Consider the following 70,867-nt stretch of genomic DNA (forward strand, 5'->3'; position numbering starts at 1 on the left):
CCCTGCATTGGCAGGCAGATTCTTAACCATTGCGCCACCAGGGAAGCCCCTGTTGGGGTGCTTTTAAAAGAATATTATCTATAATTCTGACACCAATTACAATTTTGCATCCAACCCCAATGTGTGTGTTTTTCCCCACACTAAGCAATTCTCCAGCTGGGTGTCCTACATTCTAACTCAATGCTGACACTACCTACTTGGAGATAGTGTCAGATTCCACAGGTTAAGGGCTGGGTCCCCCATGACTGAACCCCACCCTCCAAATTCAGAAGCCAACCACAAGTTCAGGTTGTTACCTGTGCTTCTGACCAATCAGAGGTTCCAGTGACCCCCTCCTAATTTGCTAGAGCAGCTCACAGAACCCAGAGGAACATTTTACTTCCTAGATTACCAGTTAACTATAAAAGGATATAACTCAGGAACAGCCAGATGGAAGAGATGCACAGAGCAAAGTATGGAGAAAGGGCAGGGAGCTTCCATGTTCTCGCCAAGTGAGTTACTCTCCCCAGATCTCCTTCCACGTGCTCACCGACCCGGAAGCTCTCGGAACCCTGTTCTTTCAGGTTTTTGTGGAGGCTTCCTCAAAAAGGTGTGATTGATTAAATCATTGGCCACTGATGACTGAACTCAATCTCTAGCCCCTTTCCCTGCATGGGAGATGGGGTGGGGGGCCGGGAGGGCCATAAGTTCCAACCCTCTAATCACTGGGTTGGCTCCACTGGCATCCTTAGGGACTTTCCAAAAGTCACCTTATTTAACATAACAAAAGAGACCTCTATTACTCTCTGCACAGGAAATTCCAAGGGTTTTAGGAGCTCTGTTCCAGGAACAGGGACAAAGACCATACATATATTTCTTATTGCAAATCACAATATTACATTATCTTATAAGAAGGGTGCATCTAAATCCCGTCCTTTCATTGCAAGTAGTATAGGAACAATGTTCTGGACTTCTTCCTCCATCTGAGGTGCCAACTGCCATGATAGGGTCTTCCCCAGTGCAGGCTAGAATACAAAGCATCCTTCCTGCAGTAGCTTCCAGAGGGAAAACCTCATCAAAAGCCCAGTATTTGAGTATCTTTTGGTTGAAAAGTGCATGCAGACAATGGAGTGTCAGACCCAGGAGAGAGGAGAGGGAAAAATGGAGAGAAGTTGAAAGTGAGAAGGCAACACTTGAGAATCAGCTGCTTACTAGGGTTTTTGCACATACAGCCTTTAACGTCCAGCCCTGTGCATAAGGGCTGGGAGTCCCTCGGGCAGAGGGGGACAGGAATGCGATGGGTTCTGGCCACAAGGCAGATTAAGCAATATCTGAGGGGAGTTGCTGGTAGACTGAGGCCCAGACAGTAGTGCAGGGAAGATGAAAAGAAAAGGAGTGACAGGAACTGACATTAACTGAGCACCTACTATGAGGAACGAGGCTGAACTAGAAAGAAAAAAGAAAATACATTAAATGATAGGCTGGGGAGAGTTCACTGCAGCAGGTGACTGTCTGCTACATGCCTCATCTTCATCATCCTCAACAGCCAATCACTAAGGACACCATCGGCCACGCCCTGGGGCTGGGATTGCCATCATGGGGTTCCATCTACTTGGGGAAGTAAGATCTAAAGAAATGACAAGTAAGCCACAGTTGCATATGCTGTCAACTGAGTAGACGTCAACCAGAAAGTGTCAGGGACCAAGGGAGGGACCACAATGCCCTGGGTTGGATGAGGTTCCCAGGGAGAAATGCTGGATAGCACGTGAGTGGAGAGGGACAAATTGGTGTGGACAAGGCACAGCAAAAAGAACACAGGTGGTGTGCTCAAGGGATTGTGACCAGCAGTTTATTATTCTTTTTCTATCACTTTGTATTTTGGGGCCCTTTCACATACATCACCTCAGGAAATGACTCTGTTGTCCTTCACAAACGCAGCTCCCTGGACCAGATGGCCTTCTGTTCCAGTGAGTTCAGTGGAATTAAACGAACTCCTACTACGTGTAAATCATTGTTAAGTATTGCAGGGTACACAGAAAAGTGTAAAATATAGCCCCTGCCCTCAAGGACAGAAAGGATTTTCCTTCCATCAAACGGCCAGGGAAGGAGATTCCGGGGTGACTCTGCAGCAGTGAAGTATTCGTCTGACAAAAGGCAGCAGGCTCTGGGCAGCGTGGACGAGCCTAAGGAAAACTGGATTTGCCATCTATCAAGATGCTCCGTTTGGGGGTTGTCCAAAAGGTATTCTGGTGACTCTGCAGTTTCCTCCTCAGAATTGGTTACCAGGCTCAATCAGTCTGTGTCCTTCACATTCTTCCCACTATATTACTTCATAAGCACAGAAGCCTGTCCGCAGCCAAACACCAGTTCAGAATCAAAAGCTAAAGTAACTGCAGATGTACCTATAACTCATCCATGTCTAGACCACTGAATAACACCCCAATCAATGAGCAGTCTCAGACTCTGCAATTAATCCTGGAAAGGACGAGACATCAGGACAAGAAAGAAAGAACCAAAATAAGACAATGCATGCAAGTAACTTCTAAATCAGTCAAACTTGGGCAAAGGGAGGTCTGGAAATTTTCACTCTGCCTGAGAGAAAACAAAGCAACCTCATCCTGGCCCTTTAACCGCCAGTTAGGACTGAGTGAGAGAAAGCACAGTTGAGCATCATCTGAGACAAACTGAAATACAAACTTATCTTGGGCATCCTCAGTCTGATGATGTGGCTACTACCATGATGGAGCAGTCCATGGAGAAGTTTCAGGAACTTTCCAAGTTGGGTGGGCAGAGTTGCCACTTATATGACAGAATTGGCAGATGCCTGTCAGTCACTTCTCAAAAAGTGAGTGGGAGGAATATTAAGCAAAGAACTAGCTACATGGATCAGCCAGAGGGCCTATGACTGAAGATTCTGGGTGGCCGGCACTCACAGAGGCATATTTGACCTCCTGCTTCCTCAGATGACTGAAGATTAAATACATGGTGAGAAGGGGATCTCTGGAAACTTGAGGTTCTGCACTCTGAATTTTTAGCTGGAAAACCTCTTTTCAAGGCAAATACATAGCAAAGGACATTTGGAAGTATTTCGAAGAACGAATTCACATGCACTAACTTTGTAACAGAGGAAGCTGCAGATCTCACTTCAAGACAGCTGAAGCAGAATCCTCGCTGCAGGCGAAGTCTAGAGCAAGGGACTATACACCCTGGATCAAAGCAGAGTCTTCAAAACTACCAAGTCTCCCATCTACCCCCCTCCACACCCCACCCCCCCACCAAAAAAGCAAAGAAACAGCCAGCACACAATCTTAAGACTCTTTATTTAAAATAAGTATCTCTGAGTCAGGCTGCTGTATAACCAAGCAGGAAAATCTACTGAAACTTGACAGTTTTGATCAATGGCCTTCAGTCTTGGATGTTAATGAAATGTTTGCTATTGTTGTTGTTTTTTAACCAAGCGTTCTGTAACTCCACTTTCACGTTTAATTCAGAAAACTCCATTTCATGAAACATCAGGCTCTGAAGTGAAGAAATGAGCATGATTCTCCTTGCATTAATACTCCCGAGGCAAGCGTTAAGAAGATGCCCAGATAACCCCTGGTGAGGTGTCCCAGAGGAGGACACCATACAAGCAATCTGGTTGTTGAGAAAGTGGATGATTCATCTTATTACTTTTTTTAAAGAACTGTGCAGTGTGTGTACTTTTAAACTGTATTGTAAATCACACATTAATTTGTTCCACATAGGAACGCCTACACTGAGAATCATTACACTTTTTCAGGTCAACGTTCTTTAAACATTATTTTAGCTTGTTTTATGTTATTAACTAGTTAATTATTATTATTGCAAATGACCTTATATTCTCTTTCTTAAAGGTATGAAGTGAGCGGATACTGGCCAAATAATTTATACACATAGGTATTTGGCTATGTTTGTATCAATTAACATAAAAACCATAAAATATACCCATTTAAAAATCATACCTTGTAAACCTTTAGAAATAAATGTTACATAAAAAATAATTTACTCCTGTGCCTACCTTCTTTATAGGTAAGAAGACAGACCAAATTTACATTTTCTTTGTCCTTTTTCTTTAAAAGTATATATTTATTTATTACATTGCCTGCAGAATTACATTTTCTCTTGTCTCTTTTCACTGACAAAACTGATAGGGGTTCTGGCACACTATCCAGCTCAGAAATATTCTTGAGTAATAAAGTGAAGACAATATTGAATACGAATTCACCAAAACTGCCTCTGTGATTTAGTTCAATGCAAATCTTTTATGTATGCAGATTATATAATCCGATTTGCTATTTTTCTTTTGCATCTTTAAGCTTTCTAAATAATTTCAAAAGTAAACTATCAGACATAAGATAATTTTTTGCAAAACTATATTCACAAATAACCATATGCTGAAAGTTATATATTAAAGAGTGACTTTTTAAATGAAAATGATACTAGTATGTGGATTTTTAAATATGCATAAAAAAAGGAGTTTTAATGGGCAAAAATTAGCAGCTTAAATAGTAATGGGATGAACAATAATTTTGAGGTTTAAGTTTTGTTTTCCTTGGGATTCTTATTATATAGTTGTATCTTAAATATAGATTTAAGAAATTTAGAAAACATATGATATCATTATATGATAAAGTATATGGAGAAATGCAAAATTGTCATTGTAAACGTTCAGCAATATATATTTTTTTAATTTAGTGATTCAAACATCATTTAATAAAATAAAATAAAGGCAAAAAAAAAAAGAAAAGAACTGTGCAGTAACTTTTCCAGCAGTTGAATGATGTTTTAAACATACTGGGCTGCTAAACCTGTCAGGAGAAAAATCTGGATCTAAGAAAATCTGGCAAAGCTATCTGAAATGAACCCCAATTTTTATCTTATCCTAAATGTTAAGATTATTTTTAAATGTTAATTTATAGATATTTGTACACTATGGGAAGAAGTGTCTGGTGAGCAGACAGCTGGCCAAGGGAAAACAGACCAGAGGCCAGGCAGGCTGTGGATCTTCTATTTACACCTTTAATAAAGTGTCTGACTCCCTCACAGAGTACAGGTCATCCTAGGGTTGATGGGTTGCCAAGCTGCTGCCAGAATATTTCGAACTGCCCAAGTCGCACTGTCTCCAGGTAACTCTGGAGATACAGCCTCTGTCCTTTAGTTCTCTCCAAAAGGTTTCAGTATTTTCATGGTCTCTCTTTTACCCATCTTTAAACCAATTAAGGGCATTTCTGAGCATTCACTGGTTTCCCAAGATACTGCAATGAAATAGCCATATCCCTAGGTCAGCAATGGTTCTGAAGAAAGCATCACTTATTATGGCACCAGACTGGACTGGGGAACTAAGAGCTTTGTGCTGTATTTCCAACAATCTTTCTCTGGCCATGCTCACTGCTCTCTCCACCACCCACCACCTGTCTTGAGTCCTCAGGAGGAGGTGCTGGAAGAGAGGAAAGGCAGGTTAGCACCACCCAGGCTAGTGTCTGTGGGCCACTGCCAACTGATTTCTAGTTAACTACCAACAATTACCCACTCATTTGGCAAACAATTATCAGGTGTTGCTCCTGGCCAGGCCCCACGCCCTCAATTACTTTCCAAGTTTCTTCCACCCTCAAAGATTAGGTTGGAAATCATGTTTCTCTGCTCTTTCTTAATCGATTCCTGCAGTATGTAGGACTACATGCCTGAATTAGAGTTAGGAATATCAAAAACATTTATAAATAATAAAGGATTCCCATATATTATAAAGGAGAGTCTACTATTCAAAAAGCCACAAAATATCTCATTTAGAGAAGACACTTAACAAAATATACATCTTAAAAATTCAGCAGTCAAGAATGCTTTTTATAATTGTTCCCATTTGAGCAACAAAGAATTAAAATGGATAAGAATTATAAACACAACTTCACACAAAATATGCAAGAAGCATCACCATGTTTTTCTGAGATTCCTCTTTGTGGTTATCTAACCACACACCAGGGAGGGACCAAAGTTTAGATGCGCCCCAGTCGCAGTGCCCCAAAGTGGCAGTGCACTCAAGGAGTTTCCTTCCCTCAGTAATGACATGGGGGAGACGGGGAGGCTTTACCAAGAAGCACACAATCCAGCTTCTTACCCAGTCTACTACCATCATCAACTGTCAAACCATTTGCTCCTCTTTGCAAGAGGAGCTCCTTTAGAAGGTCCCAATAACTTCTGCTTATATTGTTCGACCAGCTGGTTGAAGCGAATTTCTGTCTTGTTTCCCTTAGCTTTCTTCCTAGGTACCTACAAATGAAAGGTAAGGAAACATAAGATAATCAGTTTCAAGTATTAAGTATTACCTTACTCTTAGGCCAGCCAAGGGAGAAAGTAGGTTCAGAGATCTTGTCCACCACAAGAGGGACTTCCAGACAGTGACCCCACAAGAATCATCCATTGGTAAGAAATCAGACCAGAAGTGCCTAAGAGAAGGGCCCCACTAAAATACCGTGTTTCAAAGGCCTCTCCCCCTTCAATTCCCAAATGTTCACACGAATCTCCTCCAAGATGAGACAGCCCCAAGTCTGGATGGTCTTGCTTGTTGTCCTTTCCCTCACCAAGAATTACAGGGTTTCAAAGAGAGCTCTATAAGATAGTCTGATGGGTCAGAGGCTTCCCAGAGACACAGATTTCTTGAGTAGGATGAGAAGCTAATGCTTTTGTACCCTTCAAAGAAAGGAACTAGGCAAGAAAAAAAAGAAAATTTGACTTCAAATGATCAAGAATGCAGGACCACCACTTTCTATTAAGAACTAGGGCTCCTTGGAAGCTAATGCCAGGGTTGACGAAGAAATAGGTAAGTTGGGACATCCGGTTGTACTAGAAAGTAAGGACACTATCAAAGACAGGGTCATGTCAGAAGGACTCAGGAGTCAACCTGAAGGGGCTTCTGCTGGCCTCAGATGGGACAAGAATAATGACTGCATCTGACTGAAACACATCAAGTACATAAAAACTCAGGAATTCACAATACTAAAAAAAATCTTACTGGTCATCAGAGGAGGTTGGTAGGGCAACAACTCATTACTCTGGAAACCGATAAAAGGAAAAAAACAAAATCAAGCATTTACCCTGCCTTTCCTACACAAATGATATTTCATGGGAACCAAACAGTTGACGAGGGAAGATTCTTTTTTCTAGAATTCTTCTTAAAAAACACAAAAGCGTTGATAAAATTAGAAAATTACCATGCTGCAACTCGTATTGAAATATGGATCTAGATAGCAATCATCAGTGGGTGCTAAGACCCTTAGGTGGGAGGCTGATGGGGGACTTTACAAATGGAGGGATAAGGTAGACAATTCCTAAACTTACTGATGAATCACAGCATCACTAAAAATGGGGCAACCAGACACTATGCACCTTATGGTGCAATGCAACAGAAAGCACACAGCACCACCTATGAAATACTCTCGCCAAGAAAACTGAACTTGAATCTAATCAAGCCTCTAGATCTAACAACCAGTTTGTAGGCAACATGGGGTGTTAGAGGAACAAGTTAAATGACAGCACAAGGAAGAAAGCAACTAAATTCAAAATGTAATACATTCTAAGGCTAAGGACCTGGCTTATCCAACAAATTAACTGCATGGAAAAAATCGGGGTGGATGTAAGGAAGACTGGATATTATAGGGGAAAAAAAAAGATTTAAGAGATTTAAAAACGAAGTATAAGGAATTCCCTGGCGGTCCAGTGGTTAGGATTCTGCGCTTTCACTGCCGTGGCCCAGGTTCAAAACCTGGTCGGGGAACTAAGATCCCACAAGCTGTGTGTGGGGCATGGCCAAAAAAAAATTCCGAGTGTAACATGTGGACTTTGTTTGGGACCTGATTCATACTAACCAACTTAAAAAATGTATTTTTGGGCTTCCCTGGTGGCACAGTGGTTAAGAATCTGCCTGCCAATGCAGGGGACACAGGTTCGAGCCCTGGTCCGGGAAGATCCCACATGCCGCGGAGCAACTAAGCCAGTGCGCCACAACTACTGAGCCTGCGCTCTAGAGCCCGTGAGCCAAAACTACTGAGCCCATGTGCCACAACTACTGAAGCCCACGTGCCACAACTACTGAAGCCCACATGCCTAGAGCCCGTGCTCCACAACAAGAGAAGCCACGGCAATGAGAAGCCCGCGCACCGCGAGGAAGAGTAGCCCCCGCTCGCAGCAACTAGAGAAAGCCCGTGCACAGCAACGAAGACGCAACGCAGCCAAAAATAAATAAATTTTTTTAAAAAAATGTATTTTTGAGGCAACTGGGAACGTTTTAATATGGGTTACATATTAGCTATTAAGAGCTTCTTATTAATTTCATTAGATGTGATGATGGCATAATATGTGTTTGCGTATATGTGTGTTTAAAGCCTGATCAGCTCGAGATGAATTCAGAGATATTTTTCTGAGCAATACACCTCATTTCCACATGAGGCACATTTACAAGTGAAGTAGAATTCGCTTTAATATATTCACAGGGTGGGGTGGGGTTGGGGGGTAGGTAAAACAAGATAATTGTTGAAGCAGAGTAACCAATACATGGGGTTCGTTTTATTTTTCTCCCCACTTTTAGGACCGTGTACCGCCACATCCTCTAAAAAGCTGCAATACTGTACATAACTGCAATCTAGAAGCCCTTTCCTTTTGCACAACTAATCATGGCACAAGCGGCTGCCGACCCCAGCAGAGCTGTGCCATGCCAAAGCCTCAGGGCCTACAGAACTTACCTGCTTGGAAGATAATTTCTGCTTCTCTTGCTTCCAGTGGTTTATCTGGGGGTTTGGCTTCTTGGGAGGGAGAGGCTTCATTTTGCCTTTGTCCCGTAACCTGAAACAATATGGTCAAGTGTCACCCTGAGTTCCTCCTCTAATTGGGACCCCTGAGATTTTTCTCAGCCCAAAAGATCAAATGCCTTTTCTTACACTGGCTCTTTCTAAGCCCATGAGAAATCATGCTAAAAAGGGATACTGCAACAGAATGTCCTATGGCTCAACATCTGTATACTTGTCTTTTTGTTTTGGCTTAAAACCTCAAGGGGATCTCAAAAACCCTCATATACTTAACAAAAATTTTGTCAAGATCGACTTCTGTTGACAGCACTAATCTGTTGTCCCAAACAGAAACCTCAAGGAGATGGGCCTCAGCTGAGAGAGACCGCCATCAGGACAGGAGGAAGCTCTTCAGAAGAGGAGAAAAATCGCACGAAAGCCCGCACTGGAAGGCTCCTCTGAGGCCCCCTCTGCCGGTCCTGTTCCGGCCTCCATTTGGTCCAAGAGTGACTGTGCGGGGGTAGAGATACTTCATGCGGGACTGGCGCACACTAAGCTTCCCTTTCATCCAAACAAAGCCACAAAGAGGAAAAAGGGCGAAGCAAAACAAACCCTCTGAGCCGCCATCCTGCATCTCACCTAATTTTGGGGCCTCGGTGTGAGGGGAGCACCAGGACCTTTCTTCTCTTCCTCCCATCAGACAGCTCCACGTGCTCCACCTCGGCTGTGGTCTGGAAGCCTGTCCACGAGACAGATCCTGCCTTCTCCTCCTGCTCCGTGGGGGCCTTGCTTTGTTGATGCATGTGGTTCTGAGCTGTTTTCTGTTGCTGTTTTTTTCCAAGCTCTGGTTGTTCTTGCTGGGGCTGCTCACCAGTTGCCGGCCTGGATTTCACTTTTTGCTGTATAAGGCAAGAGAATGCCATTTAGTTACTGGGTGAGGTTTATTTGCTGGAAATACTCAGAAGAGGAATGAGCTGGTGAGAGAAGGGGAATTCTTCCCCCAAACAGTTAGAGACTATAGGAAAGTGAATGCAAGTAGTTCACAGGCCCTGAAATAGTAACAGATGGTTACTGGGTGGGGGACATAAAACAACCATTTCCCTTTCCACATGCAGAAATAGGGGAAAAGTACAGGTATGTCCAAAACGCAAAAGCCAGTAGAAAATAGGCCAGTAGCATGGGACAATTACCAAAGGTGTAACAAATGTATAATGGGAATGAGAAGAAAGAAGAGAAATATTTGAAGTAATAAGAGCTAAAGATTTCCAAACTTAAGGACAGACACTAAACCACAGATCCAGGAAGCTCAGCCAAAAACCAAACAGGATATTAAAAAAAAGAAAAAGAAAAATGTACATCTAGGCATATCATATCAAACAGCAGAAAATCAAGGAGAAAATCTTGAAAGAAGCCAGAGGTAGGGAAAATACATTACCTACAGAGGAACAAAGTTAAGATTACATTGGATTAAAAAAAAAAGATTACATTGGATCTCCCTTCAGAAACCATATAAGCAAGAAGAGAATAGAATGAAATATTTAAAGTTTGGGGGAAAACAATCACCAACTTAGAATTCTTTACCCGTGTAATTATCCTTCAAAAGTGAAGGAAAAACAAAAACTTTCTCAGACAAACAAAAATTAAAGAAATCTGGGAATTCCCCGGCAGTCCATGGTTAGGACTCAGTGCTCTCACTGCCAGGGGCCTGGGTACGAGCCCTCATTGGGGAACTAGGATCCCACAATACGCACAGTGAGGCCAAAAAAAAAAAAAAACTTTAAAGAAATTTATCACTGGTAGACCTGCCTTGCAAGAAATACTAAATGAATGTTTTAAGGGAGGGGAAATGACAGGTCAGAAACTCGAATCCACACAGAGAAAGGAAAAACATTAGAGAAAAGATAAATGAAATGAAGATAAGGAAAAGATGACATGAGAAGGAAGACATAAAGTATGTTACAGATTTATTTTGCACTGAAGTGGGGGAAGAAAAAGAAGATTCATGTGAAATTAATGTAGTAATAATAATGTTACTTTGTCCTTTTCACCTCAGAAATCTAGATAGGCACACACTGACACAACAAAGATCTATTATATGCCTCTTATGTGCCAGTCTCTAAGTGGTAAGGGTACAGATGGACAGAATGAAGTGTCTACCTTTTAGCACTCACAGCCCAGTGGAGAAAAGAGACATCCACAAAGTAAAAAACTAAAAAAAAGTTTAAGGAACTTCATGTAGTACAAGTAATAAAGTCTTATCTCTTTTGAGAGAGATGGGGAAATGCTACTTGTGGAATATGAGTATGGAAACTGAGTAGAAGTATCCTTGAGTCAGGGGAGAGGAACACTTTTACACAGAAAGATCAGTATGTACATAAGTGTAGGCAACAAATAAGGCAACGTGAATTTTTTTTTAAGCCAGTAGCTACAGAATCACCTCTGACTTTGGCAGTAAATAATTCTATAACTACAATAATAAAGCTGCCTTGAATAATAACCAGAACTCAGGTTTTTCCAACCCAGGGCCATTGTATTAGCCACTGACACTGCTCCTCTAAAAGTCATGCTCAGGGCTTCCCTGGTGGAGCAGTGGTTAAGAATCCGCCTGCCAACGCAGGGGACATGGGTTTGAGCCCTGGTCCGGGAAGATCCCACATGCCGTGGACCAACTAAGCCTGTGCGCCACAACTACTGAGCCTGCACTCTAGAGCCCGCAAGCCACAACCACTGAGACCACGTGCCACAACTACTGAAGCCCGCGCACCTAGAGCCTGTGCTCCACAATATAAGAAGCCACCGCAATGAGAAGCCCGCGCACTGCAACAAAGAGAAGCCCCTGCTCGGCGCAACTAGAGAAAACCCGTGTGCAGCAACGAAGACCCAACGCAGCAAAAATAAATAAATAAATAAATTTATAAAAGTCATGCTCATGATATACACCATAAAGACACCAAAACACTGCAAATGTTTGGTATATACGCAAGTTAAGGTATAATATCAATGAGATCTGTAAGAGTTATGGTGTCAAGAATAACCTGGCCTTCTATGTCCTGTGGCAAGACGGGTAAGAGAATGAATACTGACTGTGTGCTGACTGTGTAGTATGTGATACAACTTACACGCGTTACCTCATTTAATCCTCATCAACCATATAACATAGATGATGTTAATCCTATTTTTACAAACTAGAAACTGAAGCTGAGAGAGGTAATAACTTGCCAAGGAACTCAGAAAGGGGCAGAGCCTGAGTTTGAACATGAATATTCTTGTTCCCAAAGTCCCTGTTCTTTCCTCTATACTACACTAGATCAAAAAAAGTACTAAAACTATCAGGCATCACACTTCTGGAGCCATCTAAGAAGAAAACAGAATTATGGAAGAGATAGCTGAAATCTACAGGTAATGTAAAACTTAACCTTGGCTATTAATTTTGACACGTGCCATCACCAAACACTGCAGTACAAGAACTGCTGATTGGTAATAACATCAGTCTGATTCTCCTCTCTCCTTCCTCCCCGTTCTGTGGAGCTATCACAAGCCAGGCCAGCAGAAGAGAGATGGCCTGCAGAGTTCTAGGGAACTAAGAGTAAAGGGTAACAAAGAACCTAACGAGGAAGAGACCTACTTTAAGGGGGCAGAACCACAAACTGAACAAAACAGGAGTTTAAATATGGCCTGAAAAAAAAAATTGTTTGAACTGAACTGTACACTTAAAAATAGTAAAGTTTATGTGTATACTACTACAATTTAAAAAACAAAGACAGAAAAAACATTTCAGTTCTGTACCAGGCTGCGCTGGATCCTCAGTTCCTTTATTTTAAGTTTCCTTCGATCTTCCAAAGAGAACTCCACTATTGGTCTCTGTGGCAGAAGGGGACAGAAAGTCATTCATTAGATTTCTTCATCTCTGCATGCAATGAGCTGAGATATCGTCTCACCACTACCGTCTTTCTTGCAAGTCAGAGGATGCTGCTCACTTCACTCTACTTAAAGGCAAGGGGCCAGTTCTGCAAGCAGTCTATCCAGTTTAGCGTTCCTTCTAATCATCTTATCACCCGAATCACTGATCACTCCTCCAACGCCTTGCCACTCTTACCCACCATACAAACGTCAGAGGGTTTTCCGCAAATGGCCCTCAGAGGAACATGTCCCCCCCCACAGGATGAGGCTCACCTTCTGAGGCCCAAAGATTTCTGGATTGTTGTTGATGTGGCGTAGGGCTGCCAGGGCATGCTCGTGCTCCTGGAACTCTGCAAAGGCATAGCCCAAGGACTGACCGTTAATTTTCCCATGAGCTCCTTTAAGGCCTCGCATTACCCGACACTACGAGTAGAACAAGAAAAAGAATCAGTAATTAGAGGATAAAGATCCTTAACAGCTTCAACAAGAAATCAGGTTATTGGAACAGTTTTCATATATGTCACCATCACAACAGTTTTACTGGAATAGCTCTTATGAACGTCTGTTTTATTAGAATACACCTACGGAGAGCACAAAACGAGTTAAACATATTTTCTTGCTTTCTAAGAGCTTACAGACATCAACACAGACCCACAAATAAGAATGTAAATAAAATAAACTTCCCAAGGAAAAATTATAATAGCTAACTGTTGACATGACAATACACACAAGCTGAGAGGTACATGGTACTTGAGGTTGTATAAGTTAGCACTGAGGCTAAAAAGCCGTCTGTGGATCTCCTCACTGAAGAAACCACTCAGAAAGGAAATTACTGAAGAAGGGAAGGATAAGGGCCTGATGGCTTTAGGTAAGAAAGACAGTTCAGGTATGGGGAAGATCCTGCCCAACATATAGCCTCAGAAGTACAGGAAGGAGCTTCAGCTGTCTTTGCTCAGAGCTCAGATCCCCTCTGGTGTGATTTTTCCCTAAATCCTTAAGCTGTAATAGGCATCCTGGGGCACCGAGGAACAGCAGGATATTTTGGGAAAACTGATTGTTTACATGCTTTTACTCCTGGAAGCTGTAGTTGTCATGTAACAGAGAAGTCTAGGTATTGGATACACATGGATGCTGCATTTGGTGTGTGTCCGGTATCTACTCTGTGTCTAGAACTGTGCCATGTACTGTAGGATAATCAAGAAAGCATAGGGCTTCCCTGGTGGCGCAGTGGTTAAGAATCCGCCTGCCAATGCAGGGGACACGGGTTCAAGCCCTGGTCCGGGAAGATCCCACATGCCGCGGAGCAACTCAGCCCGTGCGCCACAACTCCTGAGACTGCGCTCTAGAGCCCACGAGCCACAACTACTAAGCCCGCGTGCCACAACTACTGAAGCTCATGTGCCTAGAGCCCGTGCTCCACAACGAGAGAAGCCACCGCAATGAGAAGCCTGCGCACCGCAACGAAGAGCAGCCCCCTCTCGCCACAACTAGAAAAAGCCCGCGCGCAGCAACGGAGACCCAATACAGCCAAAAATATATATAAATAAAATAAATAAATTTATTAAAAAAAAAAAAAAAAAAAGAAAGCATAAAATGAGGCTCCTATCCTCAAGAGGCTTACTATCTTACTGAGACACGATATTTACACATATGAAAGAATTAAAGAGAAAATTCAATATAATGCAAATATTGTAAAACACACATACATTTCTCTAAATGATGGCAGGTGTTAAATGTGCAGACTCTTACTAAGTATTGTGGATGTTAATGCTCACCCCTATGCCAGTAACAGCTGAACAGTTACCAAGTTTTACCAAGAGTGGTGTCGGCTACGTGCTGACATGTTCATATTCTCTCCTGGAATTCCCTGAATACCAATACCTTACATTTTGAAGAGGATTTCCAGGAATAGGAAAATAGTTTACGGTGATGAATCAAAGCAAAGCAGATTCATAATATTGGCTAGGTTACTTATTCAATAAACACTAAACAAGAGATGACTATGTGCCAGGTATTATGCCAAGAACTGGGAACAATGATATAACGCCTGCTCTCCAAGAGCTCAGCCTGGTGGGGAACAATGACCGGCAGACCATCACAGGACATGCAGTAGTCAGCACTATGACAGAGGTATGCAGGGGTGTCGTGGGAGCAGAGGAGAGGTTTCTGTACGCACACAGAGCCTAACCAAGTCTTGGTGTGAATCCAGAGTTTGTCTAACACAACTGCTGAAGACGCGGGTGGCTCCCTATGCTCACCACGGGGCACTGAGGACTCTTACTACAGGGTAAGAGCCTATACGGTAGTGAAACGCCCTTCTAAAGAGCAAAGCACACATTATTTTCTCTGCAAGAAAATTAACCTTACAGCACCTGGTATAATGCTGAGAACACAGCAGGTATTCAATAAATGCTTGCTAAATTAATTCATGAGGGCAGAGACTTCCTCACATTCTGCTGCAATTTGGTCAGATGTGAAAGGCAGTTCTTAGAAGAGGTAAAAAAAAATTTTCAACCCCAAAAAACCATAAAAATCACCAAACTCAGCCTTGTCTGCTGACAGTGTGTCCAAAAGAAAATCTGTCAATCTGCCAGCACCACAGCCTGAACTAAATACTCGATCTGACCCAGGATGAGTACCTAAGTTCTGAGTGGGCAGGGCCAACTCTCACCTCCTTGATGCGCACCCGCTTCTCCCCTCCAGTGGCATTCAGCAGCAGCTTTCTGAGCCGTTTGTCATCCACGGCCTTTGGGAGATTGTGCAGGCACAGCCTGGTCCGGGAGACAAAGATATTCTGGTCCTTGAGTTTCTGATGCTTCAGCAGCTCAAACTGAAAGAACAACAAATTGTTAACAATACAATCCACCCTTTAAAAATACAGGCTCATAATTCTCCAACAGGTAAGAATCATGACCCCTATCCAATAACCACACATCTAGAAAAAAGGGAGGGAAACCACCCACCCCGTAGCCTTATGATACCCAGCACAGGGAAAGAAAGGGTCAAGGAAGCAAGATGATGGTGGGGAGGTGATAAGATCATGGGCTCTGGAGTCAGACTGAATTAGAAATCCATCTCTAACTGGAGAAGCTACATAAAATTGTTTAAGCCTCAATAATTTCACCTACAGAGTAGAACTGTAGATCAAAATATAAGATCAATCTTTCAGTACTGATGTGAGGCTGCAATGAGGTAATACACATGAAATCCCAAGCTCAAACCTGGCCCAGAGCAAATAAAAAATAATACTGTAGTTAACATCTATGCCAAGCCCTTACCTACCCATCAACTCAAACTAATTACTTACTCCTTCCAAAAGGAAATGGAATTTATTTAAAGAATTCTTGATAGAATATTGTCTCGTCTCAACTCTGCCACCTTGAGGCAAAGAAACGTCAATGGCCATAGAAACAAACTGCATCTAGAGCCTCAACTATGCTGCACAAAGCACTGGTCCCAGGGCACCCTGTCTCTAAAGTGAAAGGATGACATTCTTCTCCTGATTTGTTTGTTAAAATTAGCTCAGTAGAAAAAAGTTTTAAATTAAATTTTTTCTTTTATCAAGTTTCATTCCTGCTGCTTCTTGTTTGGTAAAGGTACTAACAAATCATAAAATAAACAAATACCCTGGAAATGAATATTAAAAGGGCTATTTGAAGAGGTTATCATGCTTAAATTCAACAGTCTAATTTTTCTCCTAGGAAAAACTGTGCCTGCTCTGAATTACAATGTGTATACTCTAGTGAGCTTTTTGCTAGAAAAATTCACTCTAAGGGAGAATTAAATGTGTCACTATCACACTGTGATCAGAAAAGGGCATACAATGCCCTCCAAATAACCATGATTTCCAGATGTTCACTACCCAAAAAAGTTGAGAACACTAGTCTAGAAACTGTACAGAGAAAAGACATGCTGCCTCTTGCTGTCACTATATTCTCATCTCTGTCCATCATCTTCTGCACTTTCAGGTTCCATAGTTAATTCTGTTAATGATCATGCATCTTTACCATTCTAGGCTGGCTTAGCTTTTTGAAAGTAAGCTATACGGGCAAAAGTAAAAATTACCGGAACAAATATCGCCGAGCAGCAAAGGAACTCAATAGGATCAGTTATCAGTGGAAATCCCATAACATAGAGTTTTCCTAAAATGATTTTATAATCTGGAGACACCACCCAACCCCCATCAAAACAGACATCTTAACTCTCCCTTCCAAGACCCACATCTATACCTCCTTCCCTACTAACTCTAGCCACCCTGACCTTCCTTTATGTTATTCTGCATTTATACTGACACCTAACCTAATTATATACAGCCCGAGCCTCTAGGTATCTACTCCATGATCCAGAAGCATACTATCTGGCATTAGTATGCTTAATACTGCTGAGTATTATGCCTAATACTGCTGAGCATTAGGAAAATAAAGAATAAGACCCAGTTCTTATAATGGCATATAATGCTGACATGATATTATGTATAATGCTGGGTTAGTTGCTGTTTCACCTGTGTGCTTGTTTTCTAACAACAGTGTAAGCAGCACCTGTGACCGATACTTGCTTGGCTCTTTGATGAGCATCTCTAGCATTCAATTATTATTATTTATGGATTTTATTAAGTCATGCAGAACATGAAGACTGGTGCCTAATCTACTCACTCGTTCTCTTTTGGCCATATCAGCAGCACTCACACCCTCTGCAGCCTTCGTCCCAGCACGAATCACTGCAGAAAGAGGGAAAAAGGCCAAGACATCAGCAAGGGAATTTTCACTGAGCAATAAGAGGAATGTGATTTGAATGATGCAAGCTCTCTGTACAGGGCCCTGAGGACTATGCTGGCCAGGACATAGTGGCATCTGGGTAGGTCCAGAAATAGGCTACAGGGCTAAGTTCTTGTCTATGAGCTGCTCTCAAGGACTAAAACTCTGAACATTTTGTGATTTTGTTCCTCTCCTTCCTTTCCCTCAAAGAGTTTCATGTACATGCCCAAAGTCAGATGGAAAGGCCTAGAGGAAGTTCTGGAAATAAGTACATTTTAGGCATCTAGAATGCAAAAATGCTCTACCTATAACCTGTCCTTGGAATTTCACTGCGCGTGTATTTGGGAGCCATTACTAAGCAGTGAGATAAGCCAACCTAGAAAACAGCTACATCGTAACACAGGGCCTAGTCTCAAAGGCTAATGGTCTCCCATTTGCTAGTCCAGGCTGGGCAGCTGGGCAGCAGGTGGCAATATTGTGTGACCTAGAGAAAAGGATTCTTTTGTCTTAATTAAAGCTCATTCCTGATTATCTTTCTGACATTAATGGAAAGGTACTCAGTGCATATTTAAAATCCATGAGTAATCCAAAAGAGTAATTTTAGTCATAATTTTCAACTTCTTCAGAAAACCTATCAGGAATGATGACAAAAGGCAAAGGTAATTTGAGTTTTTCCTCCCTCTTTGCCCTGCTAATCCTCTGACAAAAAGGTCTAAAGGCAAGCAGGCAGAAAGGAGAATGGGACTCGTTAATCCATGAACTGGGTGAAGCCTTCCTAACAGAAAGCCACATCTACTAAAGTGGATTAACAATATATCACTGTTAAAGAGGACGCAGGGTTTTTAATTTGAAACATGCCCCAAACATACTACTGCCAGGTCACTGTCACAGCAAGGGGCCAGCTACTCAGAAGCCTGGTTCCCATCTCCCTGCCACCACTCACAGCCTTCTCGGGCCAGATAGAGGTTCCGGGTCCCAGTCGGCTTCTTCACCTTCTTTGTCCGGAGCTTTGCAGCCTCATCACGGGTCACTGCCAAGTCAACCTTAAGCTGCCGGCCATCCAGTTTAAGCCCACCACTCTGTAACAGATTGCAACCTCTCTTAAAATTCATGATGAGTAGAAGCTAAGCACCTGACAAGGAACACCAAGGAAAGGGAAAACAGCAAACCCCAATTATGCTGTGGAACCCAACCCCCAGGATGTTTTAGCCCAGCTGGTTGCAAGTAGATCACTGAGCCGAACAGTATTTAGCACAGCTGTGCAAAGGCCACATGTTCGTTTGTTTTAAGGGAGCTGATTAGTCCCAAAGTAGGCCCAAATTGAGGAAAATGATCTGTAAACTGGCAAATTTTTAGTACTCTAAAGAAAGCTAATGAAATGGTAGTATTAACTCTACTCAGGAGAATTTAAGAGACAATGGCAATACAGAGTAACTTATCTCAAAACAGTTTGTACTTGGTTACAGAATACACAGAAAAATTCTCCATCACCTACACACTTTCTCTCTCAAACATTTACTCCACTTCACAGATGGCCTTAATCCCTTCTTGTCCCAGTGTTTCATGTCATCAGCCTAGGATAGAGACTGACATACAGAGAGTGAACCATAAATAGATTATTATACCTGCTTCCTCACCTGTAAAGTAAGAATAATGATTGTACTTACTTTATATACACCTACAGGGCTGATGTGAGGATTAAATAAAGTAATGCATGTAAAGCTCCGTGCCTAACATACACTACGTGCTCAACAAGTGTTAGCTTTATTATTATTATTATATCATTGACAATAATAATAATAAAGCTTTGTGTAAACATCAGATGTCGCCCCTGGGAGCCACTACTGCCTAAGTTACAGAGTAAAGAAATGTCTTCCTTACCTCGGTATCTGGAGAGGCAGCTTCGAGGCATTTCTGAGCCGCTTCTTGAGTCATGAACTGGGCAAATGCACAACCTGCACAGAGAGACAAAACTAAGTAGATCCCAAACACCCATGGCCCACCAGGAATCCAAAGACAACACTACAAATGGTGGCAGCCTGACACAGAGTGGAGGGGTGGTAGCATCCTTTTGTTTAGTACTATGAGACTTAACTAAGAAGCACTGTGTCAGGCGCTGGAGGTTCAAAGACAGGTAAGATAGCACACCTGCTCACAATGAAATTTTATTATTACTTCCTTCATCTTTTCTAAGGCTTCTTAGAAACTTTAGTCTCACCATCCCACTCCTTAATAAGAAATATCCACAAGAAATCCAAAGAAATTCCAGCCTAACGTTTAATTCAGCATCACTCTCTGCACGCCTATTAGAGGACTAAAGAAACAACCACTTAAGCCTGAAATTAAATTACAGAGCTCACTGTCATCACAGTCACTGGAAGGCATTGTACAAGGACAGATCTAGCTCTTGGAGTAAAAAAAAGTCCCTGGCCTCTATCCCATGAATATAGTGGTGAACCAGAAAGCCGCGAGCTCAACTCTTTTTTGTTTTGTTTTCATGAATTCAACTCGACTCATGCTGGAGAATTTCCACACCTTTCACTGGTTAGAGGCAGGGCCAATCTACCCATCCTAATTTTCTGCTCTTGATGAAAAGCAGCTTTTGTAAGAAAAACAAGTTCACCTTACAGTAAACTCAAAAAAAAAAATTAAGTTCCATAATATTTTGTTAGTATTCCTTTAAACTTTAATTATTCCCTCATATATGAAAATAATGCCATATTTCCTGGAGCTACTGGAGCACTGATCTTTTGCCCCTCTAAGAATGAATGGCAGCAGACTAACTGAAGGGACACCTGTGGCAGGCCAACCCAAGGGTCGCCATCTAGTGAGGTCTTCCCTGCTTCCTCCAGGCAGAGCCAAGTGCCCCCCTCAACCCCCCCGCCGGTCCTCCACTCTCATCTCTATTACAGCACTGGTCAGGTGGCATCTTCCCCAAAAGACTTGAATGTCTCTGGAAGAGGGGCCATGTTTCTTGGCTGTTTCTACATTTGTAGCACCTACCATAATGTTCAGCATTAGTAGATACTCAATAGGAAGAAACAAGTAATACAGAAAGAAACATGGGGGAAAAAATGTTTCTAACAGGCACATTAGCCTGTTTGTCCAATATGAAGAAAATAGGATGAGTTCCTCTCTCTGAATGGGTAAGAATTTTACCATTGGAATTTCCACGGTAACTGCTGGGTTAAATCCTACCACCTTCCTAAAAGTCTTCAGACAATACTTAGCCCTTCCAGGCAGTGAAATAGCATGCTGACAAGGATGAGGTATAGGAGGAGGTTGTGTGAGGAGGCAGAAAAAGTGCCAGAAAATTTTAATATGAGCTCAGGAAAGACAATGCATTATGAAAAAAAAATAATGGAAACTATGCCTATCAAGACCATTAACTCTCAGCTAACATTAACAGACCAAGAAAGAGACTGAGCAAGTCAACTACAGACTCCATTCTGAAAATGTCAACCCAATACACTACCGCACCCAGAAAGAGACAAAAGAGATCATCAAAGTCAAGCAATATCCTACAGTACTTGTAACATTTTATGCAATCCTAGTTGCCCATTTTCAGAAAAATATACTAGAAATGGAGAAGGTCCAAGAAGCATAATTGAATATCAGAGCTGAACGCACGTTAAGTGATTAGTTGAACCCACTCGTTTTACAGATAAGAAACTGAAGCCCACGGTGGTTAAATGATTGCCAAAAATCACCCAGCTGGTCTATGGTTTAGCTGGGATTAGATCCCTAATCTCCAGGAAGCAGTTCAGTTTTCTTTCCATTATACTACCTCATTTACATCCTTCATAGCTGAGTAAAAACCAAAAATGATCAAGTTTCATCAAACTGGAAAATAAGAAGGTTCAGAATGGAGGCAATTAATCCATAGATAGGCTCCAAAGAGCCCCAAAACAGTCAGAAATGGCATTTTTCTGAGGACAGGGTTCAGAGTTTTTGCTAGATCTCAAAGGAATCAAGAACCAGAATGAATTAAGAATTCACTGCTTTAGTAGAAGGACTGCAGTTGATAAAATCAAAGATTATGAACGGGTTGAAAAGGTGCTTACCTAACAACAGTATATTAGAATGAGGAGTGGTCAACCTTTAAGCTCAAAAGAAATAGCTTTGGGGGGGGGGAGAAAAAAAACTAAGGCAGCACTCCTGCTACATAGTTTTCCTTCTGACTGTTGCCACTTCAACAAAGTTTCTGTCAGTTTCCATCTCTAACAAAAGCAACTGAAAAATATCCCAGCAATTTCAAGCAATGTGGAATGATTAATTCCGGTGAGATGCTATCACATCTGAAATTCAAAGAACAACAAATGAAATTCATTACCCTAAAGTAAATAAGCAAGAGCTTAAAAAGCTGAGACAAAATTATGGCTGGCAGCACCATTACAGATGCTGAGTTTGACATCATGGAAGACAACCTCAGAATGTCCTTGGTGCTTCTATGGATCACAGAAACCTGGATAATGGCAGACCCCTCAGAATGGCACACATTATGCTCTCATGTAACCTAGTCAGTGCCCATGGCAGTGGTCTCAACCATTTTGGGCCTGACCAGCTGACAGCAAATACCTTTAGAATGCTCTGTGTCTGGATGCAAGACAATGCGGACATATTTAAGATCTCCAAACTGCTGGAGGAGCTCTCCAAGGTCTTCTTCCTCTGAGTCGAAGGACAGGTTTCTATGGAGGACAATCAGGTCACAAGAAAGGTCAGTTACAAAAGTGAGATCCTGCGTTCCAGTACAAGGTGAGTGAGTTAGACATTAACTGGAGTGGTTCCCTTGCTCATAACCACCCTTCCCAGGGACAGCACCTGGGGGTGGCTCCCACTAGCCAGGCCTCCAGTGCATGACGCTGCCTATCGGCCGTAAGCGACTGACCTTCCTCTGTTAATCAAATTCTCCTTCCCAAGAATATAAAACTTGAACAGACATATACAAAGACCAGAAGTTGTAGATATAGATTCACTTCAAAACAGCAGTGTCCCACTTGAGGGAAACTTATGGGGAGCTGAAAATGTTCTATATCTTGATCAGAGTGATGGTTACATGGATATACATATATCCATGTATAAAGGTATATGTATATAGATGGTTATATACATGAAAAATGTCACTGATTGTACACTTACATTAACACACTTTACAGAATACACATGTTATACCTTAACAAGGGATAGAAAAAAGGATGGGTGTCTTCAGAGAAAAGAACACATAGCCTTCTGCAGCCAGGGTCCCAGAACCACCCAGATCTTCATCCCCTTCTTGAGGTCTGCTCTTTGACAACTTTTATTCTGTGAGCCACCCTAATGTCCAACAAACCAGCTTTTTCACTTAAACTGGCCAAAATTAGTTTCCCTTACTACAACCAAAAGACTCACAGACAGCTAATGAAAAGTCAAATGTCACTCAACGTCTCCTCTGTACTCCTATGAAATCCAGGTTTCAGTTAAAATTTTACATAAGTCAGAAAATCCTTCAAAATAATAACTCAAAACCAAACATGGTAAAGTTTACTAGCTAAGTGCAAAAAAAAAAAAAAAAAACTACTATTTCTCTCGATGGGATTAAAAAATGTTGGAAGAAGATTTTGTTCTACTAAATTTCAACACAGTGTAAAGATTCCTCTTTTCCCAGCTATGCACAGCCTTCCCGGGGTAAGAAAAACAGTCCCAAATAAATATCTACAATTTTACTTCTCTTATGCTAGTTAACAACCCCATAAACAGTTCTATCTTATGGAGTTACCAAGATAAAAAAGATGTTCTGGAATAAGACATGTGCTAGCTACATTATTTCTTCTAATTTGCCTCATCATGGACATAGTTTTCTTTCTTCCATCCTTTACTTTCCTAAGTTCTTTTTTAATTAAAAGATGTATAAGGAATGGTATCCTTGGTATTGAGGTCACAGGCTTCTAAGTGTGGGCTTCTAAGTGTGACATTCCTTCTTTCCTGTTACATAGAATCCTTTACAAATACAAAATTATATGGAAATTACAAATAACACAGTAAAAAAAAACCTGGAAAGACATGCTATAAAGAAAATGGGACATATATACACTAATATGTATAAAATGGATAATTAATAAGAACCTGCTGTATAAAAAAATTAATTAAATTCAAAAATTAAAAAAAAGAAAGAAAATGGGCTACAGCACAGCATGTATAGGCTAAAATCATCTTTGTAAATATTTATGATATTATGAATATGTGTGTGGGTGTTCCCCAAGCAGTGATTAAGGTTAACTTTTTGCTTATTCATTTCCTATATTTCCCACAATAAACATAAATTACTTGTATAATGAAAACAATCTTAAAAGACTATACAGGAGAATAAAATAGACATCTCTAAAATAAGACCCAAATGGCCCTAGCACAATGGTACTTAAGAAAGTATGAGAAGGCATGCTTGAGGTATGCCGAAGATATCCCAACCTCCTGAAAATACCAACCTACTGCAGTCAGTAGGACTAAAACAGCAATGGCAACATGAAACAACACCTATCTCCCTCCCTCAGTTTTCCAGGAAACAGATGGGATGCCTCACTATACTCTGGACATGACTTTAGAAGATAAGTTAGGCATGAAGAGAGAATTCGTTTGGGATAAGTGGTATCACCCCTCCCCAGCACTCACCCTAAAACAAAGGCCAGAAGCAAGATGGTTCTAATAGTTGAAAAACTGATTTGTTCCAAATGATCCCACCCCAATTACAAAGAATGAAATCTAAATGAGGACAAGATATAAAGACCCCTGCTATTTATCTTCTGTGTATAGTTCTGATTCTCCTACACATTTCTCATTGTGTGCTATGTTCCTAGGCAGATGTGCTAATGGTCTTAGATGCATCTAACTTTTTGGCCTAGCTAACAGAATTAGTGCAAAAAGAAGAAGACGAAGAAAGGAAAGAAGGGAGGGAGGAAGAAGGGAAGAAAAGAAACCTATGAAGGCAACACAAACAGCAGTTCTCAAGATAGAAAGTCATACCTGATAAAGACAGTTTTCCCTTCATTCACATCAGAGGGTAATTTCCTCTTCTTCTTCTTCTTTTTCGAGACTTGTATATCCGAAGTAAAAAGAAAAACAACAAACTGAAAAAGACTAGTACAAGCCTTACAACAAAGCCTTTTAAATATATAAAGATCTTACATAAATTAAGAACTCCAATTAAAAATGAACAAAGGATATGCAACTAAATATTCGAAGATGCTCAAACGCACTCATAATTAAAGAAAAACACAGCACAAGAAATGAGATACTATTTATCACCAACAGATTGGCAAACAACAAAAAAGACAGATGAAATCCATTGTGGTAAGGGTGTGGGGAAAAGAAGAGATTCCCATATACTGTTGTGACAGTGTAAACTTTCTGGAAATATAAAATGTAAAAATTTGAGGAGAAAAAAAATATATCTACATTCGCATACACAAATACACATTATATTCTACATAAGTGCATATACATTCATGTTTTTGCTTATAAAAGCATTAACTATCCTTAGATACACAAGAAACACTGGTTGTCTCTGGGGAGGGGCCCTAAGTGGCTGCGGATTTGGGTTTAAGGGAGACTCATTAATTTTAAGAATAGACATATATGCTTATATATACACAGAAAATTTCTGGAAGGATACAAAAGAAATAACAGAGATTATTTTGGGGGACTACTGGGAGGATTGGTGAGGAACTTTTTTTTTTTTTATAAATTTATTTATTTATTCATTTATTTAATTTTTGGCTGCATTGGGTCTTCACTGCTGCACGCGGGCTTTCTCTAGTTGCAGTGAGCGGGGGCTACTCTTTGTTGCGGGGCACAGGTTTCTCATTGTGGTGGCTTCTCTTGTTGCAGAGCACAGGCTCTAGGCGTGCGGGCTTCAGTAGTTGTGGCACATGGGCTTCGGTAGTTGTGGCTCGCGGGGTCTAGAGCGCAGGCTCAGTAGTTGTGGCACACGGGCTTAGTTGCTCCGCAGCATGTGGGATCTTCCCGGACCAGGGCTCAAACCCATGTCCCCTGCAGTGGCAGGCAGATTCTTAACCACTGCGCCACCAGGGAAGCCCGTGAGGAACTTTTAAAGATCTTACATAAATTTCTATATTACACCCTTCTGCACTATTTATATTTTTTGTACTGTATTTTTAATTAATTTTCTCCCATTATTATCCATCAGTCTTATAATTTTTTCAAGTGAAAGAATGGTAAGAGACAGCTGAATCTGGTTGTAGAATGCAAGGTCTCTCAGTTCCTTCAGAATAAAAGCTTCTTTGCTTCTAAGGTGTCTACTATTCTCTCCTCACAGAAAAAGCTTATTTCCTCAGATTTCTCATATGGTCAAATCAACGCCAGACTTACAGAAAAGGGAGAAGGGAGACCTGATAAGTGAATAAAAACCTCCACCCAGACAAACTAAAGGACTACTTACTGACCGCTCCTCATTCTGTAAATGACCTGCCTCCCTCAATAAACTAGTTGAGTTTAAACCCAACATTCTTGATAAAAGTCGCAATATGGTTTGGTTACAGTTTTACAAAATGCCCCAGGAAGTCCCTTATCCCCATTTCAGGTCAAAATTGCTGTTTATACTCCACCACTGCCACAGAACAGTAACAGTGACAATACTAGTAGTACAAGGCATTAGTCACACAAATAATTTAATCTTCACAACAACCCTATGTGGTTATTATCTCCATTTTATAGATGAAGAAACTGAGGTATAAAGAGGTTAAGTAACTTGCCCCAAAGTCATACCTTAAGAAAGGAGCAGAGACAGGATTTGAAACCCTCTGCCAAACAAGCTATACTTGTGATCTCTAGGAAATGTGGCGTTTTATTTTCGTTTAACTCCTGTTCACCCAGTGTCTAGCACTGCAGGCACTCTGAATATTTGTTGTCTGAATAAACGAAGGTGTAGTAACAGTAAAAAAAAAAAAAAGTACATTTTTCTTTCATGACAGGTTTAAAAATCACTGTCACATGAAGCATCTATTCCAACCTTTCCAAAGAGCAAACACATGGGCATTTACATACAACATGGGAAGGGTGTGCACATAAGTGTTCATTCATCAGTTCCAAATTGTTTCATCTACATTTTTAAAAAACTCTGATGAAAGTGCAGAAGTGTTTTTGTTGGTCTTTGCTTGTCTTCTTGCCAATCCTTTGTGACTGAAAGTAGTGGAGCCAGATCAAAAGCTCCTAGAGAACAGGATTTTTTTTTCTGTTCAGCCCAAAGTTTAACATTAGTAGGTGTTCAATAAATGTTTCTTTTTAAGCAAATGATGAGGAAAGGAGACTTAATTTGCTCAACTGGAGTAGTGGAATGCTCAGACTGCCTCCGCCTCCCTCCCAGTGACCACTAAAGGCAGAAGATTTTATCAGCAGCCATCTTACATCTAACTTAATGAGACTCACACATTTTTTAGATTGTTGGTGGCGGGGGCGAGGGGGGGGGGCACATAAAAATAAGATTAGTAGCAACAAAGGCAACTAATACTGTTGGGAAGGTACTCTCCGCAATGTCAGGAGATAGGGACCTCTAACATCCAATCACAGATGAAGTAATATGGAAACTAGAGGCAAGGACTTGCAGAACCAGACAACTAGAAATGGAAAAGCCAGGACTTGAACCCACATGATTTGACTCCTAAGCCCATGATAAAAGGCAAAAAAGACTGCTTAAAAGAACTGAGCTTTTCCAGATAAGAAATTCTGAGTTCAGTAGTGTGTTACTATCATAATGGATTATTTTATTGTTGTTGTCAGTCTTCATCCTGGAAGGTGCCAGTGATTCAAGTACCTCTGATTCTGAGTAGAATATACTAAGCTGATGTTCTGGGGTTTGTTAACACTGCAGACATACTTAAAATAATACCTCTAATCACTGAGGGGAAAAAACACCATCTTTGGGCTTTCACATCTACTCCATATAATCTGTTGTTTACCGACAACAGCATGGATGGAAAAATACAAGTGTTTCCCTTCCTGAGTTTGTTACATTTAATAAAATGTAATTTTAGTACAGAAGTAAATAAATTAAATTAAATTAATTGAATAGAACCCATTTTAGTGGTAGGATGCAATATCCTGTTTATCCAGTTATTCATTCAATTTGGGTAATTGAGAGAGACAGAGGCAGTGCCTCAGCATCAAGCTAGGTTTTAAATTCCCTAAGAATCTTAATCCTCAAACACTATTCCAAACTCATTAAAAAAAAAAAAATCTTTAAAAGAAAGGAATATAGGGGCTTCCCTGGTGGCGCAGTGGTTAAGAATCCGCCTGCCAATGCAGGGGACACGGGTTCGAGCCCTGACCCAGGAAGATCCCACCTGCCGCGGAGCAACTAAGCCCGTGTGCCACAACTACTGAAGCCTGTGCGCCTAGAGCCCATGCTCCACAACAAGAGAAGCCACCACAATGAGAAGCCCGTGCACTGCAACAAAGATTAGCCCCCGCTCACGGCAACTAGAGAAAGCCCGCCCGCAGCAACAAAGACCCAACGCAGCCAAAAATAAACAAATAAATAAATTTATTTTTTTTAAAAAAAGAAAGGAATATAAAGGTTTCATTTTCAGCATTTAAACATAAATTTGACAGGACACCTTAGGGTCCTATTTAAAAAGAGGACTGAGCTGAACTGATGCACATTTCTCAGTAACTTATTTTAAATTTAAGGCAAACCTTCCTCCTCTTGCTCTTCAGTGTTGGTATCACTCTGAGCCAGGTCCTCTCCACCATCAATACTGTCGCTGTCCTCCAGGTCGCTGTTGTCATCGGAATGCTCCTCTTCACTGCTTTCTGCAGGTGCTGCCCTCTTGACTGCTCTGCAATGGCACAGATCAGAACTAAGGTTCTGGGATGAGAGAGGGGCCTGCCTATCCAACTTCACCGCACATGTCAATTCTGCAATGATGGGGGCAGGGAAAGATATCATTTTCCTCTCAGGGACAACCCTGAATCTTCCTCTGTTGCCTCAGAACACACTGAGCCACTTACCTCTTCTGAATGTGCACAGGCTTGGTCAGCTTTGATTCTTTATTCTCCTCCTCCTCCTCATCTTCTTCTTCATCATCTTCCTCATCATCATAATCACCATCATTCTCCTCCTCCTCCACATCCTCTTCTTCCCTGCCATTCTGTTGACCTAATTCCTGACATTTAGGTTCAGGCCTCTTCTCCTCACCTACATACATAGTTGGTAAAGAAAGTTAGGAATTCATTTAGTATCCAAAACAAGGTTATTTAAACAAGAGTAACTAATACCCCAAGTTCCCAGTTCCTTTGGTTTTACAGAAGCTCATATATTTTTCTTACTGTACATAATAGGAAAAAGTATGAGAAAAAAAAAAGCAAAAAAGCAAACAACAAAAACCCCTCATCGCTGAGATTCCCTCGGAGGCTGTCCCATTCATCAGAAGCCTTACGGTTAACCTGGCTCAGCAACTGAGCCTCCGCAAACAGCCTATCATCGTGCACCATGGCCAGCACGATGCATGCTCTGGAGCCCAGCCATGAAATTTAATCTCTGTGAGTTCTGTTCTCTGACCTCCTGGTGGCTTAAAAGCCAATTGTTTTCTAAATAAAACTCAAGTTTTAAGTTTCCCTATTTTTAATGTTCCATCACTCCCTATTATGAAAGCTGGGAAAGGACAGCAAGTAGTAGGGACAATGAACTTGGGCCCCACTCTTCACATCCACATCAAGGAGTGGGCTTAGATTCAAAAGATCCTGTTTTGGGACCAGATCACCAGATGGTACAATACAGACTGACAAACAGTTAGGACATAAAACCCCTCCTATCCAACACCACTGCATCTTACCTGCGACAGAGGCAGACTGTGTATTTTTATATTTATCCTTTGCCACAGCCCAATCCACAGCCACTGTCCGCCCTGTCAGACAGAAAAGTAGCATCAGAAAGGCCTTCTCTTTAACATTCCTATTTCCTATAAATGACTTCCTATTAGTCAAAGACAGTAATGGAACCAAAGGAGACAAAGAAACTGCAGATTCAGAGACTGTCGGTCCTAAAATAAAATTCCTGGTAGGTGTCTACTCTTTTAACCCTTAACCTTTTTATCAATGAACAGAAGTTTTGCCTTTCTACACAGCCACTACACCTGGAACAAGACAGAGTAAGAATCAGAACAGTGCTTCCAGTTAGACCAAGTTTCCAGTTATACTAGCAAGAGGGAAAACAGACATTCTGGAATAATTGCACGTTACTCAGAAGTTAGGAAGTCTCCAAGCCAATCCCTTCTTTAGGCACTGTACCTGGTAAATCAATACCCAGAGTAACATCCAGGTCAGTTTAAAAGCCCACAGGTGGACTTCCCTGGTGGCGCAGTGGTTAAGAATCCGCCTGCTAATGCAGGGGACACAGGTTCGATCCCTGGTCCTGGAATATCCCACATGCCACGGAGCAACTAAGCCCGTGCACCACAAGCATTGAGCCTGTGCTCTAGAGCCCGTGAGCCACAACTACTGAGCCCACGTGCCACAACTACTGAAGCCTGTGCACCTAGAGCCCACGCACCACAACAAAGAGTAGCCCCCGCTCGCCGCAACGAAGACCCAATGCAGCCAAATAAATAAATAATAAATAAATAAATTTATAATTAAAAAAAAAAAAGCCCACAGATGCTGAATAGTGATCATAACCAAGAGGAAGGAACCTGCTAATCCCACATCCTCTAGACAGCAACCTGCCTCTATCAGTCAGGGACAGTTTTTCATTAGGGATTTAAAAGGACACTCATCACCAAAAAAAGAAAAGAGAAGGACAGCATGGGTCCTTTCAAGTTTAACCCTAAGATCAAGTGCTAGGAATATTTCACCAAAACAGCTTCTATATTAGCAATGAGACTCTCAACAAGGCAAACACCTTTCGAAAATGTAGAAAGTGGGTTACTATGCTAATTTGCCTAAACACCAGAAATATCTGAGTCAATGGTACGAGCATAGAAAACTTACCTTTTATCTCTTTCATGTTCATGCTTTTGAGAGCCTTTCCTGCTTCTAGGAGGTTTTTGAACTGAACAAAAGCAAAACCACGCATCTTTCCATCTGTGTGCAAACACAACAAAGAAGTTAGAGGTAGCAGGTAGGGAGCCAACAGACACTAAGAAGATGTTACAGCAACCTGGACTGGCAAGAAGACCCAAATCCTATCAACCAGTCAGCCCCTTGCCCAAAGCAAAAGCCTATATCCTGCTGAGGTTACCCTGACACAGGCTTGGGGAGAGCAATGCATTTTCTCAAACTGTAACTTGCCTTCTAAAAGTAGTTCTGATCTAACTAACAATACCGTAAGGGGACTAAACACTGTTATTTGTCAAGCACTGTGCCTGATACTTTACATATATCATGTCATCTGGGGCTCACAGAGTATGACCTGAACCTTGTATTTCTGCTTAGTTCAAAGGTGATACAGAAAAAGACAATTATGTAAAATAACCTTAATCTAATCCACACAAAATAAAGGTTTGCCAGTACCTGGTTTCCTAGGGATGTTTACTTCCAGGACAGCTCCAAACTGAGCAAATACTGTCTTCAAGTCATCTTCTGAACACTGAAGCCAAAAGTGAAGAAAGAAAAAGAGATATTATCACAGCAAATAAACACAAAACATCAACTATTCAATTAGTTCACCAGGAAGAGCTTGAATATTTGTATTCCTTCTTAAATTTTGAGACTAGGACACCAAACGTTTCAAAATAGACGACATCTTGCTTTGTACCTATACAGGCAAAAAGGACAGATAGCAGAGAGCTTTTCCTCCCCTCCCTTTCTCAGCAGTAGTTTCCCCAAGGCATCTTCACAGTCTCTGTCCTTAATAAGTTCTCCTTTATACAGGCCCATTTTCTGAATTCAACAAGGCTGAAGTTCGTTGCCAGAAGGAATTAAGCCCAATTATACCATCCTGGTGAGGAGTTCGACCAATGAGCATGCCTTGGCTCCAACAGCCTTCAGAACACTCACTGTTAGTTTTCTCTGTCTCTTACCTTAAAGCTCAGGTTCCGAATAATTAATCTGGCTTTCTTATCTGCCACTTTGGCTTTTTTAGGCTGCAGCTCCTTCTTTGGGGACTCTGAATTTTCTAAAAAATAAATGGCAATGAAGTAAATCTGTGATCCCCTCGGCCCAGAACATCACAGGAAAGAAGCTACTAGCAACAGATGGCATTTAACACAAGGTTAAGTATGGCAATGCCCAGGAACACCAGGTTTTCCAGACTCAGAAGTAAACAAAAGACTAAAATGAGTAACAAAATACATTGGATGATTTTGGACATCAAGAGGAAATTCAGGAAGCTTTTAGGCCTAGACACTACTCCCAGAGCCAATCCACTGTCCCCTCAATCCTGGGGGAAAACTCCCTTCGGCTACTAGAAACTCACCAGTTTTCCCCTTTTCCTTGGACTTATTTCTCAGTTTTTTCTTGGCAACAGTCACGGTGATCTTGCAGCCTTCGAAGGCGGTAATCTCCTTGAGGGCCCTCTGAACATCTTCCAGCATAGAAAAAGTGACATAGCCGAAGCCTCGACATGCCTTACTTCCTGGAACAGTATGGGGATGGGGGAAGGGGGGATTAACAGTAAGCCAAGATCCCTAAACCAGTATTCTCACAGCCCTAAACTAGCAAATATACAGCCAGGCCAGCCAGTCTGCCAAAATTCTCAAAAGAGAAAGAGACAAGATTAGCATGAGTGGCCCCCGTCCCCTCTTTGCTCAGAAATTGTTAGGCTTCCTCTTCTAATGTGGTGTCTTTGCTGTTAGCTCCCTTTCTTCCCTCTTTCCTGATAATTTCAAGAATATGGAGGACCCATGATATGCATTACACCCCCAAAGAAGAACTCAACATCAAACAGAACAAAACATCACCAGAGAAGGTAGGAAAGGTAAGTATGGTAGCTTCAAAAATTAGAAAGAAATAATTCAGCCACCGCTCCGCAGAACAGATCAGCAATGAATGCCAGGGGCCCTGAAAAAAGAACCTCAAACAATAAACATTGCTTCAGAAGCCTGCAGACACTATTACCATTATTACCAAGCCCTAGAAATCAATATCAAATTAAACCTTTCTAAAGCGGCCGTAAACCTCTTACCTCATTTTGTCAGAACACACCAAGAAGAGAAAAGCCAATATCATCATCGCTTTTCTCCAAACGAATCATTTAAGACAAACAGTTGCAAATATCAACTGTAACCCACCTTTGCCCTTTTTGGTATTTTTTTTTTCAGTTTAATATTTTTGTGTAGTAAAATTTTAAGTAATTTACTGCATCAAAAAAGGAAAGGACAGACCAAGTAGTCTGCTTACTACCCAAAGTATTCCACAAGTCAGTAAATATCTCCTGCGGCTCAAGCCAAAACCCTTGGAGTCAGACTTGACTCCTTGACACTCTCTTTTTTCTCATACCCCACATCTGATCCATCAGCAAATTCTTTCAGCTCTACTCTCAAAAATATCCATATTGCAATCACTTTTTACCACCTTCACTGCTACTACAGCTGGTCCAACACCATGACCTCTCTCTCACCTGGATTACCACAAGAGCCTAATAACTGGTCTCCCCACTTCTGTCCTATTCTTAGCAGCCTATTCTCAACACGGCAGCCTGAGAGAATCTTCCAAAATGCAAGCCAGATCATATTTACTGCTCCCTGCTCAAAACCAGTGGTTTCATATCTCAGAGTAAAAGCCAAAGTCCTTGCAATGGCCTATAAGGTCCTACATGATCTGGTAGCACCAGATCTCATCTGCTAATTCTCTTCCCTTCACTCACAGCATTCCAGTCACCCTGGTTTCCTCACTATTCCTCCAATATACTACACACACTCTTCTTCAGTATCCTTTAGCTTCCTCTGCCTAGGCTGCTCCTCCCACTGAGAAACACATGTTCCCTCTCTCACATCAGAAAGGCTTTCCCTGGCTACTCCTCACTCCTCTACAGCTTCCCCACCACCACACACACATCTACAGAAACTCCCTATCCTTTTTCCCTGACTTATTTTTCTCCTCAACATTTATCACCATTACCACTACATATTTTGCTTATTTGCTTATTGGCTGTCTTCCCCATCTTGAACACAAGAGCAAGGTTTTGGGTTTGGTTCTGTGCACTGCTGTATCCCCAGGACCTACAATAGTTGCCTGGCACAAAATAGGCATTCAATTAATGTTTACGGAATAAATAACTGGGTGAATGAATAACATACTGGTTAAGAGCTCCGGGTCTGGTGATCAAATTCTGAATTCACTACTTACTAGCTGTATGAACTTTAGCTGAAATTACTAAATTTCCCTAAGCCCTAGATTCCTCGTCTGTAAAATGGAGTTAACTCTCCACCCAACAAGACTGATGGGGAAATTAAATGAGATAACACATGGAACTCAAGCACCGCACCTGGCTATCAGCTGATTCTCAATAAGCCTTACTAGTGTTTTATTAAAAGTTAGTTATTTACTACCAAATAAGATCTTATATGTGAGCGCGCATAATAAACGGAAAGCGCTACATAAATTTAAGGGACCGATTTGACTTTCAGAAACGGCCCGTATGGATTCATCTAAAGCAGAGTCCGTTTAGAAAAGAAATTCAACTTCCAAGTCCTTTCACTATGCGGCAGGTAAAGGACTATACGGGTCGCTTCAATTTGGGTGTCCTCGCCCCCACCCGGCTCCCAGGAACCCCAAATTTGTCCTCGACCGCCCCGCCCCCTACCTTTCTCAGTCACCACGAAGCACTGCTTCACCGGCCCCACCTGACTGAACAGCTCCTCCAGCTGCTCGCTGCGGGCCGAGGGCGGGAGGCGGCCCACAAACAGGGTCAGCCCGGCCATAAGGCCGAGAAACAGAAACACGCGGCGTCGCGCACGCGAGTCAAGTAACAGGTTTTAGTAAGGGGGACCACGCCAAGTTGCCGGGAGACTCCGGAAGTGCTCTTCACTCAAAAGAGTCCGGAGGAAAACGTGGTAAAAAGAGAAAAAACATTCCGGAAGAAAAATCATGACGCCCGGGGGCGGAGCTTCTTGAGCGGGGTTCCACCCCTAACCCAAGTACCGCCCCCGCCGCTGTAGAGAAATTTGGCTTCGCTATTTCCTACACTGCTTACGATGTAACCTCCTGGAGATCGATACCAAACTCAGCAGGGCAGGCCGGAGAAGTTGGTTTTACTCTGGCCCTAACCCAGGATCTAACATATAATGGATGTTTAATAAATATTTTCTGAAGTGCCACCCCAGACTCCCAGATAAAACACAGCCAGAATGCACATCAACGCAAGTACGTCACATACATCATTCGGACAATTCTCATGTTCTCAGAGAATATGAGACATCTGTCACACTATAACAGATAAGTACAACTGTGCCTTTAACACTTCGCAGACAAATTATAGCTACTAAAGTACAAATAGGCACAGATCATACACTGTTTCAAAAAAATATTTACTGAGGTCCTACTACGTGCCAGGCACTAAGGATAAAATTGGTGAGCTAAAAAAAGACGGGGCGCCTACCTTCATGGGGTATACAGTCTCGTGGGGGTAGACAGACATTAATCAAAAAAAAAAAAAAAAAAAAAAAAAGGAGGGCCGTTGCCCGGGGCCTGCAGTACGACGCTTCAGTGAGGGGCTCAACCGCGGTCAACTGTCTTGTTGCTTTACTGGTCGCCACTCCCCCGGCCGGCCCGACAAGACGCGCCTGTAGCGCAGCACCGATTCCTCTCGGGCTCGTGGGCGCTGCTCTGAGCCCCGTCACCCTTTATACCAGAAAGCTGGGGGCACTATGGGGAAAAAACGAAACAAGAAGAAAGTGGAGGAGGTGCTAGAAGAAGAGAAAGAAGAATATGTGGTGGGAAAAGTTCTCGACCGTCGAGTGGTAAAGGGCAAAGTGGAGTACCTCCTAAAGTGGAAGGGGTTCTCAGATGAGGACAACCCATGGGAGCCAGAAGAAAACCTGGATTGCCCCGACCTCATTGCTGAGTTCCTGCAGTCACAGAAAACAGCACACGAGACAGATAAATCAGAGGGAGGCAAGCGCAAAGCTGATTCTGATTCGGAAGATACGGGGGAGGAGAGCAAACCGAAGAAGAAGAAAGAAGAGTCAGAAAAGCCACGAGGCTTTGCCCGGGGTTTGGAACCGCAGCGGATTATTGGAGCTACAGGCTCCAGTGGAGAACTCATGTTCCTGATGAAATGGAAAAACTCTGATGAGGTTGACCTGGTCCCTGCCAAGAGGGCCAATGTCAAGTGCCCACAGGTTGCCATATCCTTTTATGAGGAAAGGCTGACGTGGCATTCCTACCCCTCAGAGGATGATGACAAAAAAGATGACAAGAATTAACTCTCCTGAGTACCAGCCCCTGTCACATATGACTGTGGGTTTCAAGTGGGGAAAGAAGGAGTTCTACTTGTCTTGACAGCGTAGAGTTGGCTTGAGAAGATGTCTTTTGAAGAGCCAGTATAGTTTCTGTACCCTACAGCAGCCCAAGTGCTTTAAAGTCACTCCATGCTGTATAGTTTGCACACCCATCCCAGTGGAGGGGAAGGAGGGTCAGTGTTTCAAGGCAACCCATTCTGAACTTTGCTGAGAAAAGCAAAGGGCCTTCTATGAAGGACAAAACTTGCAGAAAGGGATGTGGGAGAGCAAAGGATACTGTAGATCTTCAAAGAGCATCCCCACAACCCACAGCCTTCTTCCCAATAGTGTTAACTCTGCATTTTTACAGCGTAGCATATATGTAGTTTTTGGCTATTAGTGGCGTATTATTTGGGGTGGGAGGGATGGGGTGGGAATGAAGGGAGATGGGTTAGGATTATTTTTGTTAAAATTTGGGGCCTGATGGGGGAAATGGTGACACAAAGGAAAGAACAACTAATGATGATTTGGTTCTGTGTCCAGAATATTTCATCCTTTCAAAAAATGTCATTGGCAACCTAAATGAGGACGTGAGAGACTGTTTAAAAGCTGTGAATGCTAATCATCAGAGAAATGCAAATCAAAACTACAATGAGGTATCACCTCACACCAGTCAGAATGGCCATCATCAAAAAATCTACAAACAATAAATGCTGGAGAGGGTGTGGAGAAAAGGGAACCCTCTTGCACTGTTGGTGGGAATGTAAATTGATACAGCTACTATGGAGAACTGTAGGAGGTTCCTTAAAAAACTAAAAATAGAGCTACCATACAACCCAGCAATCCCACTACTGGGCATATACCCTGAGAAAACCATAATTCAAAAAGAGTCATGTACCACAATGTTCACTGCAGCTCTATTTACAGTAGCCAGGACATGGAAGCAACCTAAGTGTCCAGCGACAGATGAATGGATAAAGAAGATGTGGCACATATATACAATGGAATATTACTCAGCCATAAAAAGAAATGAAATTGAGTTATTTGTAGTGAGATGGATGGACCTAGAGTCTGTCATACAGAGTCAAGTAAGTCAGAAAGAGAAAAACAAATACCATACACTAACACATATATATGGAATCTGAAAAAAAAAAAAAAGTTCTGAAGAACCTAGGGGCAGGACAGGAATAAAGACGCAGACATAGAGAATGGACTTGAGGACACGGGGAAGGGGAAGGGTGAGCTGGGACGAAGTGAGAGAGTAGCATTGACATATATACACTACCAAATGTAAAATAGATAGCTAGTGGGAAGCAGCTGCAGAGCACAGGGAGATCAGCTCGGTGCTTTGTGACCACCTAGAGGGGTGGGATAGGGAGGGTGGGAGGGAGACGTAAGAGGGAGGAGATAGGGGGATATATGTATATGTATAGCTGATTCACTTTGTTATAAAGCAGAAACTAACACACCACTGTAAAGCAATTATACTCCAATAAAGATGTTAAAAAAAATAGAAAGAAAAAAAAAAGCTGTGAATGCCTGAAACTTAGAAGCCAAGGTGTTCCCTGCCTGAGCTTAATGCTATTCCCAACAAAGGACTAAGCCAGTTAAGAAGTTACCAAAGCTGCCATTTGAGGGATGGAAACTGGTTGAGGAGGAAAAGTCTTACTGGAGTGTATACACAGGCAGATCATTCTGTCGTAGAGGTGCTAATTCTTGAAATTGACAAGAAGACCCTTTTTTTTGCAATTATGAAGTTATAAATATCAGCTTCTCCATCAAGCCACTGGCTGAAGTATTTGGGGAAGGGCAGAGGGTGGTATAGGAGGTGGGAGAGTAGGCAAAGACAAGGGCTGGTGCTCTTAGGTGGAAAACTCTTGGAGCCTCTGTTTTTTGAACTTTGAAACCATTGGTGGCAGGGTTCAGTCACTGACTGAACACAAGTTCACTGAATCGCTTCAAGAATTGAATGATTTCAGAAGCCCTGGTCTCAGGAGAAGATTAAATTTTCATACTGGGGCAGTGGTTCACTTTAAAACAAAACAAATTTTTTTAATCCTAAGAATTAACTAGAACCCAAAATGCTGTCTTGAATCATGAGATCCATCAGTTCTTGACATCATCTAGACCTGCATCTAGAACTCCCTTGTAAAATCTTTTTAGGCACGTGTTAGGTTTCTGTGAAAACTTTTGTTTAAATGTTAAACTTCATACCAACACTGTCAGTTTTTGTCTTAATAAAACTATAGATTCATAAGAAAAAAAATTACAAATAAATCATAGCCTGCACCATGCAAGATCACGTGAGAACACACCCAGAACAAACATGACATCCAGCTTGCACACACAGACCTAGTACCCAGGTCCTCCCAGAGACAGGAGATCTTTCCTCAGGTCAGCTTATCAGACAGAGCCAAGGCTGAGGAATCCCACTGGCCAGGAGATCTGGGTGCTCCTGGATCCTGGAACACAGACAGTGTTTGCCATCCCATTGGGCCCAGGAACTGACCTGTGTGCAGGACTGCAGCACCCTGAAGAACATTTGTACAGAACAAAAGTACCCAATGCATTTTTTAAATAATTACTTTTAAATGGCATAACCTGAACACAGGGTAGGTAGAAAATTCAAAAAGTACAAAAGGTACATTGAAAAGTGTTTCCCTTTCTCCTCAAACCCTATCTACTTTCAGCACATTTTGGTTGGATGGATGACTGGTTGATAGTGATAGGGGGAAAGGGAGAACGTTTAACATCAGATTTATGAAACCCTAGCTTTTAAGCATTTATTATATGCTTAAAAGAAAATGTCACAGTTATTTTTAAACACACAACTCAGCAGAGGAAGTATTGAAATAAAAAACAGATTTTTAAGGCCATGGGTTAATTCCATCCAGGATAAAGAGAGACAAATAGACAAAGGAAATGGGATGGATCATTTGAATACAGTTGGCTTGGAATTCCACATTCCTCTCTCTTTTTTCTCCTCGTCTCTTGCCCCTTCATCACCTTAGAGATCAAAATTTCATACCCAAAGTCTAAATTGCAAGCTTCAGGGCCCTAGCTATATGGAGGCTTTCCCAGTCCTGGCTGCAGTGTGCACTGGGGAAAGAATCCTGAGAAGGCTGCTCCAACATCCCTTTGGGACACACCCTACAATGAATGCTCAGTTGGAAATACTTTGGACCCAAACCTTCCATAAAGAACAAAAGGAAACTGTGTCCCTGTGCCCATCAGAGGGCAGCAGCCACCCACAGTACGGAGGAGTTCTGTGACCCTAGGGGAGTATAACAATGCAACTGACCCTTTGTACTCTTCCCAACTTTCAGACCTGGCTCCCCATCTCAGTCTCCCAGCCTCAGCCTCAGCCCCATCCCCTCCTATCCATTTGTAACAGGGAAGCCATGTGGTTCTTCAATCAGGAATATTTGCTCATCCATCTAACCAGGACACATGCAGGGTTCTTTATTAAATAGCAGGAGTCGTGGTACCCTGCACCACATCGGCAATGTGGCTTCCAGGGGAAATAAACTGCTGGCCTCTTCTCATCCATCACTTGCAGGAGCCTGGAAAGGAAGTAAGAGAGGCCTGGGCTGTGCTCAGCCATCCTCTTCCAAGCCCCATCCCTCTGGCTCCATTCCCGCTTGCAAGCCAAACCTTCTTATAATACCGCATACTTCTTGTTCTTAGCACTTCTCGCAAAGGTAATTAATTACTTGTGTAATTGTAATTATTTATATGATTAACTCTTTAATGTCTGCCTTCCCCAAAAGACCTTCAACTTCATAAGTTCAGGGCTGTTGTCCACCTAGCTCACCTGTCTACTCCCATCACCTAGCACATCGTAAGCATCCAATAAAATGTTCTAAAGAGATTGAACGAATGAAGGTGTTTGTTTCTCAGTCTCCTACAGTACTAAGAATTGGAACTGAGGGCGTATATATTACACTCTGGTCTACCGGGGCTCTTCTGGGAAACTGCTTCGGGTAAGGAAGGGCTGAGGCATGAGACAAAAGGGAAGGGTTGTCTCACCAAAGTCTCAGCCTCTTGATCAAGTCAAAGGGCTTAGGCGATTCTTGCTGAGGCAAATCAAAGAAGTGCTGGAGCTGGTGAGTAACAAGCTGTATTCCCCTGCCCCCTCCCCATCTCACCAGCCCCATTCAGAGCTTCCAAACAGAAAAGGAGTGTGTGTGTGTGTGTGTGTGTGTGTGTGTGCGCGCGCGAGCGTGTGCCCGCTTCTGTGAGAGAGAGAGAGGCGGACAGACAAACATACAGAGAGACCGACTGGGGGTATGTGGGGCTTGGACTGCTTTGCTGAGAGGTGTGTGCCTGAACCCAAGGACCCTTGATGGGGAGAGTGAGAGAGTGAGAGGAGCTGGCAAGGATCAGGACGAGGAAGAGATGGCAGAGAGGAGTCGAGTGTGAGCAGAGGCAGATGGAAGGGTAAGTGGGGAAGAAAGGAAACAATTTCTCGGAGCAGCTCTGGTGCTGGGGCCGCTACAGCCACTACAACACCAGTGAGAAATGCCTGTAATTAGGAGGATGGCGGTTCTCTGGGCCTCAGCCCAGAGTGACGATGCAGCAAGAATTTCTGAGCCAAGCTGAGCCAGGTGATGGAGAAGACACAGTCAGAACCACTCCAGTCCCACTCTTCAGCTGTGCCTGCCCCACCCTCCTCTCATTTTCTTCCCTACGATGACCCTCACTTGCCCCAAGCATCATTGGCTTCCCTCCTCCTTCTGAGATTCCAGGCTCTGAACGCTCCTTTCAGCCAAGACAGAGCTTCATGGGTGAGGAGAGCAGTGTTTTAATTCTTCCACTAGTGCATTGGACCTGGTCTGGTGAGGGCGCCCTCCCCTCCCGGCCTCCCTGCTTCCCTCTTGGCTCCCTTGCTTCCCTTCTCAAATCCCCACACGCTGATGGGCAGAGTTGGAAGAAAAACCATTCCTATTCCTGTTTTTCCACTTCAAACCTAGTATGTGTGCCCCTGTAGGCTTCCCTGTGATGTGCAGGACATCTGCCAAAACACTGCCAGAATTTAGTTTTCAAATCTCTGACTCTGTTTTAGTGCCACTCTGAACTTACTGCATTTTAGCCAAATGACAAATGCACACTACAGAGCTCAGAGCCAAATGCTCTGGACAAGGGAGGGATTACGGAGTGCCTGGTGGCCGGATGTATTCATGGGTCTCTGCCCTGTGAGTTCTGCTTTGGTGGGTAGGATGGGGCTGGTGTTTGGGGAAGACAGGCTTTCTCCAGGGAGGATCTGCACCTGTGGGAGATGAATGCTCTCCAGGGGAAGGGGCTTGTTAGTCCAAACTTGAAGAGGTCCTGTTGGTAGGTGGAGCAAGTAGTTTCCTCTGTGAATTCCTCTGGGTACGTGGCAGGGAGATTGCTGCGAAACCCAGCTCAAAGTGATCAAGCCCTTGAGATGTGTATCAACATTTCCATGGAGGACTTTGACGCTAACTAGTCCCTAACCACTTGTCCATCAGGACCTGAAGCCAGTTTCTTAGGAATGCAGACACTTCTGCCAACGACTGTAGAGTTTCCGCCTCTTTTCTCAGGGCAGTGATCCAACTCTGAAAAGCCACTTCCAAGGGAGTCAGAAGGGTCTTCAAGGGGCCACTCCCAGGACCCTCACGCAGCCCAGATGGGCCATGGACCCGTCTATGGGGAAAGGTCATGTGGAGGACAAGACCCCTTGCAGTCAGGAGTGAAGGTCACTGGGGTCTGAGATGGACCCACCCCACCCAAACACTACTTCTCTTCCAGTTCTGGCAGAACCATTGCTGCTATTGCCTCATCTCAGCTTTTCCAAGAAGGTCAGACCTTTCTCCTCTGAAAATATTTTATTGATAAATTAACTCTGAAAGCGCTCACCTCCCACCCAACTGCTGTAGAGTCTCCTAGATGGGCCATGGACCCTTCTATGGGGAAGGATCATGCGGAGGACACGGAGTCTCAGTCACGCAGGGATGGGATTCCTGGGCGTGGCAGAGGTGGGTGTGGGGACTGAGGCCAGTCCTGAGGTCTGCTGAGGACAGCCCCTCTCACTCAGCACCACAGTGGGAAGTGGTGGTCTGGAGTGGAGCACCTTGGAGCTTTATTGCTGGTGAATGCCAAGGAAAGTGGGAGCCCTGCCAGCCTAGAATTGCAGCTGAGGGCATCAGTGCCCAGGGCTCCAGAGAAGGTGGCACTAGTTCCCAATCAACAGAGCCTGGCTGCTGACCCACCCATCCAGGGGTCCCTGGATGGGAAAGGAAGCGGGGAGAGGTATCTGAGCCAGGCGGGATTGGGGAAGGGTTACAGTGTGCAGGTCTCGGGCAGAACAGGCGCCAGAAGGGGGCGTATTGTCGGGGCGACGAGGGGCCCACATCTTCACAGGTCTATGGTGTCGCTGCCCACACTCAGCTCGTCAATCTGTCGGCAGGCGTCCAGGAATTGCTCCTGCAGCAAGGCCTCTTCGGCCTGCAGCTCAGGAGTAGGCTCTGGGGAGTCGCGGGAGGGTGGGGACAGGGCCTGGTAGGATCCTGAGGCCGGGAGGCTAGGGCTGCTTCCTGAGGGCCGCGGGGGACTGAGGACGCAGACCAGCGGACAGCGAGGGGGCCTGTCCGGGCTGGAGCACAGCAGCATGGACGAGCTGTCCCGCGACAGTCCACACAGCGAGCCGGATGAGGCGCTGCTGCCCGCGGGCCAGGCCCCGGGAGAGGGGAGCTCGGGGGGCGCGGGGGAACCAGGGGCCTCCCCAGACCTCCCAGTGGGCCCGGTCCCGGTCTGCGCCCCCAGCGAGGCGGTGCGGTAGAGGCCGAGCCCCGGCAGGGCTTCCCCGAAGGCCGGGCCCTGGAAGAGGCCGGGCTTCAGCAGGGCTTCGCTGCAGAGGGCCTCCTCGATGCTGCGCCGCAGGTTGATGGGGGAGGGCGGGCGGAAGTCCACGGTGTAATCGCTGCAGGGGGAGGAGGCCGGGGAAGGGGCCGGGTTGGCGGCCGCGCCGTCGAAGCCCCGGCAGCCTCCTCCCTGGAGTAGGAGGTCGGGACCCGACCCTGCCAGGGAGCACAGCTGCAGCAGCTCCGCGTCGCCACGCGCGATGGCGCTCCCCAGGGGCTTCTTGTCCGGGGGCCCGGCGACCCAACCTCCGGGCAGCAGAGGGGCGGCGTGGCCGGGGGACAAGCGGAAGAGCTTGGCCCAGCAGCGCGGCGGCACGCGGGGGCTGCAGAGCGCCGGGTAGAGGCCCAGCAGCGCCAACGGGAGCGCGACGCCCACCTCGCCCAGGCGCAGGCCGAGCTGGAAGGCCCACCAGGGCCAGGGCCCCTCCAGGCCAGGTTGGCCGCCGTAGCCCAGGGCGTGCAGCACCTCGTAGCCCTGCAGGGCTCCGCTCAGCAGCCCGAAGGTGCCCGCCACCGGGGCCGTGCGCGCCGCGCGCCGCCAGGACTCGAGCGGGCCGAAGGGGCTGCGCGCCTGCGGGAAAGGAGTGGCGCCCTTGAAGCCGGACGCTCCCAGGGGCGCTCCGGCCCGCCGCCGCCGACCCCCCCAGCAGGACAGCGCCAGCAGGAGCCCGGAAAGGAGGGCGGCGAGGAAGGCGTGCAGCCCGCGGGAGGCGAGCCGCAGGGCCCGCAGCGGGCGATGGGCGGCGCTCCCGAGGGCGGCGGCGGCCGCCAGCCCCAGCCCCAGGAGCAGCAGCGCGGCCAGGGCGGCTGGACAGCGCGGCGGGCGTGGCCGGGCCAGAAGCAGGCAGGCCAGGCCCAGGCCGGCGGCCAGGCAGGGCAGCGGGAGGTCCTGCAGCAGCAGCCAGGCCAGCGCCGGCAACCGGTCGCGGTGCCCGTAGGCGTCGTAGAAGAGCGGGAAGGCCCGGGTGGTCCCGGCGGAGAGCAGGAGCAGGTCCAGCAGCGCCAGGCAGGGGGCACCGGGCGGGCAGCGCCAGGGCAAGAGGGCCAGAGCCAGCAGCGCCAGCAGGGCCACCAGGCCGAAGAGCGCGCCTACCCCGTACACATGGGCCTCCCAGGCCAAACCCCAGCGAGCCTTGGCCTCTGTCCAGTCGGCCTCCAGGGTCAGGAAGAAGAGGGGCAGTGGGGCCGCAGGAGGCTGCGCTTCGCGTTCAGGCAGTTCTCTGATACTGCAGGACCCTGGCCCACATTCTGGCTGCACCGAAAGGTTCCCAAGGCTGGCGGGAGAGGGGTCATCCAGGCCAGAGGTGGAGGTGGTGGAGTCTGTGGGCAAAGAACGTTTGTCTGAGGCATTCTGTGCAGCCCTCCCCTTGCCCACCCTACAGCCAGTAGCCTGTATGCCAATCGGAGAGTCCTCATAGCTTCCAGGAAGGACTTGTCTTAAATTTGAGACTCACTGACCCCGCAGCCCCTCACCTTCCCCTCCCACATCAAACTCCTCCGGCTGCAGTTTCAGCTCTCATGCCCTCCCCCCACCCCATCCACCCCCAGCTCCCTGCTTTGATCATTACCCTGTGATTCCACTGAAAAGGGTTTTTCTTAAGAAGTCACAGAATTTTACAAGTGGAAGGAGCTGTAGAAGCCCCCTCTAGTTCAATCCTCCCGCCAGGAAGGAGGCTTCGTGAGAACAAGGATTGCTTTGCTCACATCTGAATACCCATGCCTAAAACAGTGCCTGGCACAGAGTGGGCACTGAGCAGATACTCGTTGAAGAAATGAATCCTCTTATTTGCCAGATGAAGATACTGAGGCTCTGCCGAGAGGCCAAGTGTCTTGTCCAAAGTTACAAATTGGCAGAGCTGCAACTAGAATCCAGATCTGAGCACCAGTTTGAGCCCCTCTCCTTGATTTCAGAGGCGCTTCATAATACTAGTTTGCTTATCTCTTGTTCTGCACCCCTGACTCCCAACTCCCACCTTGGTGCTAGAAGAAGCTTGCCCTGCCTTTTTTCAGCTGCTCCCCCCTTCTCCCTGTCTCATCAGGAAAAGCCCCCCCGCCCCGCCCCCCCCCCCCACAGCAGCAGGGGGAGTGATATGACCCTCCCATCCCCAGCACCCTGAGAAAACACAACCTTCCCTATTCACTGGCCTTCCTGCCTGCTACACCTCCAACCTCGGCCTACCCATGGCTATGGTCCCCATCCTAACTCAACTACAAAGTCATTGGTCTGAGGCTCTTAATACAGTGCCCCTTTGGTTCTCACCCCCTTTTATAGAAGGTGACATTGAGATGGACTCCCCTGGGTCTCAAGACTACCCTTGAACTCTGACGAAGGAACATTTGGGGGGATCACAGCTTAGCAAGTGAGCCCCTCAGGTGCTCTGGGGTTTGCTAACTTAGGCTCCCAGCCCCATCCTGTGCTCTAACATCTTCCCCACATCCCTTGAGGAAAGGGAAGTCAAGTAAGAGAGTGTGAGGACTAAGATCCCTAATTCTACTCTCCTGGAGCTAGAGAGGGCTGAAAAAGAGTTAGACCCAAGGATTTTCCATGGCCAGGCAGCAAGGGAAGATGCTTCACGCTGAACCTCCCTCCCCCATCTAGCAGGCTTAGCAGAACCGCAGCTGCAGGCAAGGATGGAGGGAGAAAGATGGTGGTGAAGGATGGGAGGAGCCATCTGGCGATGGGGAAATGCACGGGAGACAGATGTAGAATGAGGCGGGGAGGAACTCCTGACAAGCAGACTCCTGCCCCAACTGCCTGGACATACCCAGCCATGCCTCAGCAGGACAAAACAGGAAGACTCCAGGCGCACCCCCATCCCTACCCCAGGCAGTGCCAGCTTGTGCTGGGGACATGGAAAACAGAGCAATCCTAAGAATAAGGAAAAGGAGTGAGCGGGCCAGAAAGCAGCCCTGGAGAGAGGGGAGGGGAAGGTAGAATTGGGCAACTGGGAGGGCAGAGAGGGAGCTGCCAAAAAATTACATATATACAGCTGGCTGCCTACTGCAAATGGCAGCATGTTCCCTGGTTCCTGTCCCATCATATGCCTCAAGTCTAAAATGGGGAAGAGCACCTACTGCACAGGGCTGTTATGAGGATACATGGCCAGCGTGTGCAAAGCTCTTTGGAGAGACTGGTGCATCATAAGCATTTGATATACAACTGTTGTTGGTCTGATCATTATGGGCTAATGTTTATCACTCGTCAGTCATCGGCGTGTGTCTGTGTGAGTGTGACCATTTCTGGCCTCAAACTAATTCTCGATTTAACTAACAAAAGGCTGTTTTCCCTTAGAAAGTCAACTATTAGTCAAATGAGTGAGCATCAATGCACTGTCTCACTCTGTGAACCCTGTTTAAAGGACACCATTTGGATGGACTGACCATCCCCCAACACCTACTGAAGACACAGCCGTGAGTTAAATGAGGAATCATTCAGCTGGGAACTGACGGCTTGCTGATTCGGTGGGGGGCAGGGTCAGTCTAACACCAGTGGGATCAAATACACAAACATTCTCCCTCACCCCTCATTTATTGGTCCCCTCAGATACCCTTGCACAACCCACTTCTTCAAAGTGGATGAGTCTCCTTGGTCTTTCCGGTCTTGGTGGGCTCTGCAGAGAGGCAGGGAGACCCCAGCCAGGAGCCCACAGCCTGCGCCGACCTGTCGCCCCTCATGCCTCCTCCTCGCTCACTGTACAGACAAGTGCAGCTCTCAGAGAGCTGCTCCGCCTCACCCTCTTCCAGCGCCACTTCTCACTCGATGGCCACAGAAGACCCCATCTTTCACCTCTGGCCCAAAGCATTATGGCAACTAGAGCAAACTGCAATATTCCTAAGAAGCCAGAAAAAGAATGAAAACCAGGAAATAGAGTACAGGCCCAGCTCAAGTGTCAGAGGAGAGAGCTCTGACCTAGGAGCACTGCTCCCAGGGGGCAGGGAAGGCCAGGTATGGGTGGGGACAGGCGAAGAAGGCCCAGCCTCTGCCTTTGACGGGTCCGCTTGACCTCATCCTCTGTCTCCCCATTTGAGGCTTCCACAGAAGGGGCCCTCGGTTTCCCCCAGAAGGTAGTGACTTCCTAGGATCCCTCTCCTGAGCAGGCCTCCCTTACAAGGTGGTCCCACTCTGGCCCTGTGGCTCCTCTTGACCTCAGGGGCAAGAGAGGAGATGGGATGTCAATGTGAGTAACTGGTGAAGCCAGAGCCGGTTGGGGAGGAGTTGGGAAGAGGGCCCAGCTCAATTTATGGAAAAGTCCACTAGCTGCCCAGATCAAAGGGCTGGGGAATCACTCTCTACTCTGGATGCCGGAAGCTGCAGCCCGGATCAGTGGCCTGGCCCCATCCCTCCCCCCAACCCCACCTCCAGGATCACAGAGGATTGGTACTCCTTGTCAGGGTGACATTCGAAATATTTAACCACTGTTTCAGGTGAATCAGAACAGCTGCCAGCCAGGTGGTCAGGGAGGGGAGTGGTGCTCAGGAGGCTAAGGAGAGTGGATAGTTATCGACTGGTATGGAAGTCTTTTACTATGTTAACGACCTGCACAACTGTTCAGCGCTTACTGGCTGAATGCAAGCTCTGTCCGAGGTGAAGCAGACCTAATGCAAGAGAAGAGAAGCCCTAGGCCCAAAGGTTAACTGTACCGAGGTTAGAAGGTTCCTAGAGAAGACACAGAGAGACTCCCTTTATCCCCTAACTGCTTGCCACTACTCCCGCAGAAGGTGCTGGCAGGAACAAGGCTCTTTGGCCTTCTCTCCAGGAGGCCTGCAGCCCTCCGGGGTTTATCCAAGAGGGACAGCCAGGAAGAGGCTGGGTTCCTGCAGCCGTGGAGAGGAGAGGGAAGGAGGGCGGGACCACCAGCCGGCTGGGCTGCCTCTGATATTGTCCAGACTCATTAAACCTGCCTGGCCAGCGCTGTCACTAAGGCTGGTAGACCGCCACCCAGCATCCTTCCCCTGAGGCCACAGAGCCTGCCCCCAACTCCACAGCAGATCCTGCCACTGCTGCACACTGGGCTGGATGGGGAGGAGACGGCAGGCTCCCCACCCACATGCCCAGGAGTGCCGAGTCCGCTTGAGAGGAAGCGACAGTCAAGTGTTGTGTTAAGTCTGGAGCTGGAAGCAGCTCGGGGACCAGCGGTTTCCACTGCTGCACCAGTTCCTAGTGTGGGGTGGCTGAGAGGATGCCCAGCCACAGTTAACCCTTTGCATGTCTCCCTTGGCCTCACCTACCAGAACCTCTCCCCAAGCAGCGTGCCCTCTGCCTTTTGTGGTATGTGTTGTCCTATCACATTTAGGGGCCACGGTTGCCGTATCTGAGAGGTAGATCTGGAATGTACTTGGGACACACCGGGGAAAGAAGCAAGGTTAACAGACACTATTTAATGAGCTAATACTTTGTGCCCATTACATTATGTGGAAGCTTTACAATAACAAAACAGGCAGTATTATTAAACCCCAGATATACGAGAAAATTTAGGCTCAGAGAAGTTAAATAGCCTGTCCAAGGTCACCAGCCAGTTAGGAAGTGGATTGGGATTCAAGTCTCAAAGCCAAGTCTCAGGATTCCAGAGCCCCTGGTCTTTGCTCTGCACCACCAGCTTGTCTATGTGCGTGTTCTGAAAGGCTCCCTGGAACAAGGATGGCATCTGTCTGCGCAAGGTCTTCTCTTCAACGTCTTCCCAATGAGGGGCCCAACTCTGCCCATATCTGACAGCACGTCATGTCAGATCAGACGGCAAAGGACAGAGCCCCAAGGTCGGAGTGGGAGGGTGGGGAGGCAGGGCAGGCAGACTGGATTAGAGGGTGGGGTTAGTGCTGAGGCTGTGGAAATCATGAAGGAGTTCCTGTGTCCGTTTGCCCCTGATACATTTGTCTACATCCTGCTCTGTCTATGACTGCAAAACTCTCAGAGGACCATTACTTAACTCTGTGTGGGACCATCCTCAGCAACACTTGTTCTCAGACCATTAATATATATCTCCATAGTGGTGATGAAGAGAATGGTGATGACAGTGAAATAAAAGGATCCCAGAATGCCGATGAGTGGCTAGCATGTAGTAAGTGCTCAATAAATAATAGTCAAGTTTAAATGAATTGGATACTTACCTAGTGATGCTGTTGCAATGAAGGCAGAGCTCAGGGAAGCAGCTGGGTCCAGTGGCCTTGGACTTGGGAGTTTTTTCTCCTGGGGGGATGGGGGCGGGGATAGAGTGGTGCCAAAGAACCCTGCAAAGGGAGCACATAGGGCTAGACTGCCATCCTACCAGCCGGCGTTGGCCTCTGGAGCTTTGGAGAAAATCCTGTCCTTTCTCAGAGCTTGACCTATGGGAGCCACTGTCCCAGGAATTGTAGCCACATGTATACCAGAAGCTAAGCTACAAGGACCAAACCAGACTTAGTATGGCAAAGAGGGCATTTCCCCATAGAGCAGTGGCTGGGATCCCAGGTCCTGGGAGAAGGAATGCGAGCTGCCCTTGAGTCAAGGGAAAAAGGAGGTGCTGGCATTTAGAGGTGTTCCATAAATGCTTGTTGCAGTGAAATAAACACTCACCTGGAGAATCCGAAATTCCAGAGGCAGAGCTTGGGGATGTAACTGGGCCCGGGGGGCTCGGGCCTGATAAGTTCCGGAGTGGGGACACAGTAGTGCCAAAGAACCCTGCAAAAGGAGCCCAGGCTGAAGCTTCCTCCTACCTGCCAGACTGCCCAGCAGAGGCTCTCCTTGGGTTGGGGTGGGTACTCACCAAAGGGTCCCAGGCGCCCAGCAATCTCTGCCAGGCTGGCCCGCAGGCTGGGCAGCAGGGGCAGTGTTCGATGTCCAAGCGTTGGGGCTACGCCTGCTCTCAGCGCCATGTCAAACTTCAGCTCCAGCTCGCTCTGGTGGAGCCTGGGAGCACTGGATGGAGGTGCTGTAGCCGTCAGAGCAGTAGCCCAGGTCACGGTGCCCATCCTGGGCTGGTAGGGAGCAGTGGGCCGGTCAGTGGGCCCAGCGAGGAGGGATGTGGACTCCAGAGGCCAGGAGGAGGCCCAGGGAGTAGAGCTGCCTTCAGCAGAGCCCCGCTCTGGGGGGGAGTTCCCGAGAGAGCCCACCAGTAGTTCCCAAAGGGGGTCAGTCCTCAGCCCACCGGCCACCTCTTCCTCCAGCTCCCGGCTCGGCCCAGGAGAAAGTGCCTGGGTCTCCGTGACAGAGCTCCCCCAAGCAGCAGCAGGTCCCCGAAGGTGGAATTTGAAGTTAAGTCCCAGGTTGAGAGACAGCACAGAGGCCTCACTCTGAGGTGGCGGGGCCAAAGTGGTGACATGGGCACCTGGGACAGAGGAGGCAGGCTGGGAGCCCACAGGGACGGCAAGCAGGACCCAGCAGAACAGCCCCAGCCCCAGACAGCCATACCCTGCCATGGCCCCTCCCGGCCTCAGGTGGCCTGGGTAGGCAGGGGACTCAGGTCTTCAGCACCTTTGAGCACGAAGGTCCTGGAGAGAGGAGAGGTGCTATGAGCTCTGGCTGCCTGGGATCTGATGCCCCAGAGAGGCTTCTGATCCCAGAGAAGCAGGTGGTGGGGATAGGACACAAAGGCTTCTGTCCAAGGAGAGTTGCCAGCTTCTTCCTGAACATTCAGGCCCCAGCACAAATCTCTTCCCTGCAGTTTCCCTTCTCTTCCAGCCAAGGTTCCTTCTCCCTAAGCCCCTGCCTCCCCCACCTGCTCAGTCCGGGGACGGGGACTGGTCTGACTGCATCCAGCTGCCCTCATCCTTGACTGACTCAGATCCCTTCCCTCCCTCTCTTCTCTCTTTCCTCCCTCAAATATCTGTTGAGGCCTACTATGTGCTGAGCACCCTTCTGGTAATACAACTGTGAACAAGCTGGCTCTCACAGATGAGTCTCAACATATTCCCACCCCAGCTCCAGCCCCCCTCTAAGATGTTTGTCTTCTCACTCAGACCCTGGGAGCCCTGGTCCCTGGAGGGATGAAGCACAGGGTGAGTGATCTGGCAGAGATGGAGAAGGCAGCTCTGGCCAGGGAAGCAGGGTGCCCTGGTCTGGCAGAAGCTCTGTCCCTTCAGCCTCTACCCTCTTTCCTGCGGCTTGACCAGCTCCCCATCCCTTAACCCTAGAAGTATTGGGGGAGGGTCAGCTTGGCCATCTCTGGCTTCCGGGGCGGGGGGGGGGGGCGGAAGATGGCCAGGCAGGCAAACTGGACCAGGGGCTGTTGCAGTAGACGCCTAACTCCCTGGCCCCCACCCCAGGCACCTACCTCTGGTAGGGGAAGGGGAGGGTGAGCCAGGGATGGAGGTGCACCCAGCACCCTTACATCACACACGGCCACACCTAGCACCCGTGACACACTCACCTACTCACCCTTCACACACCCCTGCACGTAAGTGCGCACACACGCGCACACACACACACACACACTTGGTCCTGCCGAGCCCCCTCCCTCCTACATGGGTTCAGACCCAAGCTCTGTGAGCTCCCAGCCTGCTCTGTGTCACAGGCACACACACACACCCCTACCTCACAGACACACACAGTATATACCGACACAGAGGCATACACACCCCTACACACACATTCGCACGCTCCTTACAGACACACAGCACACACCGTCATCCCCAGACATGCACATTCCTACACACCCACCCACCCCTACAGGCAGGCGCGCGCGCGCGCGCACACACACACACACCTCCCTCTCCCGCTGTCCTGACGGCAGACCTGCTCCTCTCGCTCCCTCCCGCAGGCGGGTCTCCTCCGGCAAGTCCCCCGAGAAGGGGCGGTCGCGGCGGCCCAGGCGCCCCGCTGGGCGACGCTCCGCCGACTCTGGTCGGTTCTCTCTGCGGCCGACGCCCCCCTGGCTCGTCCCGGCCACCGCGGCTTCGCCGACGCGCTTCCCCGCGTCTGGCGCGGCCCGTCCCCGGCCCGCAGCGCTGGCCCCAGGCAGGCGGCCCGGCCCGGCTCCGGCTCCGCGCTCCCTCCCGCTGCGCCGCCTCCTGGCTGCGAGCCTCGCTCCCCGGCAGAGCCGCGCGCCGGGCTCCGCGGCAGCCGCGCTCTGACCGCCCGCCCTCCCCGCCTCCGGCGCTCCCACCCTGCGCGCCCGCCCCGCGCGCCCGCCCTCTCCCCTCCTCCTCCCCCGGCCCGCGACTCGCGGTCCGCCCCCAACCCGGCCGGCAGGCAGGCGGGCGCGCACCGCAGCGCTGAGCCGCCGCCGCCTCTGTGCCCGCGTCCACACGCGCGCTCATTCACCCGGCGCTGCCGCCCAGCCGCGGCGGGCGCGGGCACCGTGTTCTCAGCCTGGCGCCGCAGCCGCACGCTCCCAGGGCGGCCCATCACACACATCCACTCGTACGCCCTCCCCAGGAAACACAGCGGGCCAGAGCACCACGCGCACACCCATGTGCACACACACGCGCGCGCGCACACACACGGCAGCCTGCCCAGGATGGCACTCCCGGCAAGAAGAACTACTATGTTTATTAAGCCGTGAGTGGAAAGTGTAATAAGCACGTCTGCACCCCTTATTTCATTAGTCCTCACCACAACCCTGTGGGTGTCCCCATTTCACAGATAGGTAAATTAAGGCTCGGGTGGGTGGGGAAACTCACGAATTTGCCCAAGATTACAAAGCTGGGCAACCAGAACCCAGTCCCACTACTGTTTTCTCCATCACCTGGTGGCTTTCAACAGTTGGAAGTGCCTCCAACACTTCACAGGTGAACCACCAAGTGTCAATCCATGTGTAACATTTCTTTTTGCTAAAACTGATCTCTCAAAAATACTGAAGAGTTTCAGAAATGTCTCTCACCTTCTGGGTGGCTTACAACTTGTTTCCAATAAGGGGCAAGAGGAGAACAGTGAAGTCAAAGAGTGTGCAGTCCAGGAATATAAGAGTGCGCAGGCCAGTGTTGAAGATAACTAAAGAGCAGGGCGGTCACTGTGGATATTTCATGGACCCTATCATGCTGTCACAGTGACTGATTTAAGTAGTACTGGCTCGTTTACGCTGACTTGAATCTCTAAATCCCTCCCAAGGGCTTCCCTGGTGGCACAGTGGTTAAGAATCCGCCTGCCAATGCAGGGGACACGGGTTCGAGTCCGGGAAGATCCCACATGCTGCGGAGCAACTAAGCCCAGTGCTCCACAACTACTGAGGCTGCACTCTGAAGCCCGCGAGCCACAACTACTGAGCCTGCGCTCTAGAGCCTGCGAGCCACAACTGCTGAAGCCCACGCGCCTAGAGCCTGTGCTCCGCAACAAGGGAAGCCACCGCAATGAGAAGCCTGCGCACCACAAGGAAGAGTAGTCCCCGCTCGTGGCAACTAGAGAAAGCTGGCGCACAGCAATGAAGACCCAATGCAGCCAAAAATGAATAATTTCTAATAAATAAATAAATAAATAAATCCCTCCCAAAATGTTAGTATTTGAAAGTATCAGGTGAACATAAAACACAGGAGGTTCCTTGCACCATACAAAGCTGTCCCAAAAAATCCAGACATCCTACTGTGTGCCGAGCACCATGCTGGATGATTAGGTGTCTCCTCACTTAGTCCTCATCATAGGCCACACAGAGAGAAAAATGAGTGTCACCAGGTAACAGCCTTGGATGTTACCCTGATCCCCCGACCTCGCTGTTCTGCAAGGTTGGGGAGAGGGTGCTTAAATAGTTACCCAGGAGCTTCCTTGGTGGGGCAGTGGTTAAGAATACGCCTGCCAATGCAGGGGACACGAGTTCGAGCGCTGGTCGGGGAAGATCCCACTATGCCGCGGAGCAACTGAGCCTGAGCGCCACAACTACTGAGCCTGCGCTCTAGAGCCCACATTAAAAAAAAAAAAAAAGAGTTGCCTAGGGCAGATCTGTCTCAAGAATGGCTAGCATAGCACTTGGCCCAGGCACATGCTCAATGAATATTAGCAAAGTGAAGAACGAATGAATGAATGATTCTAGGGCCCAAATGGGCAATGGGTTGCATTTCAGAAAGGCATCCAGAACTCACTTTCTTATCACAGAATTCCCCCAATTGATGTAAGATAAACTCAGGCCACTAACTGAGCCCCTCTCCAGGGAACATCAACGATGAAGTCTGGGATTTATTCTGGGTCTCTAAACAAAATATTGCCAAGGGCATTCCCTGGATGCACCCTCAGAGATCACTATAGGGTCCCTCCTCTAGTAGGAATCCACCCTAGTCATTTAGGGGCTGCCTGGAAGCTGCATACTGGGATCCAGCCTCTGGGTTTCTCTCATATACTTAATAAAAGTTATCCCACTAGAGACATTTTCCTTGAATCCTCCTCATAGAAAGGCTCATTTCCTGCTAATCATGTTCAGTTAAAGACTTCTAAATGGAAAGACAGAAATAAACATGCCCCAGTACATTAAAATAACAATCCTCCATGACCAATAACAATCCTCCCAGGAATTATATTTTTTTAAATATATTAAAAAGGGAAGTTAGGGTTCTGGGTTAAGATGGTAATTGAATGTGTACATCTAATTTCACTCCCTCCTAAAACCCCACTAAAACTTCCATAAAGAGATTTTTAAATCAAGAGATAAACCTACAAGGATAGACAGAACAGGGAAAAAGACAACAGTCACAAAATTTTTGAAGCAGGATGGCAGACCAGCCATCTGGTTATTTACTGACTTACCAGCCCCAAGGAAAAACACATCTCAGCTGGCAGTGGTGAAAATTGAGAGCCAACTTGATCTACATGGCGAGGTTCTCAGAGGCACAGAAATTGGGAGTCCAAGGTACCTCTGGATTCCCAGAGGTGAAAGGTGGAAGAGGTTGCTAAGATAAGGACCAGGATGAGGAGTTAGATCCCTCCATCTCTCCTCCAGCTCCAAGCCCCTGGGCAACAGTCCCTCCCCTATGCCAGCCAGAGTCTGGGGGATTTTCCTCTGAAGAATGTAAGATAGAAGGTGTCTGTGTTGGAGCACAGTTGTGAATGGAGATACCATTCTGAAAAATACTGAAAACAAAGGGATTAAGTGACCGTGCCATATGGAATGCAGAATGCTGAATGCTGAGTTTTCTGCCACCATCAGGCTCCCCAAGTGCTGGGAGCAGGACCTAGGCAGGAAACTGGAAGACACTACTCTGGGGTATTTCACCAGTCCACGAGGAAAGACCTAAAGATACTGACATAAGAAACAGTCCAGCCAGCCCACCCTATGGTGGCAAACCCAACCTCTGAGCTCAGAGTTTCTGACTAGCCTCCCTCCCACCTACACAACCTTAATCACTGCCAAGTGTTACCAGACATCCAGGAAATTTTCTAATGCAGAAGAGAGCCACAAAGCAATCAGAAAAAAGTAACTTGGAGGAAACAGGTTACACAGCAAGAAGAAAGTGTCAAAAAGACCACGGTTAATATCCTTAGAGAGATAAAAGATACTGCATCCATGAAACAGTAACAAGATGCTATACAAAGGAACATCCAGAGATGTTTGTAGCAAAAGCAACAATTATGTCTAAAATCATGACAGCAGAAACAAAAACATCAACACAGAGATAGGCAGATAAAGTTGATTCAATCTCCCTGGAAAGTAAAGCAAATATACAAAGAGATAGAAAATATAGGAGGGGAGGGGCATCCCTGGTGGCGCAGTGGTTAAGAATCCGGCTGCCAATGCAGGCGACACCAGTTCAAAGCCCTGGTCCGGGAAGATCCCACTTGCCGTGGAGCAACTAAGCCCGAGTGCCACAACTACTGAGCCTGGGCTCTAGAGCCTGCGAGCCACAACTACTGAGCCTGTGTGCTGCAACTACTGAAGCCCTTGAGCCCGTGCTCCGCGACAAGAGAAGCCACTGCAGTGAGAAGCCCGTGCACCGTAACGAAGAGTAGCCCCTGCTCACTGCAACCAGAGAAAGCCTGTGCGCAGCAACGAAGACCCAACGCAGCCAAAAATAAATAAATAAATAAATAAATAAATGTATTTTAAAAAAAGAGTAAAGGAGAAGCCAAAATATCATTATATTGTGAAACATTTGGAAAGCCATTAGAAAAAAAAATGTGATTAGGTTAAAGCTAAATATCCCCATCAATAGTTTTTCTATACAAGAATGGGGAGGGCTTCCCTGGTGGCTCAGTGGTTAAGAATCCACCTGCCAATGCAGGGGACACAGGTTCGAGCCCTGGTCCGGGAAGATCTCACATGCCGCGGAGCAACCAAGCCCAAGCACCACAATTACTGAGCCTGCACTCTAGAGCCCGTGAGCCATAAGTACTGAAGCCCACGCACCTAGAGCCCGAGCTGCACAATGGAGAGTAGCCCCCGCTTGACGCAACTAGAGAAAGCCGCGCACAGCAACAAAGACCCAATGCAGCCAAAAATAAATAATAAATAAATTTATAAAAAATAAATAAATAAAAAGAATGGGGAGAAATATCCCATTCGATATAGGCAAAATGCATTAAAGAAAGAAATAAACTTACTAAGAAATGAAAGGAACCTATGTGAAGCAAACTACAGAACTTTACTGAGAGATATAAGAGACTTTGATAAATCCTTCCACAATGTATACATGTGTCAAATCATCACATTTTACACATTACATATCTTACAGTTTTGTCAATTTGTACCTTAATAAAGCTGAAAAAATAAAAGAGGCCTTGATCAATGGAGAAACCAACCTTGTTTCTGGATAGAACCTTTCAATATTTTATAAGATCATTAATTCTTTCCAACTTGCTTCGTATGTTGAGTACTATTCCAATTAAAATATCAATGAGTTTTTTTTAATTTGAAATAATTATTCCATAGCTCATCTGTAAGAATAACAGGCACAAAAAGAAAAAGAAGAGTGGCAAACGGGATGTATGGCAAAAACTTGCTCCTTGGGTAGTGTGTACTGATTTACATAAATATTAAAATATAGTACAAAGCTACAATGATTTCTTTTTATAAATTTATTTATTTATTTATTTTTGGCTGCGTTGGGTCCTCGTCACTGCACGTGGGCTTTCTCTAGTTGTGGTGAGCGGGGGCGACTCTTTGTTGCAGTGTGTGGGCTTCTCATTGCGGTGGCTTCTCTTGTTGCGGAGCACAGACTCTAGGCGTGCGGGCTTCAGTAGTTGTGGCGCACAGGCTTAGCTGCTCCGCGGCATGTGAGATCTTCCCGGACCAGGGATCGAACCTGTGTCCCCTGTATTGGTAGGCAGATTCCCAACCACTGCACCACAAGGGAGGTCCCTATTGTTATGCAATTTTTAAAGGTTACTTTCCATTTACAGTTACTATAAAACATTGGCTGTATTCTCGGTGTTGTACAATACATCCTTGAGCCTATGTTACACCCAACAGTTTGTACCTCCCACTTCCCACCACTGGTAACCACTGTTTTGTTCTCTATATCTGAGAGTCTGCTTCTTTTATGTTATATTCCCTAGTTTGTTGTACTTTTTAGATTCCACATATAAGTGATACACAATGATTTTTTTATACTGTGATTCTGGCACAAGAATCAATGGGGAGGGGAAAGCAGTGGGAAGAAGCACTAGCCAAGCAATTGGCCCATTTCTTTACTCCTCACGGTAGAACCCCAGTTGTCTGCACCATCGTCTCCACTTCTTTACCTCCTACTCCAGCCCGGCTTTCCATCCCCTTGCTCTACTGAAACAGCTCCTGTCAAGCCATGTGTCAAGTCACGATGACTTTAGGTTGCCAACTGCAGTAGACCTGAATCTTCTTCCTTGACTTTCCTGAAGCAGTAGATACCCTCCATCACTTACCCCTCCTCTATCACTCACTCCTCTTGGCTCCGGAGACACTGCACCTGCCTTGCTCCCCTCCTTTGCCACTTGGCCTCCTCCACTTATAGTCTTGCCTAGGCAATTTCACCTGGTAATACGGTTTTAAATACCAACTCTGACCTCTAAGCGTCAGTCTCATATTATCTAACCACCTACCTGACTTCTCTGCTTAGCTAAGAGATGTTTCAAACTTGTCATGTCCAAAAAAGAACCCTTTCCCCCAATCATTTCCCACGAAAAACCAGTCAACCTCTCCACCAGAAGAACTTTTCCTTCAGTCTCCCTCATTCTTTCCTACTTTATGTAATACTCCTACTTTTCCCTACTCAGTTGACTAACCAAATATCTAGCTGTTGTTTCTGATTCCTCTCTTGCTCTCACCCTTACATCTAATTCATCAGGAAATCTAGGCAGCTTTATCTCCAAAAGACTTCTCACTTCAATGTTTTTCATTGCTCTCTGTCACCATCACTGTCTCACCTAGATTACTGCTTTCTGTTCCCAACCCCTGGCAACAACTGATCCTTTCACTGTCTCCACAGTTTTGCCTTTTCAAGAGTGTCAATTGGTTGACATCATATAGTTTGTAGCCTTTTCAAATTGGCTTCTTTCATTTAGTAATATGTGTCTAAGCTTCTTCCATGTCTTTTCACGGCTTGATAGCTCATTTCTTTTTAGTGCTGAATAATATTCCATTGTCTGGATGAACCACAGTTTATTTATCCATTCACCTACTAAAGAACATCTTGGTTGCTTCCCAAGTTTTGGCAATTATGATAGAGCTGCTATAAACATTCACATGCAGGGACTTCCCTGGCAGTCCATTGGTTAAGACTCTGCACTGTCAATGCAGAAGGCCTCGGGTTCCATCCCTGGTCGGGGAACTAGGATCCTGCATGCTGCCTGGCGTGGCCAAAACAAACCAACCAACCAATGGACAATAAAAAAAATTCATGTGCAGGTTATTGTATGGACATACGTTTTCAACTCTTTTGGGTAAAAACCAAGGAACACAATTGCTAGGTCATATGGTAAGAGTATGTTTAGTTTTGTAAGAAACCACCAAACTATCTTCCCGTTTTGCATTCCCACCAGCAATGAATGGGAGTTCCTGTTGCTCCACATCCTCGCCAGCATTTGGTGGTATCAGTGTTTCACATTTTAGCCATTCTAATAAATGCATAATAGCATCTCACTGTTGTTTTATTTTGGAATTCCCTGATAACATATGATGTTGAGCATCTTTTCCTATGTTTATTTACCATCTTCTTTGGTGAGATGTCTTTCAGATCTTTTGCCCATTTTAAAATTGAGTTGTTCATTTTCTTCTTGTTGAGTTTTAAGAGTTCTTTGTATATTTTGGATTACAGTCCTTTTATCAGATATGTCTTTTGCAAATATTTTCTCTCTGTCTGTGGTTTGTCCAAATACTACTGTTTAATCAGAAAAAAAGAGCTCTTCAGATCCAACACAACACACATCACCCAGGCGAGTGCCTCAACACCTTAAACACCTCCATCACCCAAGAATCCTATGATCTCCCTGAGTCCCACACTAGGATCCCCCTCACCTGCTCCCAGTGGCCTGGCTAACATCTTCCCTCAGCCACTGCCCTGTCTAGCCTTCCTGAGCTCAGCTGTTCTCTCTCACTTCCTCTCAACCATGCTCTGAGGCTTCTTGCCCCTTCTCCCAGGTCTGAGAATGAGGCCATATTCCAGTGATACTCCTAGCAGCCAAGAACCAGCCACCTGAGAGTGGAGTTTGGTTTGGTCCTGAGAGGCAGAGGGAGGGGAATGGCAGCGTGGAAGGGCCACGGCAAGAATCAATGAGAAGAGTCAGGTGTCAGGTCTGGGATGAGGGCTCCTCAGTCCAGCTGTGTGGGGCTGCCCTCTCCCATGAGGTCAGAACACCTCCCCAGCACCCAGTCGGCCAGTGCCTACCGGTGACTGCCTGCTCTCTCCAAAAGAGATGAAGAAAAATGGGGGTGAATGAGAAGCAGAGTGGTGAGAGGAAGGAGTCTCGAGGAACGGAGATGGGGACCCTCCTGCTGATGGCTCCTGGGGTGCAGGAACTGGGGCAGGCTGGCAGAGGGTCCCTCCAGGGAGTCCCTGTGTTTCATCTCTTTGTGTCTTTAGCTCAAAGACACAAAGCTTTAGCTCAAAGATTAGGAGTGAATAGGGCAAGGGTCAGGGAGGTCTGCTGCACACACTGCTGTGTAATTTTTTAAAAAAAGAAGAACGGTGCTTTAATCTTTTGACAAGGCAGCTGTTCCCAAATGTCTGCTTTGTGGGCCTCTATCTCCTTGTTTTCTGCAGTCCTTAGACTTAACTCTACCTTACTGTTTTCCAGTGTATCCGATTCCTCATTTGCAAAATGGGGATAATAACAATCCTTCCTCGAAAGAGTTACTGGGACCACTAGATGAGCCCATATAAACAAAATGCTTTGAATATGTAGAAATGGCACATTGAAATACTTATGGAAGTGTTTGCTACCGTATTACTATGGTATTATGGTTCCAGGAGTGACAAATAAGGCCTCTGGGGTGAGTGGAGGAGGTGAAGTTTGGGGGCAGTGTACAGAAGAGGCTGGTAGGGGATGCGGTACCAGGAGGGGGTGGGGATAAGTAAGAGACGGAAGTGGCTAGGAGAGGAGGAGTCCTACCCGGGGATGGGCTACGAGGTGCACTCTAGCCAGCAGGTAGAGGTAAAGAGGTTGCGGCTGGTAGGAGCTGTGATACCATCTGCAAGGCTGATCTGTTTAAGTTTTATAGGACAGAGTCGGCCCCAGGGAAAAGTGTCCTGGTTCTCACATCCCGGTGAAAAAGCACATGCCCTGCTTAGAGCAGAGGTCCCTGCTCTGCCCCTCCCATCCTGTCCAGACCCTTGGACCACCCAGGCTCAGGAGAAGAGGGGAATGGGGCAAAAGGTTGAGGGCTGCACTGGGGGCCCTGCCCCTCCTCCCACACAAAGCTCGGCTGGGCTTTGGCTTTTGACAACCTGACGTCTTCCCACAAGTGCCCAGAGAACCCAGCTGTTTCCCGCAGCAGCCGAGCGGGGACCCGCGGCCCCGAGTGCTTCTGCCCACGACCCTCCCCCTCCTGGTGATGCCCCCAGCCCTCAGGTGCTGGGAGGACAGACTGGAGCAGCTGAGGGACCTGCGGGGCTGAGGGAGGATGACAAGAGCCACCGCAGCAGCACCCATGAGCGGCCTGGTCAGGGTGTAGGTGGCGGTAGGCACCCCCCTCTCCGTCTATCGCCAGAGGAGAAGCCAGCAGCCCGAACGAGGGGCCGGCTCCCCCAGCTACCCGTGCAGGCCTCCCTCCTCCTGTGGCTGGGGAGGAACCTCACAGCAATCTCCGGTCCTCATCTCAGCCCTCTTCCCAGTTTCCTGAGACTTGATGCCTTCGTTATGTAAATGGCAAAGTTGATGCTGGGGACACGCTTCTACCTCCCCTACCACAGCACCTGGGCTGGGCGGGGAATGAGGGAGGGAACGGGCTCTGTTGCCTGGGCTGCCCTTCTGGATGCCCTCAGGTCCTATCCCTCGCCCTCACATCCCCTCCCCCTGGAGCGCAGGCCGTGGGTACCAGTGGCTTGTGTTCTACACGTTTCTGCGCTCTGGGCCCTACTCCCACCTGATCTGGTTGCCTGTAGGAGGGGGGTTGGCGGAACCCCTTGTAAAACTTTTCTAGGAGGAAGGGCACGGGTGAGGGAGCGAACCAGGAACACTATTGCCTCAGGCGGTTGGAGCAGATTGCTTATAACACGCTTCTTGTTTTACTACGTGAAATAAGCCATTCATCAAACTCTACCAATAACAGTAATAGTAATAATAATAATGTGTCTGAAGCAGCCTCACTTGGGAGGCGGGAGACCTGTGTCCCAGTCCTGTCTGGGGCAGAGCTGAGAAGAAAGTTCACCCTTCTTCTTTCAGGGCCTGACCGCTGCCCATAGGAGGGTGAAGTCACGTCTGCAGGGCAAGAACAGGAAAAGCTTGGAGGGCGGAGACCCCCGGGAGATTCAGGGCAGGCAGGCGCTTGGGAGGTGATCAGGGAAGGCAGAGGTGGGCAGTGAGTTGCTGAGGGGAGGAGAGCCCACTTCATCCCGGCCCCTGGGCAAGGCCGTGCTCTGCCCTGAGGGGAGGGCAGCTCCCACTCAGACCCTCACAGCCAGTGGGAGGGAGGGGCAGGGGGTGACATGGGAGGAGGGCAGAGAGTGACCTGCTGTGAGAGCTCAAAAAATACTGAATCACTGACTGAATGCCGGGGAGAAGGGACCGCAGGTGGATCCTCTAAACCCGTGCCGTTCACAGTGTGCACCGTGGACCAGCCCCTCGTCCCAGCGACTCCTCACAGCCTTCTTGGCCTTGGCCCCTGGTGCCGAGTGTGCCAGCAACAGGCCGGTTCAGAGAAGGGAGCCCAGGAAAGGCGGGGGGGGGCGGTGAGGGCTAGCCCCAGAGTAGGGTTTCTCGATCCTTGGAGGTCGAACTCCTTCTGAGAATCTGGTGGAAATTCTGCTCCCGCTGCCCAGAAAAATAGACACACAACCTGGCACGCATGGCAGGGGGTCCGCCAGAGCCCATCCATGAACCCCAGCCCACAAAATCCTCTCTCATCTTCCCATCCCGATATTGCCCACCTACCTACTCCTCCACGTCCCATGCCAGGGCCCCAGGAGCTAAAACACAAGCCCTGCCTCTGGGAGCTTGCAGACCAGACCAAGATGCACACCCAAGGGACTCAAAGCAAAAGCAGAGGGGCCCATGTAGGAGTTCCCAGGAGGGAGGGGCTCACTTCCAATCTGAGGAGGCAGCCTTGGGATCACAGCAAGCCCACAGGCTCCGGAGTTGGCCAAGATCTTCATTTATAGTGGAGATCAATGACCACCTCACAGGGATGGTGTGGGATAGTGTCAACGGTATTTAGCACGGAGCGAGGCTCAGGTAAACATGCCATAAACACTCCCTCTAGCATTGGCCCAGCTGGGCATGGTAAGTTGAATGATGGCCCTCCAAAACTGCCCATATCCTAAGCACTGGAACCTGTGACTCTCTTACCTTAGATAGCAAAAGGGACTTTGCTGATGAGACCACATTAAGGGTTTCGAGGTGGGGCCGTTATTAAGGATTATCCAGGTGGACCCGATGATTACAAGAGTCCTTACTAGACAGAGGCAGGAGTGTCAGAGTCAGAGCAGATGTGACAATGGAAGCAGAGGTCAGAAAGGCAGGGAGATTTGAAGATGATGCACTGCTGGATTTGAAGATGCAGGAAGGGGTCCAGAGCCAAAGAATTCAGGTGGTCTCTAGAAGCTGGAAAAAGCAAGAGAAAAGATTCTCCTCTAGGGCCTCCAGAAGGAACACAGCCTGGAGGATCCATTTTCATCTTCTTTTTTTTTTTGTCCACACTGCGTGGCATGCGGTATCTTACTTCCCCAACCAGGGATCTAACCCGCACCCCGCCCCCAGTGGAAGCACCGATTCTTAACCACCAGACCACCAGGGAAGTCCCCATTTTCATCTTCTGACTTCCAGACTATAAGATAATAAATTCGTGTTGTTTTAAGAGGCTAAATTTGTGGTAATTTGTTACAGCATCCACAGTAAACTAATACACCAGGCCTTGCCAGGGGAGGCCAGAGCCTGCTGGGGCGAGGCTGTGGTGCAGGAGGGAGGCCGGAGGGGGAGTTTTGTAGCCGGCAGGGCAGGGAGTGAGACTGCGTTGGGAGGGAGGGGGGGCTGGGCATGGAGTGCTCAGCCCGTGACCTCACCCTTGGCCAGCCAAGCTGCCCTGGCATCCGGACGCCTGTCAACCCGAGGTTATATGCCTCACTGGGCCAGAAAGGGATCCCCGTGTAGCCAGGCCCCGGGCAAGGGTGGGGTTGTGGCAAAGAAGGCTGGTGCCAGGGGAGGGAGCCCAGTCAGCCCCTGGGGCTGCAGAGGCCACATGAGTGGAGGGGGAGGCCAGCAGGGGTTGGCAAGGTGCCCTGTCACCCAGGGCCCCCTGCCAGCTCGTCCTGCTCTACCTCTCTCCTGTGGGGCACGAAGCACTCCCTTCCTCTCTTCTTTTCCCCTCTCCACCCCTGGGCTCCCCTAGGAAAGTGGGAGGAGGAGGGACTTGGGGGCTAGAGAGCAAGTGACGGGGTCACAATCTCAGCTCAGTGGCTAAGAAGCTGGGTGACCTTGGGCAAATCACGTTGTCTCTCTGAGCCTGTTATCTCCTCTGGAATTGAGGAAAGAGTCTCCACTTCATGGGGCTATATTAAATGACACAATACAGTTCCCAGCATAGAGTAAAGCCTCCAAGTGCAGCTGGTCTTTTTCTTATCACATGTATACACGCCACTGCCCACAGATAGAACATCAAGTTTATCTGCCCTGCTAGGTGCCTAGTTCCTCCAGGGAACATGGTGTCCTACCTATCTTTGCATCTCAGCATTGCTACAATTACTGGTGTGTATTAGGTGATGAATATGTGTTTTACCTATTCCTTCACTCATTCAACATGTACTTATGTGTAACACTGCTTTCGATGATGAAGACATATGAGGGAAAACAGACCGTATGCATATAAACAGAGAGTATGTTTGTGATGTGTTATGAAAAACAACAAAGCAGGAAGAGGGAGTGCCAGCGGAGGGGGAAAGGGAGCGGTTTGCTATTTTGTACAGGGTGTCAGGGAAGGTCTGTCTCACAAGATGCTGCTAGAGCAGAGACCCAAGGGAAGTGAAGGAGTGAGCCCTGTGGATTTCTGGGGAAGTGGAGGGTTCAGGCCTGGTGGAAGCATTCAAGGACAGCAAGGCTGGTGTGGTGGGATCAGAATGGGTGAGGGGAGAGGGATAGAAAACAAGGTCTGACATAGTTGGGGCCAGATCACACAGGGCCTTGCAGGCCATAGTAAAGCCTGGATTTTACCAGGCTTTACTATGGAAATTTACTATAGAATGGAATTGCTATTCTCCAGACAGGGTAGATTTAAGGAGGAAAGGTCTGGGAGGATAGTGAGGGAGTGTGAAGGTTAATTTTATGTGTCAACCTGACTGGGCCATGGGGTGCCCAGATATTTGGTCAAACATTCTGGGTATTCGTGCTGGTGTTTTTGGATGAGATTAACATCTGAATCTGTAAGACTGGGTAAAGTGGATTGCCCTCCCGAATGTGGGCAATCTGCTGAAGGCCTGAATAGAACAAAAAAAGGCTAAGAGAGAATTTGCTCTCTTTGCCTAAGTCTTTGATCTGGGACATGGATCTTCTGCTTTCAGACTTGGACTCAGACTGGACGGCTCTCCTGTTCTCAGGCAGAAATAAATATTGTGTGCCTACCTCCTACTGGTTCTGTTTCTCTGGAGGACTAACACAGGGAGCCAGAAGTCGGGTGCTGGTTATGTTCAGCACGAGATCCTACTCAGTATCCTGGTGGAGACATGGAATAGGCAGAGATATGAGATCACAGGGGACTGAGAGCAGATTCGATCACTGAACTGAATTTGAATCCTCCCGGTCTCTGTCCCTTGACCCAGCTGAAGCCGGTTTTCTCCCCTGCACATCTGCTGAAGTGGAATCCTTTCCTGCTTCTTCTCCCCAGAATAGCCCCGGGCTCCAGCTTTGTGATCTGCTTGGAGAGCTCTCCTGTCCTTGGCTTCTCCAGAGGGTTCACATAACCTCCAGAAGCCCCCTTCCCCCTCCCCAACTCTGTGGTCTTCTGACAGAGGGGAGCCCCCGCAAGGTGAGGGCAGCCCTGAGCAGAGGGGTGCCCCACCCAGGCCAGGAAAGGACAGCCGGGCTAGCAGGGGTGGATCTGTCTTCACTGCTGCTCTCCTGGTCTCCCAACAAGTGCTGGCCCCCAGCACCCGCCATGCCAGCTTCCCTTGGGGGATTGGACACTTCACACCCGCCAGGAGGTGCAGTGGAGTGGAGGGGGACATCCAGGCTGGCCCAGCTTCCTAACTGGGTGTACCTCTTATCAGCTGGTGACCTGGGCAGGACACTTTGTCTCTCTGAGCCTCATTTTCCCCATCCATAACAAAGGGATATGTGTGACTGCCTTATAGGGCTGCTGAGGGTAAGATGCACCTACCACAGTGGTTGTTGCTTAGTAATAAATGACAGCAGATGGCGGGTCTTTCAGACTCCTTTCCCCACCCCCAGCCAGCCTCTCTCCTTTCTGAGAGATTAGATTATATTACCCCCATCCTGTCCTTCAGAAGCCAAATTTTACTGTGGACGCGGGCAACCAGGGAATGGTTGCCAAGGTCAGGGCTTTCAGAAAGGCTGCCGGTCGCCCAGGAAACTACCCCACTCGGGGTTCCCTGGGGTCCCACAGGTCGTTGGGTTCTTGCGCCACCTGCTGGATGCAGTGCCGCACTGCTCCTAAAGCACCCAGACCCGGCAGTCCTGCATCCCCTAGCAGAGAACACTCTCCGCCCCGGCCCTCTTCTCCTCACAGCATCTCCACCATAAAAGGTCCTTCTTACTGTTTGTCCCTAGATTTTCCCAGAGACCAGAGGCATGGAAAGGAGTTGGAAGCACTGTGAACCACAGGGAGGAGTGGGAGCAACGTCCTTCCCGGAGAACGACGAGGACGGGGGAGGGCTCTGGTAGTGTGGGGTCCGAAGGAAGTCCCTCCCCTCAATTGATTTCCTGAAGCTCGGACTCCGCAGTGCAGACACACGTTTTGTTTCTCATTAGTCCACTTTCCACCAAGAGGGAGCAGTGGGGAGGAAGAGGTTAAAATTGGGGGTGGGAGAGTGACGTGCAGGGTCACAGCCAGGTCCTTACGCAACATCCCCTCCTGGCTCCCTCTTCCTTTCCAGCGGCTCAGCCCCTGATGCCCTAGTCCTGACTTCTCTTTTCTTCTCGGGGGAGAACCTCCCTACCTACCTTGATAGCATGTCAGACAAACCCCTTGGAGCCTCAGATCATCCTGCCTCCAAGGGAACTCCCGGGGGCGAGGGGCAGAAGAGGGAGAAGCAAAAAGCCCTCTGCTATGAGAGACAAGGTCTCCTGGGTTGGATTCCTGCCTGAGGCAGCCCCTGTGCTTGGCCATCCTGAGGTCATCCTGCCCTGAAAGGTGAAGGGTGAGGTGGAGCAGCTGACGTGTGGGGTCAAAAGACAGGAAGCTGTTGGGGTGCCTGGGGGGGTGGGGTGCTCCTCTTTCCCCGGTTAGGATCACAAGTAGAGAAACCGAGGAAGAGGCACACGGAGAGGGAAAGGTTGGTCTCTACCCGTCCCAGGGTAATACTGCACCTTGCAACCCACATGCCTCCTCCCAGACTTCAACTGCGCTGAGGATGTGGATGCCTTGGGAGCCAGACACCCTGGCTCCCAGCCCAGAAGCTGAGGTCGCCAGTGGGCTTAAGAGGCCGTGGAGCTGCAGGCTGGGGACCAAGGTCTCCCTGACCCCGCCCATCTTCCCTCCTGAGCTGAGCTGCAAGGAAGGTAAAGGAGGAGGCTGATGGAGGTGAGTCCAAACCCTGCAGGTGAGGGGCACTGCCCTGAAGACAACAGGTACAGCGAGCGGGGTGGTAGGGCAGGGGCCCGGGAGAGGTTGCATCCTTTGACCCTGGCACTACCCTCTGACCAGATGCCCTGACTCCAAACTCCCCTCAGCTGCAGGCAGAAGGGCGTCTGGGGGTGCACTGGGGTGGATAGAACTAGCCCCTTAACCTCCAGATGGGGGGCAGCCTGTGGGTAAAGCAGAGGGGGGACCAGAGATGCTGGAGTTGGGGCATGTGTAGCCCTATAAGCCTGGAGCAAAGCCTGAAGGAGCAAAAAGCTCTTCATAAGAGTGGAGCGGGGCGCTGCCTCCCCACCAGCCCCCGGGGCTGGTCCCGCCTCCTCTCCAGACTGCACTTCCGGTGTGAGCGGAGCGGGTGGAGGGAAAGGTTGAGGGCAGCTGAGTCGCACGCAGCTGGGGTGCTGACCCCTCCTCTCTGGGCTGGCTGCCCAGTTCCTGATTGGCATTAGAACCACAGAAGCTTAAAGGGCCCTCAGAGGGCTAATCCGACCTCTCCTGAGCTACCCAGTCGTGCCATCTGAGAGCGGATGTGTGGGGAAAGGTGGTTGAGGGCCACCCACCACTCTTCATCTGTCCTCCCGGGTGCACCAGCCACGGCCCCGCTGCTCCCCACCGATGTCACGGCGACCCAGCTCTCCGCTCCATCCACCTGTACTGCAAGCCGGGCCCCCCAGGGTCCCCGGGGCCCTGCCCGATGCTCCTGCTCCTGCTCCTGCTATGGCTGGGGGCGCAGCCAGCTGCCCAGGCCAAGTACCTGCAGCTCTACCTGGCCTGTGGCTTCGACGTGCTGGCCGTGGAGAGCGTGCTGAGCCGCTTCCTGTGCCTGCGCCGGGGCCTGGGGCAAGCTGCCCGAGTGCTGGCGCTGCTGTGAGGGCCTGGGGCACTGGCCAGCCGCCCACTGGTGATGCACACGCTCTCCCTGGGTGGTACACCTTTGCACAGACGCTCCTGCTCAGGGGCCAGGACCTGGGGTGCCACAACAGCGTGGCCCAGTGCCTGAGGTGCCGTATTTCCGACAGCCTGGTGGTGGGCAGCCTGGACCGCGTGGTGCTGGGTGAGTGTGCGGGGCAAGGGTGAGGGGGCACCTGGGCCACACAAACCAGGCTGGACTCCAGGCGGACAGGCAGTTCTGCCGACCAAGGGGTCTGCAATCTGTGTCTGTCCCAAATGTGGCTCTGGGTTTCCTCTGACCGTCCACCTGATGTGGCCTTCCTACCCGGAGCATCTGTTGTTTTGTCCCATCTGGGCCTCCCCCACTGTGGCTGAATTTACAACCCAGAGTGATCGTGTTGTCTGGGTCCAGCCTGGCATGCCTTTATCTGCAGCCTCTATTAAGGCTAATTTACTAAGCGCCTATAACTTTCCATACTCACTCACATAATCGCCACAGTGAGGCCATGAAGTAGGTGCTGTGCCTTCTGAAATTCTTTTCTTAGGACACATGCTTTGCAGAGTCTCAGAAATCATGTACAGTTGACTCTTGAACAACACAGGTTTGAACTGTTGCACGGGTCCACTTACATGGGGAGTTTTTCAGTAAATACGTACTATAGCACTACAGGATCTGAGGCTGGTTGAATCTGCAAATGTGGAACAGATATGCAGATATGGAGAGCCAACTATAAAGTTATATGCGATTTTCGACTGCGTGGAAGGTCAACACCCCTAACCCCCGCGTTGTTCAAAGGCCAACTGTAACTGGATGCACAGGTTTCCTCTAAAACAGTGATTTTCGAACTTTGGTAAATATCAGAATCACCTGGTGCTTAGTGATGATTCAGAAGCCCAGACCCTATCCTATTTCAGTGAGCCTGGGCCTCTGGGTTTTTAAGCTCTCTAGGTGATTCTGATACCCACCACAATTTGAGGACCACTGTGCTCTAACTTCCTCTAGAAGGACCAAACTAATGCTAACATACCTCAAGTAACAGGAAGGTCATTGTTACAAAGTAACCCATTCTATTCCTCAGCTCTAATTGATCAACTACGTCTAGTTCAAAAGGAAAACTCATGCAGAGTGACTTGGCATTTCTCTAAAAATCCTTAGATCTTTTCCATCTCAATTGCTGGTCAAATTGCTTCCTGTACGGTTTTTGTAAAGCAGTGTGCAAGACAAACCATGAAACATGGCCTCGTTCTGGTCCATCCCTTCTCATCTTTTACAATCCCCTGGTATCCAGACATCCTTCTCCCACCCAGCTGGGTCACCTCAGACTCCTAGGTGCTCACCAAGGCCACAGATCCCAGGGCACAAGGCCTCTGGGGACTCTCGATGACCCAGTCACTTGGCAACAACTCCTGGAGCCATTGTTGAACCAGTTCTGAACCCACCCAACAGTCCAGCACTTTCCTTCTCATCCCTGAAGATGCCACAAAGTTGGAAAATGCCACAGAGAGAGGCTGACTCCAGACCACGTGGCTCTTTTAGGAAGGGCCTGGGAGAGGGCAGTTACCGGCCCAGGATGCCAAGAGTGGGCTGAGGGAGCCCCTCCCTGGCAGTCATGGGGGTGTTTCCAGCTCTTCACCACCCACAACTAGGGCCTTCTGCCCCCTCTGCTTCCTGCCACCAGAGCATTCCCAGGCCATCTTCCTTGCTTCTGCCCCGAATGGTGTCTGTACCTGGTGGGACAGCTGGATGCCCGCTGCCCAACTACAACAGAGGCAGAGAAGGCAATGTGAACATCCCAGGACCCCCAACTCTAGGGATACACAGCAGCCCATGTGTCAGTGCTGTCCCCACCAGGAGGCGGGTCCCGAGCCACACATGACAATGGCCGCTAGCCCCCTCTCCCTGGTACCCACAGGTGTGTCTCAGCTGATGAGACCGCAGGCCCTGGGCCTGGTGGTCAGGGCCACAGCCATGCTCTACTTCCACCTGTGCGCGGGCTGCACCGTTCGGCATCACGAGGCTGCGGTGAGCGCTTTCTGGCAGCCGCCCGTGAGGCCCCCGACGCTAGTCTTCTACAGCCACGATGACCCCCTCTGCGACAGGGCCTGCCTGCAGGAGCTGCTGGCCAGCTGGCAGCAGCTGGGCAAGCCGGTGTGGGCGCAGGCCTGGGAGACCTCGCGCCACGCGGCCCACCTGCGCCAGCACCCCCTGGAGTGCCGCAGCACTCTCACCACCTTCCCGGGGAGGCTCGGCCTGGCGCCCCCCGCGGCCCGGCTCTGATGGGGCTCTGGGCTCCAGCTTACCACCAGGAGAGGGTCTAGCCGTCCAGTGGACAAGGGACAGAGACAGGATGGCGGAGGCGTTGAAACCTCTTGATTTATTCAGATTATTTAACATACAATGACGCAACTGTGACCCCAAAGTGTGCAAAGTTAAAGCCTTCAACTGCAGCTGAGAGGAGAGGGCAGGAACGGTACACCTGGGGATGGGGGTGAGTCAGGAATGATGGGCAGCCTCCTCCGCAGGGCCAGGGATGGGGCGGCCTGAGGAGCAGGGCCTGGATAGTCCAGGGCCAGGGGTAGGGGGCAGAGACCTCCCTCTGGCCTAGGTCAGGAGCCCAGAAATGCCACATGGCTGAGGGGGCAGCAGCCCGGGAAGGGGCCAGAGGCAGGGCCAGGAGAGCACCAATTCTGGGATGGGGGTTAGGGAGGGAGGTGCCCTACAGGAGAAGCCAGGAGGGGCCACCTGTCCCAGGGGTGGGAGCCGGGCCGGAGCAGGCTGCAGCAAGAAAGACCTGAGGCAGGCGCAGGGCCTGAGAGCCCAGGCTGGCTGGGCTCAGGGGGACTGAAGAAGGGGGAACCCGGGGGGCTCCCAGGGCAGCCCAGCCTGGGAGCAGTCCTGACTCTGCGGGGGAAGCCCAGGGAGGGGCCGCAGACCCTCAGGGCCTCCCCTCCTCTCTCCCTGGAAAGGAGCTGGGGAACCAGTAGTGCAAATCTGTGGACCACTCAGTTATGGAGGGAGGCTGTACCCAAAGG

General features: G+C 47.6%; 3 protein-coding genes and 1 pseudogene across 3 annotated transcripts in view; 1 reads left to right on the forward strand and 3 right to left on the reverse strand.

Moving 5' to 3' along the window:
• Nucleotides 1-5,914: 5,914 nt before the first annotated feature.
• Nucleotides 5,915-34,372, reverse strand: RBM28 (RNA binding motif protein 28). Its single transcript, XM_068549397.1, has 19 exons — nt 34,158-34,372; nt 31,830-31,988; nt 31,435-31,529; nt 30,926-31,001; nt 30,404-30,496; nt 29,251-29,322; nt 28,427-28,613; nt 28,112-28,254; nt 24,425-24,494; nt 22,007-22,116; nt 19,310-19,383; nt 18,372-18,507; nt 17,327-17,391; nt 15,346-15,504; nt 12,948-13,097; nt 12,561-12,635; nt 9,414-9,673; nt 8,733-8,832; nt 5,915-6,264 (listed from the first exon to the last, which is right to left on the reverse strand). Exons 1-19 carry the CDS (start codon nt 34,273-34,275, stop codon nt 6,130-6,132), a joined length of 2,277 nt encoding a protein of 758 aa, XP_068405498.1. The 5' UTR covers nt 34,276-34,372; the 3' UTR covers nt 5,915-6,129.
• Nucleotides 34,373-35,220: 848 nt separating this feature from the next.
• On the forward strand, nt 35,221-35,778 carry LOC137768547 (chromobox protein homolog 1 pseudogene; annotated as a pseudogene).
• Nucleotides 35,779-42,171: 6,393 nt separating this feature from the next.
• Nucleotides 42,172-50,069, reverse strand: PRRT4 (proline rich transmembrane protein 4). Its single transcript, XM_068550344.1, has 4 exons — nt 49,418-50,069; nt 49,228-49,332; nt 48,783-48,902; nt 42,172-43,997 (listed from the first exon to the last, which is right to left on the reverse strand). Exons 1-4 carry the CDS (start codon nt 50,067-50,069, stop codon nt 42,172-42,174), a joined length of 2,703 nt encoding a protein of 900 aa, XP_068406445.1.
• Nucleotides 50,070-70,187: 20,118 nt separating this feature from the next.
• IMPDH1 (inosine monophosphate dehydrogenase 1) overlaps nt 70,188-70,867 on the reverse strand; it is a 17,151-nt gene continuing 16,471 nt past the window's right edge. Inside the window, exon 15 of the mRNA XM_068549399.1 lies at nt 70,188-70,867. This exon is cut by the window's right edge and continues 71 nt beyond it. The gene's annotated coding sequence lies outside the window, so the exon portion shown is untranslated.

This window comes from Eschrichtius robustus, chromosome 8 (assembly GCF_028021215.1).
Source record: "Eschrichtius robustus isolate mEscRob2 chromosome 8, mEscRob2.pri, whole genome shotgun sequence".
Lineage (NCBI taxonomy): Eukaryota > Metazoa > Chordata > Mammalia > Artiodactyla > Eschrichtiidae > Eschrichtius > Eschrichtius robustus.

Excerpts from the sequence above, each read along its gene's own strand:
- RBM28 (XM_068549397.1), bottom strand. The coding sequence starts at position 34,275 with ATGGCCGGGCTGACCCTGTTTGTGGGCCGCCTCCCGCCCTCGGCCCGC. Across the intron at positions 31,530-31,829 it reads CAAGGAAAAGGGGAAAACTG|AAAATTCAGAGTCCCCAAAG; the intron begins GTGAGTTTCTAG and ends TTTATTTTTTAG. Across the intron at positions 15,505-17,326 it reads ATATGGCCAAAAGAGAACGA|TTTGAGCTGCTGAAGCATCA; the intron begins GTGAGTAGATTA and ends TTGTTCTTTCAG.
- PRRT4 (XM_068550344.1), bottom strand. The coding sequence starts at position 50,069 with ATGGCAGGGTATGGCTGTCTGGGGCTGGGGCTGTTCTGCTGGGTCCTG. Across the intron at positions 49,333-49,417 it reads TGGGCGCCTGGGACCCTTTG|GGTTCTTTGGCACTACTGTG; the intron begins GTGAGTACCCAC and ends CTCCTTTTGCAG. Across the intron at positions 48,903-49,227 it reads TGGAATTTCGGATTCTCCAG|GGTTCTTTGGCACCACTCTA; the intron begins GTGAGTGTTTAT and ends CTCCCTTTGCAG.